Below are 72,089 nucleotides of genomic sequence, written 5' to 3'. Positions count from 1 at the left end.
TGATGAGATTGTTTGGAATAGGGTATTGTATTATGTGCATGGCCCCACTGAACTTTTCCAAATTCCATACTTGTTTAAATTATCCTTAAATAACATTGTCAACCCTAGTACTATCTTTGATGATTAGGATGTAAACACAGTACATGAAATTCTAGAATATCTAGGACATTCGTCTGTTTTTTTGTCTGATGAACTGTACAAAGGAACATTTAATTATGATGAAATGTTCTGTTTTCAACATTACAGTCATAATTTCCTGCATAAAGCAAGTATTTCACTTGTTGTTTTTAATTATACACATTAGGAATCTTGCCCACACCACTTTATGGTAGTTCAAAGATATTTGCACAGACATTTGCTTATATTCTTAGTTATGATACATTAGACCAAGGGGCAGATTTACAAGCCTGATGCACTACTGATATGTCACCTTTTGTGTTGTACCGGTGGTGCATTTCTCTGCCCCATATTTACAAGGACAGGAAAAGCCACCCTGCGTGGCTTTTCCTGTTCTTGTAAATATGCCCCCTTTCCACGCAGCACATTGCGTGAAAGGGGCATTCCATGAGTGTTGCTGTGGGTGTTCCCACGCAACACCCATGGAACCAGACACATATCCAGATTTATGAGGATTCGTAAACCTGGAAATGCGTCAGAATGCTACACCACCCTAGGGGTGGAGTAGCGAGGCGCAACAGGGAGAAATGTTTTCATTTCTCCTTGTTTTTTCCTCTTTCAATGTGTGCTGCATTCTACAGCATGCATTGAAAGAGGAAAATGCCAGCAGTGATTGTTTTTGTGCAGGGAGGTTCACCTTCCTGCACAAAAACAATCTCCCCACGACACAGGCATCCTTGCTTTGAAAGTAGCATAGCGCAGCCAAAGGGCTTGCGTTGCAGCTCTGTGACACTTTCATGTAAATCTCCCCCAGAGTCTTATTATTATGAGCTTGCACCATCACATGCAAAGAAAAATATGCTAACCAACACCAAGCAGATTTATTTAGGCCTGGGCGAAGTTCGCAGAGTTCTGCTTTGTGGAACTTCGTGAAGTGCCAAAAAAACTCTGTCCTGCTCCCCGGAGTGCAGTGGGTGGCGGGGTGTGGTTAGCAGCGCTACTCGCACTGATTATTTAGTGCCGGGAGTTGTTCCATGCTGTAAAATCAGCACAAACAGCACTATGTGTCACACCAGAGGGTGCTGCTTCTTTCTGCTGCTTGAGTGGATTTTCTACTCGAGCAGCAGTTTCTCAACGTGAGTGGCAGTTTCTCAATGCGAGCGGTCGCGGCCTGCTGCGACTGCCCATGTTGAGAAATCTCACCAGGAGGAGGTTTAGTGCGTAATTATTATTGCACGCATGCCAACTTAAAGTTGGCGAGCCATGCAAGAGAAAAATCTCCACTCCACATCACTTCGCAGAATTTTGCTGTTCTCTGTGCTCTGTGTCTAGTGGGCAAAACTCTGCAAACTCCAGGGAAACGAGGAGAACATGGCGGCCGCAGGCTAGTGCGGCGCGCACGTCTGACCCAGCCCTCCATCTCACCGCAGTGCTGCTGTTCTACCCGGAGCCTTTTTTGCATCCTATGGAGCTGTGATACGCGGTCCGCTCACGGCAAGGCTTGCTGTACCGACATCGGCTGATGTGCCGAGTTGTGGCTATCGGTTCCCTCCCCATTGAAACCCGCCCGCAGTGGAGCCCGTGGTGCCGAGCAGCCGTGAAGCTGAGGCGCGGCCGCTCGGCTGCTGCACGGCGGGGTTTTCGTGGAGGCTCTGGCGCTGGCTGTCAGCAAAGATCATTTGTCGTTTCTAGCGCTTCCAGCGCAATCACCTGTGAAGAGGGTCCCGACAAGTCAGGGGCCTGTAGAGCTCCTGAGGCCGCAGTGGATCTCGCAGGTAGGCGCGGGGGGTTCGGTGGAACTCCCGTGACTGAGACCGAGACCTGTGGGGGATCAGTAACTGCGAAGCAAGCCTTGAAAACCGCAGTCAGGAAAAGGGGAAAATCTCAGAAGAGCCAGAGAGTACGCAGGAAACTACAAGTCCCAGAATCCCCAGCTAAAGAAAGTGAGAACATACAGGTGCAACAACTATCCCGGTGGATTCTGTAGTCAACAAAGTTACTCAGAAGGCTAGCGTCAGTGGCGGCAAGGAAGTGGTTAAGAATTCTAAACCTAGGGGGGAGGAGCCAGGACGGCGGCCAAGATGGCCGCGTGGACGCCCAGCTCCGCTGCTCGCCCTCGACTCCATTGCTATCCTGCCTCTGATCCTGCACCCCAGCCGCGGCCCCGTGCAGAGGAGCAGCGGCGGAGCCCGACCGTGTGACTCCGGTCCACGCATCACCCCGGATGGCTGAGCATCGTCGTCCTGAAGTTCCCGGCCTTCTGTCCGGATGAGCCGGGACCTCGGGTTGCGCCATGGCCGCCTTGCAGGCGATAAACAACGGCCCCAATCGGCCAGGGTAGTCCGGGACCCCGAAGGTGAAACCGAAACCGCCTCTGCCGCAGGCATTGAGTGCGCTTGCTGCGCCGGACCTACTGTCTGCCTTCAAAGTTTTTTGGCTGGTATTCCTTACTTCGGGGACGGATCGATGCGACACAGAATCGATTGCCCGGGTCAGATCACACCTGAATTGCGGTAAGAATTGTGTACCGCTGTTACTGTAAGGGGCTTAAGTGCAATTCTCAGCAACCTCTCTACGATCTACACATCCTTTGTTTGAATCGGACAGCTATTAAGGCGGCTCTCTCTTTGTTGCCTGAGTTCCGAGGTCCCGATTGCCTGTCTGGGTGAAATGGAGCCCACGGTGCACGATGTTTGGTTGGCCATTAAAGACTTGCACAATGCCCTGAAAAGTTTGCGGACAGATGTACGCCCTACGCAGCTGGAACCTTCTCCTGTTATGGCGCACCTGGTCCTAGACACACGCAGCAAGGAGTGTATGCCCACCTTGTCCCCGGCTGCCGCAGTAGCTGACCCACAGGAGTGTGTGATGCTTGATGAAGGGACTAGGGTACATAATATCTCGGGCGATGCGTCTGCTACCCCTTTTGATCTGCCAGCTCATTTGTTTCCTGATCGTGGGCACCCTACACCGCTATGGACTGTTGGTATCGCCTGGAGACAAGCCCCTTTGTTATTACTGGAGTCTTCAATGTGGAACTGTGTGGCCCCAACTGGTGCTTTTGGTTTACTGCGACTCTTTGTGCACGGCGTGGGAGGAATGCTGACTTTTTTCCGGACAGGTCAGGGCTGACCGCTGCTTCGACATCTCCTAAGGGACCTCGGTGCCGAAACGGAACATTGTTTGAACTGGGGACTGCGTACGGCTGGGATGATCACAAACTGAATGCCCACGCTCCTTCTTAGTGGATTTCCGCTTTTTTGGGGTGGGGGAGGTTGGGGGTGAGTCTGGGGCTGGAGCTAAGGCCCTCCTCCGTTATTTCCCTCTTTTGGGGTTTCTTGGGGCGACAGGCATGCCTATGGGGGGGGGTGGGCCGTGGCCTTCCGCTGGTATGCAGGGTGGGGGGTTGGGGGATGGGCTGTATTTTGTGTTTCTTCTTTGTTTCTATGGCCCTCTTTCTTTTTCTTCCCTTCGTTTGTTTCTTTTTGCTCTTATATATCTTCTAGTTTGTCTCTTCTTGTTTCTATGGTCTTTCTCTTGTTCTTTCTCTTGTTTCTTTCTCTTTATTATCTTATATATTTCAGATCAGACGGGGGGTTGGGGTTCTGTTCTTTCTGGGGTGTATTTTGCCCTCTGTATTATGGACAGAACATTGATTCAAACACATAGTCACTGAATGTTTACATATCTTACTTCTTACGTTCCACCTAAGCTTCAATTTGAGGGCGACTATCCTGTTTATGACTTGTTTCACGTGAGTCTTGCTTTATAGTATGTCACTGGATCCTTCCATTTAAATTGCAAAATGAATCCTCTTACATCCTGCTACACCATGGACAAGCTAGAATGTGACTCCTGGAGTTTTATACCGACTGGGCGGGCACTGTCCGATGCGATAACCAATTCCGCGCTTGTGCATCCTGTTTGTAATTTTTCACGCTAGCATCCCGGTTTCTGTCATTCCACTAGTTGATATCCTGTTGCAAGGCCCGCCCGCTCGGCAGTCTGATGTAAATGTAGGACACTTCAACAAAACTATAAAATGAAACCCACTTTATCCTTTTCCTGACGTATCATGACAGTGCATAGTAGTGTTTACATATTTGGCTTTTTCCCCAGCTCAAGATGCCTGAAATGTGGTTCATTGTCATAGCGGCCGGCCCGCAGTGGTTGTAGGCAGACGCTGTGTGCTATGCATACGATCAATAAAGGTTTTCAAAAAAAAAAAAAAAAAAAAAGAATTCTAAACCTAAGTGCAGCTCTCAGAGGGGGGTTAAAAACAAATGCACAAATAGTGGTACCAGTAAGATCACCCCCCCTCTACGTACGTTTCTTAAAGTACTTCCACAGGTGCTAGATTTGATACCTGATAATGCTACAAATACCTCTGATCATTTTCCCATAACCTCCCTCAATACATCGATACCCTCACCGCTAAAACCTGTTACTAACAAACCCACTGCCAACACTATCGCACCGCCCTCTGAGATGGCTGACCTACCTCCCCTCCCAGCATGGGGTCTAGGTGAGGGGGCAGAGGGGGGCAGGGAGGAGGATACGGGTAAGGAGGCAAATGAGGCCACAAATACACTTGAGGCTCTGGTATTATCAATCGCATCTATGAGGGTGGAAATCAGGAATGATTTCCTAATATCTAAAAACAACCAGAGTGAGATTAGAGCATCATGTGACATTTTGGAGAAGAAAGTAGACAGGCTAAACGAGAGGATAGAGAAACGTGAAGGTTCTGTCGGGCTACTGAAGTCCAGTCTAGAGATTGCTGAGTCTAAGATACATAACCTACAGAGAGAGGGAGATGCCATGAGGGAGAGAGTGGAGTAGTTGGAAAATCACTCCCTACGAAACAACCTCAGACTCTTGAAGATTCCGGAGGGAAAGGAAGGGGGGATGTTAAGGCCTTCGTAATTAAAATATTGAAGGACTCATTAAGTCTTGAAGAGTCTGTAGAAGAGCTTGATAAGGACATCCATTCTGCTTGAACCCTGGCAGGACAAAGCCCAGGAAAATCTTGATTAACTTCCTCACATATTCCCTAAAGGAAAAAATCCTGAACCTGTCCTTAAAAGCCAAAACGTTAAAGGGCCCCGATTTCTCCTATGATGTACCGTCGGACCTCTCTAAAGTCACTTTAGACTGGCAATTGGAGTTGGGCCAAAGGATGGAGAGATTCAGGTCGTTTGGCGCTACTGTACAGATGGAGTTTCCTGCATTCTTGCGGATAATGTACAATAACAAAATGCACAACATAAGATCTCCCTCGGAGGCTGACGTGCTGCTGGAATCTATTGGTACCCACTCTCGGGGTGGAATTTAAGGAGTTAATTCTAAGCATATGCATCGGTATCGCCCATTTCGTTTTCTTTAGTTGGATATTCTAACTTCTTCAGCTTTGACTACTAATCTACTAATCTTTAAGGAAAAAAAAAGGGAAAATAAATGTGAAAAAAAGGAAAATAAATAAATAAATAACAATAAAATATTTAAATAAATAAATAAACAAATAAATAAAAGAAAAGGGAGGGGGATATGAGGCCTCTATATACCTTCTTTGCTTTTTCTCTTTTTCTCCTTTTTATCTCTTTCTTTTTTTCACCCGGGGCTCCCAGATAGCACCTCAATGTAAAGGTTAGCTCCGGGAGAAGTCATGGGGAACTAGTGGTGTAGAGTGGGGGGGCTGTCAGAAGACGCAAATCCGGCTTTTATTTTTTCTGGCCGGAGTAAATAAGGGGGGTTCTCCAGGGGAGGGTGGGAGGGTGGGGGGGGAAAGTAAAAAATCCTCATTAGTCATGCCTTCAAAAATTGGTCCTGTGTCCTAGCGATTATTTTTTCTCACTTTGGGTGAGTGAGCTTGCTGGTTGGTCGGATGGGTGGGAGTGGAAGGTCGATAAAGGATGACCTCTATCCAATTTATATCCTGGAATGTCAATGATCTGCTCGTGAGGAGCAAAAGAGAGCGCATTTTACAATATATAAGAGACTCTCCCACGCAGATCATTGTTATCCAGGAGGCGCATCTTTCTAAAGCAGAGGCCACTGCACTCCTAAAAAAACATAGATGGGTGGAAAAGTTTGTATCTACAGACCATAATGCCAATATAAGAGGGGTCGTTTTAATGTGTAAAAAATCTGTGAAAGTTCAGATTTTGGAACACAGGGAAGACCAGAGTGGGAGATGGTTCCTTGTGAGAATCTCTATTAATGGGTGGGTGTGTATATTAGTCGGTTACTACGGGCCGAATATCGATGACCCGTCCTATTTGAAGATAATCAGGAACCATCTGATTACTTTCCAAGACCCTATCATTTGGATGGGGGATTTTAACATTGCACTTAACCACAAACTAGATAAGTCCACCAGTTCTAGAGCCTGCATGTCTTCTAAATCAAGGCAAATCCTTGTGGGAATTATGACACAGCTGGGATTGGCAGATCTATGGAGAGAAAGGGTGGGCAATATTTTAGGGGTTTCCTTCAGGAACCTCAAATACAAACATAAATCAAGAATTGATTATGCGTTTTTTAGCTATTGCCTTAAGAACTCCCTATTAGGAATAAACTATCTCCCGCTCCACCTGTCTGACCACTCTGCTTTGTTATTCACTCTCAAACTAGAAGCCCAGACTAAATACTCATCCTGGTCATTTGATCGTACTTTATTACTGGATGATGATGAAGTCAAGTTCCTGGTAACTGAGACCACCTCATTTCTTGATATCAATCTTGAATCTGCAGCTCTGGTTACGGTCTGGGAAACATTAAAAGCTTTCCTGAGGGGCTGTATCACAAACAGAGCCTCACATCGGCTTAAAATATTCCGGGAAAAAATAAAAAGCCTGCTGCAGGAAATGGAATTGATTAAGCAGGGGCAAGGTCCCTCGTTAGGGTCACCAAATGAGCAAGAGAAACTAGGCGAGTTGAAAAATCAATTAGAGAACATTTTACAGGAAAGAGTGATTAAAAGATGGGGAGCCAGCAAGATTTCTCATTTTGAGTTCGGGGAAGCAGCGGGCAAGGTACTGGCATTGAAGGTTAAGGCTGATCAAGCCCAAAACTATATTAGGAAAATTATGGTTGAGGGGGAGAGTGTAGCCAGGACATCTAATCATGAGATAGGCACAGCCTTTAGGGAGTTCTTTGAGGAGATTTACAGGGAAGATACACCCAACGACCAACCGGCTAGGGATTTATGGTTGGATCAAGTTCTACTACCAGCCCTAACAATGGCACAGAGTAACTGCCTGGAAATAGAAATCTCAGAGGCTGAAGTGAGTAAAGTTATCAAGCAACTTAAGCACGGAAAGGCAGCAGGCCCTGATGGGCTGCCAGCTGAGTTATACCGAGCCCTGGGTACCGCTATTGTCCCCACACTTACCGCCCTCTTTAATGGAATTCTGAGGAAGGGGGAAGCCCCCCGAAATCTTGGGGAAAGGCACCCATAGTCTTGATCCTCAAGCCAGGGAAGGACCCCACTGAGTGCGGGTCTTACAGACCGATTTCACTGTTAAACAGCGACTATAAGATCTTCGCTTCCATCATGTCAACAAGATTGGGTTCAGTTATAGGTGAAATCATACATCAAGATCAGAGGGGTTTCATTAAGGGGCGACAGTTATCTGATTTAACATACGACCTGGTATGGGGCAATAGATGTAGCTTCAGCTTTTTCTCTTCCTTTGGCTACACTCACCTTAGATGTGACCAAAGCTTTTGATAGGGTCAATTGGCCCTATTTAGAAGCGGTCTTGAAGAAATTTAATTTTGGTTTGAATTTTTGTCGTGCCATTACTCTTATGTATGACTCACCAGAGGCAAGGCTGTTAATAAACGGGACCTTGACAGACTCGTTTAAAATCATGAGGGGGACGAGGCAGGGCTGCCCGCTCTCGACACGTGAATATTCCATCTTTCAAGTTTCGGGAATGGGAGAGGCGGGTAGCGCTATATGCAGATGATATCCTTATTCTAACATCGGATCCTGAGGTAGCATTCCCTGTGGTTATTAAGAGGGCAGAGGAATTTGGTCGCATATCAGGATATGAGATAAATGCTACTAAATCCGACATCATGGCATGGAACATCCCTAACTTACATCTGGAGGTGACCGACTCCATGCGCTATCTAGGAATATGAGTGACCCAGGGAATTGGGGATATCGCCCAAGTTAATTTAGAGAGAGTGTACAAGGAAGCAAGAAGCTCTTAAAATCCTGGTCTAATCTCCCGCTTAATATATTTGGTAGGGTGAGTTTGTTAAAAATGACTATTCTCCCCAAATTCATATTCATTTTCAATACTATCCCTCTGGCCTTTGACCTTAAAACCTTAGATAAGTGCCAGAGAGAGATAAACTCTTTCATTTGGAAATATAAGTCATCCAGATTGGCATGGAAGAAATTGAGAAGGAGGAGGGAGAAGGGGGTGCTGACCTTGCCCGATTTGTTGTACTATGCATGGGCTTTTCAGCTGTCACATTCTAGAATGCTATTAAAAACTCCATCGAGTACATCATCTGGGACAATGTTTAAAGCCATGCTGGTCGGAGGAGCATTACCAAGCGAGGGTTACCTGTTAAAATTCGGGGACCAAATTTTTTAAAAAAAAGTCAAATTAAAGATTCTCCAATCCCTGGCGGAAGCCTGGGTACAGATCAGGAAAAGACTAGGTCTACCTTATTTCTCGAACTTTGCCCCAGTGTGGGATTCCCCAGGCCTCCCAGATTGTTTAAAAGATAGGCTCTCGATCCCGGTGAAGGAAGGAGGTATAACAAAGTGGGGAGAGCGGGTGGTAGGAGGATCGTTGAGGACATGGGAGGTATTACGGGCATTGCTCGGTCCTGATTTCTCAAGATTCAAATATATACAACTAGATAGCTGGGCCAGGGCATTGTCTCGAAAGGGGATCTCATTGGGGAAGGTAAGCAATATGGAACAGCAATTGGTGGAACGACAAGGGGGCGGTAAGGAGGTGTCCCAGTGGTACTGAAGCCTAGTGGAGGAGTTGGACGGAGAGTTTACACGTCCCGACGAGCTGTGGGTTGAAGAGGCAGGTGTTCAGTGCGAAGAGATTCGGTTAAGATCTTTTACCCTCCTCTACAAGGTTGTGAAACCCGCATGGCTGATGCGCAATCATTTGTTTACGGTACATCGCACCTATTTATCACCCCTGAGATTGTCTAAATTCCTTCCAGACAATAAATGCAACAAGTGCCATTATATAGCGGCCTCGGATGTTCACATGTTCAAGGACTGCCCCTATATCACCCGGTTCTAGGAGGAAGTGAAAAGTACATTGGATTCCATTTTAAATACTTCTCTGTCTATCACCCTACCACTAATTATCTTCAGCCTGGATGCTGGTATCACCGGCCAAGCTAGATCCTTTCTGTTCTATGCTGTACTTTTACAAGGTATGGGTGGAAAATACAGCCCCATCACATTCAAGCTGGCTGACTTCCATGTATGAAACTTCTAAGGTGGACTTGGCTAGAACATGCAGTAAACTCAATTTGGCTTTTTGGGACCTGTTGATCCAGTGGAAATAACGTCTGGGCTTTTTTTTTTCCCCGGTCCTATGATTATGCCTATTGTACTCCAAGGACCAGGGCCCCTCGTTACACTATCGGTCCTACAGGTTAACAGACACCAAGATGGAGTAAGTGCAGGCCCACCCTATCAGCTCCCAATATCTCTCAGGTTTCCACCTCTCACCAATCTTTATAAATCGTGTCATTGTGCTGATCCACGCAAACCCCGAGTATATCGGGTGGGACACGCCAGGTGGTTGAGGGTTACTAGAGAGGACGGCAAGGCAAATGAGGACAAAAAAAAATGTAAAACAAAAACAAAACTCTGCAAACTTAACCGGCAGAGCAACATTTTTCACCCATCCCTAGATATATTCTGCTTCTTTTCTTTCCTAGCTGTCTATACAACAGTGCGCCTTTTGAAGGGTCACTATTGATGTTAAATTAATTTGGGGGACAAAAGATTGGCAGGTTCAGGGGAACAAGACTTTATTTAGAGCATGCCTCATACCACAACAGATGATTTTCCTGAACGCAACGGTGCAACAAACGTCATGTCTTGGTTTAGCCAAGATGAAAGAGTTGAACACACCACTCATTCCCACACTCGTATGTTTTGAAAACTGGCAGCAGTTTACAAAATACAAGGAGGACATTTTTAACATCATGCTACGCAATGGTACATGCAATTCATAAGACACCAATTGGAGGGGATGGTTAGTGTGGCCGTTCCATACAAGGTTCCTGGGTTACACCGGGGGCTTTAAGATCAGCAGGCCTGGCCTACGTTTTGTGCTGGCAGAACACTCGGGATGGTAACAACATACAGTGTTGGTAAGTAGTGCCTTGATTGGCTAAAAACCTCAACACTGCCCCAGGTGGAACAACACTCAACCTTCTTTTGGATGACCTGGAACTACCGAACTTCTTATTAGGTGCTCAAAAACCATGTCAAAAAAGCTTCTTGTATGCAATATTCAAAGAAATATGGAAAGTTTCTCAGCAGGAAGCTGCTAAAAGACTCCATGAGGTTGACTGTACTAATTTAGAGAAGGCTCTAGCAGTACTTAACAATGGCTTGACCACCCAGGGAGTACATCTAGAATGTACTCCCTAGGTAACATAGTGTCATCAAAATAGACACCATCCAACATGCCATATCCGCATTACAACATTGTCAATAACAACTTAGATCCATATTGCTATTGAGTTGTATGCTTCAGACACTCCGTTCTGGCCACGTACCATGGTGGCATATTAATGCCACAGGCCTGTTTTCACCTTAACACGTGATAAAACAGAAAACACTCATGGCACGCAAAGATGCACTATATACTATGTTGCACAAAGAGAAATTAGGTTGCCATTCACTGTTGCTGAAACACAATCTGGGGATTGCATAATCTATGGTTCCATTACGCTGCCGATTTTGACATTCTATTTCCAATGCTGCATAGAACACCATCAAGTGGGCAGATAATTCCATTATCAGAATAAAGATACTGAAGTTTTACTCAGTGGTTCCGGCTACAAGAGTGGTTCCTTGGTATGTAGGGAAGATTCGCTCCACAGGGCTTGCAGTACTTCTGTAGCAAACGTATCTTGCTACCTGAAAGGTTCCCCAGTGGCCACAAATTGTCCGGCTTTCAGATTACTCTCAAATGGGAGTTATTTAATGTTAAACAATCAAGTTTGGTGCAGGACATGATGAGAATAGCCTATCTTGTCACAGTTTCTTCCGTGGTCACTTGTTGTGCACAAGTACTATTTCCACCTGCCTGTATAGTTAGGGAGGCAATGCTTTGGCCTGCGAGAAAGCTTTTAAAATGCACTTTGACTCTTTTAACAAACTGACAGCCTTATTTTTCAGAAAGACGTGGCCTTCACATCTGCAAAGGAGACGTTTGATCTTCAAGTTGCAAGGTCTTCATCTGAAATACAGCTGTTGCTCTGTACTAAATTCCCACAGCATTTTGGAGAATTGGTGAAGCACATTTTTAACATGTCTGATAATGTGGGGCCAGCACACGTTTTGAAAAGCGTAGGCACTGGCTTGCTTAGCACCGTCCAGATAGTTTTCAGAGTCATTCCATCATTCATTTACTCTGTGCTAAGAAGCATTTTTGGAGGTCTTCCGCTGGTCCTGTTTCTATTGTTCGAACTGTGATTTTCATTTAATTTTTTTGCTTGTAATAGATTTCCCATTTCAAGATCGAAGGGAACTAGCACTACCACATATGCACCCATGCCGTGAATGCATGGTGAATGCATGGTGAAATGTTTCGACTCACCCTTGCTTCAGGAATTGAATGGGTATTGATTCTTATGATTTTGGCCCTGTTACTTCACTGCATGCAGCCCGTATTCTCTTATCTGCTGTGCACTTTCGATTGTGCTTTCAACTTGTGCCTGGGAACACAATCGGTTCAGACTCTGTACATAAACATACCAGTGGACCCCTTAAAGGCCCATTTGTATCGCTGTCCTTTACGTATACCATTGCTTCTGAACGCATTCCACGAGCCTACCTGGAAGGCTTCTGCTCCTGGTGAATTGGATCTTGGCTCTGCTCCTGTGGACTTTCCACTGGCTTTAGTCACTCCTTCTGCGGCTGTAGTGGGTTTCTGATGGGAGCACACTTGCTCTATAAACCAGCTCCAAGGTGTGCCTCTGGGATCATCGTCTGTGGTGGATGAGAACAGAAATATTTTGTCTACCATTGGGAACATGTAAACAATTGGCTATTCTGTTTGGTGGGAACATTTTGACTCAGCAAGTTTTTTAACATCCTAAATTCCTTTTACATTTGGTTTTTAGTCTCTTTTTATAATTTTAAACAATGGTTTTCTGTATACTTTGGTTTTCAAACTGTATGATTACCTTCTTAAATACATTTTAGATATTATCACCTTTTATATAAACACATGCAGTAGTATTACAATGGATAGCTTTATTATTATTAGATAGCTTTAGTCGACTTATGTCCGACAAGTGGGTATCACATAGCAAGGTTAGGCCCAGGAAGAAACACTGCCATTTTACATATGCACGTTTCTAAAGTTGCCTTCTTTTTCCACACGATGACATTTGACACACATTTGCTTGTGTGGCAGTGCAGGTTTAGTTTCTCTGAAACAACATTGCTTACCATACTACTTTTTAAGTACACTATCACGACACCTTGAACATTCAGTATAAGGACTGAACACACATTGTAAAAATGCTGTTTATTATCCGTCCATAAGGCAACAGAGCTATCACAGAGACAATTAACAATGTCAGCTTGGCTGAGGCCTCGACAGGGAAGCACGGATGCTGTAAATACACTTGTTCTTTTGTGCTCAAATTAAAGAAGCCCTCTGCTGTCATTGCGAGGTCATCGCTATTGTCGGTGTATCAGCTCAGCTGATTCCTATTTATCCCAGACAAGGAGGGATGTCCAATGTGTAAACTAGATACCGTGCTTTCAGGTAATGGGGATTTAGATCGTCCAGTAGGGGATTTTTGGCAGAACATCTTCCCTAGGCAACTAGGTTAGGGAACACATAGTAGGAGTACACTATATCCAGTACTTATAAGACAGCATATAAAAAATGTTTTAGCACGATAGTGGAATCATTAATTCTTTTCATTGTCCTTATATTGCTAATCACTTTTGTCTGCTTCTATCTATTAATCATTGCAGCACATATATTTTATACGAGAATCACGATGGTTCAATAAATATTGAAAACGCCCTTTGTGTATTTTTTTTATCTCTCTGAGTTAGCATGAGCAACTGACCAAAAAGGTTCCAGATCTGTTACCACAATTCCCCGTGGAGTCATGATTGTCATGATCTGAGGTTGTCCAAAACATTTGTTACCTTGCCAGGTTTAGGGGATTTTATGGTGGCACATTGAGCCAGCAGGTCAATAGGCCAACATATCCTGAGGGGGTGCACGGAATCAGTCTGGCACTATTCCCAACCTTTATGTCGTCTAACTAACAGCTCCTACTGAAAAGTGAAAACTATACGAGAGTGGTTCCCTAACACCGCTGAGCCCTGTACCCACTGCAAGTGCTGCAGCGCAGGCCTCTCATGGGAAAGATGTATGTGAGTGTGCTCAAGTAGCACAGCCTCATGGAGAAAATAACATGCACAGACACTTGTGATACACTCTATATTACATGTGATACATATTATTGTGCGACAAGGCAAAAAGCGGTCCTTTCCCACAGCCTTTTCAAATGCACAGCTAAGGAGTGATGTGTAGGCAGAAATTAAAATAAAATTCAAATCCTTCCTGAATACGATTTAAGATTAAAAAATGTAAGGTGAAAATGCAGTCATTCTAACATCTCTTGTACCATCCATGCATTCATTCAATCATCCATGAACCTCTCTTGCACCTTGTTCAATCATTCATGCACCACTCATGTGCTCATTCTATCATCCATACACCTCTCATACTCCCTTTCAATCAACCATGCACCTCTCATGAACTCATTATAACATCCATGCACCACTCATGAACTCGTTCTTATATCCATGAACCACTCAGGTACTCATTCAGTCATGCATGTACCTCTCATAGGCTCATTGAATGATCCATGTACCTCTCATTCACTCATTCTAACATCCATGCACCACTCATGAACTCATTGTAGCATCCATGCACTACTGCTGCACTTATTCTAACACACATCTACCACTCATGCACTCATTCAATCAATCATGTCCCACTCATGCACTCATTCTAACACCCATGTACCACTCATGTACTCATTTAATCACCCAAGCACCATTCATGCAATCATTCTACCATCCATGCACGGTTCATGCACTCATTCTCACATTCATGTACCACTCATGCACATATTCAATCATCCATTATATGAAGCTGTCCCCCTATATAGTGCACTAAAATGAAGTACACTGTGCAGAGGGCCCAGTGATTCCCCACTAGGTATGAAGACGTAAAAGTAGATTATTGAAATGCTCTTTTTCTGGTACTGTGGGCGAGCAGTTAGGCTTATCATTGGGTAGTGCTAAGCATTTGTTGTCACACACAGACGCAATAAATAAAACGAGACAGACACTCAAGAATAAATCCAAGACCCATTTGTCAAAATAAAGACTATTTTCATGTATTTTTAGAGACCAAGAACACAGTTCTAAGGTAAGTAATGTTTGAGTCACAATTTTCAAAGTGTTCAGAAAATGTATCACATTTGTGAGTTATTGTGCACCATGGGATTCAATTGGGAGAAAAGCGAAAATTGCATATATAATCAGACAAAGCTTTCACGAAGTATACCTTCTCCTTTAAATTGGTGTTGAGACCAGGTCCAAAGTTACAGCAGGAAAGTTTGGGAACCTCCTTGATCAGGCAGGAGCCTGTAGATGGTCTTGAAAACTTGTGCACAAAGACAAAGGGGGCCACTTGAAAATGCACTGCACAGATGGACTTCCAATTAAGTCTGGTGGGTCTCCTTGGAGACCACCTGAACTGGTGGCCACGCCCACCAGGGCAGGTGTTTGACATTGAGGTGTGCGCCAGCAACAGTGCTTTTGGTTTTCCAGAACTGCAGGCCACTGAAGAAGAGACGTACCTGATTCCTGAAACGCGTCTGGCGTAAGGACTTACTTTGATGGGGGTTTGTGTTACGTCGCCTACTTGCACGCTACCATTAAACTTCATGAGCTAATCATCTCCCAGTGGTTTCCTTCGCAAGGGTATCCTGTGCTGTTTGGATTTAATACGGCTGTTCCCGGCCGTGAAGTAAAAGCCCACTGCTGTTGAATGCAGGCGGGAACTGGCACCAATTTGGTGCTGGAACACAAGGAAGGAAGGAGTAGGCACCTCTGCAGGGTGGTGCCCGCTTGCTCGTAGTGGCAGCTGGAAAGCGGGGTAGGCGACTGTGAGCACCTGCATCTATCAATTAGGACTAACATTCTGGTTTTAATTGTGGAAATGAACTGCACGCCCACTGGGGAACACTCGCAGCGCACTGTAGCATCCAGAAGGCCATGCGTGTGGCCATGCCCACCAGGGCAAGTGTTTGAAATTGAGGTGTGCGCCAGCAAGAGTGCTTTTAGTTTTCCAGAACTGCACACCACTGAAGAAGGGAGTTACCTGATTTCGGAAACGTGTCTGGCGTAAGGACTAACTTTGATGTGGGTTTGTGTTACGTCGCCTACTTGCAAGCTACCATTAAACTTCATGAGCTAATTATCTTCCTGTGGCTTCTTTCTCAAAGGTATCCTGTGCTGTTTGGAGATATGTCAAGTCAAGTCAAGTCAAGAAATTTATATAGCGCACTACATACCCAGAGGATCTCAAGGCGCTTGAGGAGGGGGGGGGGGTTTACTTATCAAATATCCAGGTTTTGAGCTGTTTTCTGAAGGCTATGTGGTTTTGGGTAAGGTGGAGGTGGATGGGGAGGGAATTCCAGGTTTTGGCCGCTAAGTAGGAGAAGGATCTTCCCCCCATGGTGGCTTTGTGGATGCGCGGAACAGAGGCGAGGGCTTGGTTGGACGAGCGCAGATGGCGGGTGGGAGTGTAGAAGGAAAGGCGCGTGTTGAGGCAATCAGGTCCCAGTTCGTAGAGGGCTTTGTGTGCGTGGGTGAGGAGACGGAACGTAATCCTTTTGTTGACGGGGAGCCAGTGAAGGTCTTTCAGGTGGCCGGAGATGTGGTCTGTGCGGGGGATGTCTAGTATGAGTCTGGCTGAGGCATTTTGAATGCGTTGGAGTTTTTTCAGCAGTGTTGCGGTGGTGCCGGCGTAAAGGGTGTTTCCGTAGTCCAGACGGCTTGTAACCAGTGCGTGGGTGACCGTTTTTCTTGTTTCGGTGGGGATCCAGCGAAATGTTTTTTTGAGCATGCGTAAGATGTTGAAGCATGATGATGAGACGGCGTTGACTTGTCTGGTCATTGAAAGAGTGGAGTCCAGGATGATACCCAGGTTTCGTGAGTGGTCCGTCGGTATGGGAGCTTTTCCTAGGGCCATTGGCCACCAAGACTCGTCCCAGGCGGAAGGGGATGCACCTAGGATGAGGACTTCCGTTTTGTCCGAGTTCAGTTTCAGACGGCTGTGCTTCATCCACTCGGCTACTTCTTTCATCCCTTCATGAAGGTTGGTTTTGGCGGTGGTTGGGTCTTTGGTGAGTGAGAGGATCAGCTGAGTGTCATCGGCGTAGGAGATGATGTTGAGGTTGTGCTGACGTGCGATGGTTGCGAGGGGGCTCATGTAGACATTGAAGAGTGTAGGGCTGCGAGAAGATCCTTGTGGAACGCCGCAAATGACTTCGGTGGCCTCTGACTTAAAAGGGGGAGGCGGACTCTCTGAGTTTTTCCTGCGAGGAACGAGATGATCCAGTCCAATGCTTTTCCTTGAATTCCAATGTTGCTGAGGCGTTGTATTAGGGTATTATGACACACTGTGTCGAAGGCTGTGGAGAGGTCGAGGAGGATGAGGGCGACTGTGTCTCCTTTGTCCAGTAGTGTTCGAATGTCGTCTGTTGCTGCGATGAGGGCGGTCTCGGTGCTGTGTTTGGTTTGGAAGCCAGACTGTGAGGAGTCGAGTGATTTGTTGGTTTCGAGGAAGGCAGCGAGCTGATTGTTGACAGCTTTCCCAATGACTTTGGCGGGGAATGGGAGGAGCGAGATGGGGCGGCAATTTTTGAGTTCGGTGGGGTCGGCTGTGGGTTTCTTCAGAAGGGCGCTGAGTTTGGCGTGTTTCCATTTTTCTGGGAATGTGCCTGAGTTGAGGGAGCAGTTGATGACGTCTCGGAGATGGGGTGCGATAATGGAGTCTGCTTTGTTGAAGATGTGATGGGGGCAAGGGTCTGTGGGGGATCCAGAGTGGATGGAGTTCATTAGGCGAATGGTGTCTTCTGTGGTGATTGGGTTCCAGTTGAGAAGGTTATTCGGAGGGGGTGCAGGTTCGGGGGAGAGAGGGGAAGGCTGGTTTACGGGTTGGTTGTCAAAGCTGTTATGAATGTCGGCGATTTTGTCATGGAAGAAAGAGGCGAGGGAGTCGCAGAGGGCTTGAGAGGGGGTGATGTCGTTGGAGCTGGCGGTGGGGTTGAGCTGGCGGTGGGGTTGGTGAATTCTTTGATGATGTTGAAAAGTTCCTTGCTGTTGTGGGCGTTGTAGTCTAGTCGGTCTTTGAGTGCTACTTTCTTGGCTGTCCGGATTAGTTGGTGGTGTTTGCGGGTGGCGTTTTTGAAGGCGGCTTGGGTGATAGTGTTTGGGTCTTTTTTCCAAGTTTTTTCAAGGGAGCGGCAGAGTTTTTTGGATTTCTTAAGGTCATCATTAAACCATGGGGCGTTCTTGCTTCCTTGGTTGACTTGATGTTTTTTCAGGGGTGCTAGTTTGTCGACGGTTTGGGTTTGCCAATGTGTGAAGTTGGTGGCGGCTTGGTTAGGGTTCGTCGAATAGGCCGGGGTTTTTGAAGAAGTGATGTAGAGATCTGGTCGATTGAGATTTTGTTCCAATTTCTTCGCAGAGTTGGTTGAGGGTGGTTGTGAATCGTGGTCTTGTTGTAAATGAAGTGGATGCAACTGTGGTCCGTCCAGTGGAGGGTTGTGGAGTGAGTGAAGGAGATATGCTTGCTGGAGGTGAAGATAGGGTCGAGTGTGTGTCCTGCGTAGTGGGTGGGGGTGTTAACAAGTTGTTTGAGTCCGAGATTGTCGAGATTGTCCAACAGGGTGGTAGTGTTCCTGTCGGTGCTTTTTTCCAGATGGAAATTGAGGTCTCCCAGTAGAATGTATTCTTCTGAGGGGAGGGCGTGTGGGGTGATGAAGTCAGTGATGTCTTCGCTGAATTGTGTGCGGGGTCCTGGGGGTCTGTAGAGGAGGGTGCCTCTGAGTGTGGTCTTGGGGTCGGTGTGGATCTGGAAGTGGAGGTGTTCGGCGATAGCGAGGTTGTCTTCTGAGCTGGTTGAGACGCGGATGGTGTTCTTATGGACGATGGCGATGCCTCCTTCTGTTTGCTTGGTGCGGTCCTTAAGGATGATCTTGTAGCCGTCCGGGATGGCTATGGAGATGTCTGGGGCTGATGAGGCATTCATCCAGGTTTCTGTTAGGAAGGTGACGTCCGGGGAAAAGGTGTCGAGTAGGTTCCAAAGGTCGATGGCGTGTTTGTGAACCGAGCGGGTGTTGAGAAGGATGCATTTAAGGTGGTTGGTGTCGGATCTCTGTTTGGAGATTGTGGATTTGGTGTGGGTCTCGAAGGAGTCGTACTTGCAGGAGTGGCAGGTGAAAGGTCCATGGTTGCGTCCTGGTGCTGCTTGGGCGCAGTTAGGGAGTCGGCCGGGGTTAAGTGCTAAGAGGGTGGAGGCGTCGTATGTAATGCGGGAGGGGTGGGTGATGCGGGGACCAGGGGGTCTGGCGCTGGGCGCGGTCCAGGCGCGGACGGGCGTAGACGGGCTTACCTTTGGCGCACCTTCGGCGCGGCCATAGCGCGTGGACGCTGCACGTTGGGACATCAGTCTTATATGAATAGTGGAGGGGGCGGAGCGGGGGAGGGGCAGCTGGGAGGCGGGAGGTGGGCTTTAGGTGCTGGTTAGGCACAACAAACAAAATGGTGGGGGGATCAAAATTCAGCCTGGGCGAGGTTGGGGCGCAGGGAGGAGAGGCGCTGAGGGCAGTACACTAAATATGAAAAGCGCGTAGTGCAGCCAATCCACAATGCAAGCTGAGCGCTAGCTCACAATGATTGATACAATGACGAGGTGCACGTTTACACACTCACAGTTAAATACACAATGCAATTTTCAAACACACAAAGTGCAGGTATACAAAGCGGCAGCAGTGGCAGGCAAAATAATGGCAGTCAGGCGTATAGCGCTACGATACCAATAACAGACTCTGCGAAGCGCTGTGGCAGTCGGGCAGGGTGCAAGGGGAGCGACCGCTTCCTGCGTGGAAGGAGAGGTCACAGAGGAGCAGCAGGCAAGGCTAGCCTTCTGAGTCCGTGCGGGGGAGGGGCAGCTGGGAGGCGGGAGGTGGGCTGTAGGTGCTGGTCAGGCACAACAAACAAAATGGTGGGGTGATCGAAATTCAGCCTGGGCGAGGTTGGGGCGCAGGGAGGAGAGGTGCTGAGGGCAGTACGCTAAATATGAAAAGCGCGTAGTGCAGCCAATCCAAAATGCAAGCTGAGCGCTAGCTCAAAATGATTGATACAATGACGAGGTGCACGTTTACACAATCACAGTTAAATACACAATGCAATTTTCAAACACACAAAGTGCAGGTATACAAAGCGGCAGCAGTGGCAGGCAAAATAATGGCAGGCAGGCGTATAGCGCTACGATACCAATAACAGACTCTGCGAAGCGCTGTGGCAGTCGGGCAGGGTGCAAGGGGAGTGACCGCTTCCTGCGTGGAAGGAGAGGTCACAGAGGAGCAGCAGGCAAGGCAAGCCTTCTGAGTCCGTGCGGGGGAGGGGCAGCTTGGAGGCGGGAGGTGGGCTGTAGGTGCTGGTTAGGCACAACAAACAAAATGGTGGGGGGATCGAAATTCAGCCTGGGCGAGGTTGGGGCCCAGGGAGGAGAGGCGCTGAGGGCAGTACGCTAAATATGAAAAGCGCGTAGTGCAGCCAATCCACAATGCACGCTGAGCGCTAGCTCACAATGATTGATACAATGACAAGGTGCACGTTTACACAATCACAGTTAAATACACAATGCAATTTTCAAACACACAAAGTGCAGGTATACAAAGCGGCAGCAGTGGCAGGCAAAATAATGGCAGGCAGGCGTATAGCGCTACGATACCAATAACAGACTCTGCGAAGCGCTGTGGCAGTCGCGCAGGGTGCAAGGGGAGCGACCGCTTCCTGCGTGGAAGGAGAGGTATATATATATATATATATTACCTATTGGCGGTCGCCAGTAGGTATATATAGTTAGGATTTTTTCTCTATGGGATTTTTGAAAATTCTATGTCTAATAACTTTGGCGTTTGTGGACGGAATTGGCTGAAATTTTCAGGAAAATGGAAAATTTTGTTTCTGAGCAGCCCCTGGCAATTTGGGGGGGTTTCATCAAGGGGGGGCCGAGAAAAAAGGGGGGTCCCAAAACGCATTTTTCCCATGTTAATTTCCATAGGGCGGTTGGCCTCACTTTTAGCTCGAACGGCTGAATGGATTTGCACGAAACTTGGCAAAATTGTAGGGACTGTTAGCCCGATGTGCCTTTGCTAGGTCTCAATATATGTGCTCCAGTGGATTTTGAGTAATTTAGGTTCAAAAAAATATATATATCTGGGCGGAGCCTAACCACACATCTGATCTGATTGGCTGTCAGCACTTCATCCAAGAAGTGTTGGCAGCCATCTTGGGACCAATATACATGATAGCACCTCATTAAAAAGCATTGTAGTTAATAGAGGGTTTTAGGACTTTAGTTACATTATAAATCATTTGTTGATGGTACCATACTCGTTTTAGGAATTGTGGTGGGTTCTAAGGTGATTTTACCATGTGAAAAAACCTTCTGCTGTGATATCATGAATATTGTTTGAAAGAAAACTAATATCTCATGATTTTCCCACAGTGGTTTGGAAGGGGATCTATAAGCTAAACTGAAAGCATATTTTCTGTAAATTCACATTATCTTTCTCAGTCATGTGAAAATGAAGTCTGACATTCTCAGTAAAACATGTACATCCAACAAGGACAGAGACTGTCAGTTGATTCCTTTGTGTTCTACTGCAGCCTCCTAGAGTGTTCTAAAGAACAACTAGAGCGCTAACAGTCCTACTTATTACAAAGGTATGGCACACCTGAAGCCATCTTGATTGGAATAAAGTGGTAACTCTTAAAACATTTAATTTAAAAAGAAACAACATGAGGGGGTATATTTTGCCATAGAAAGTATGATTAGTGCTGCAGAATGAAAAATTAGGGCACATTTTGAGTGACTTCTCAAATCCTTTTCTATTTCATTAAAACATTCTGACATGCAGTCTCCCAAAATGGCCACCAGAGACAAAAGAGCCCAAATGTAGCCCAAATATCACCCAGATGTAGCCCAAGTATAGCCCAATGACAGAATGTCCCAGAGTGTTCTAAAGAACAACTAGAGCGCTAACAGTCCTACTTATTACAAAGGTATGGCACACCTGAAGCCATCTTGATTGGAATAAAGTGGTAACTCTTAAAACATTTAATTTAAAAAGAAACAACATGAGGGGGTATATTTTGCCATAGAAAGTATGATTAGTGCTGCAGAATGAAAAATTAGGGCACATTTTGAGTGACTTCTCAAATCCTTTTCTATTTCATTAAAACATTCTGACATGCAGTCTCCCAAAATGGCCACCAGAGACAAAAGAGCCCAAATGTAACCCAAATATCACCCAGATGTAGCCCAAGTATAGCCCAATGACAGAATGTCCCAGAGTGTTCTAAAGAACAACTAGAGCGCTAACAGTCCTACTTATTACAAACGTATGGCACACCTGAAACCGTCTTGATTGGAATAAAGTGGTAACTCTTAAAACATTTAATTTAAAAAGAAACAACATGAGGGGGTATATTTTGCCATAGAAAGTATGATTAGTGCTGCAGAATGAAAAATTAGGGCACATTTTGAGTGACTTCTCAAATCCTTTTCTATTTCATTAAAACATTCTGACATGCAGTCTCCCAAAATGGCCACCAGAGACAAAAGAGCCCAAATGTAGCCCAAATATCACCCAGATGTAGCCCAAGTATAGCCCAATGACAGAATGTCCCAGAGTGTTCTAAAGAACAACTAGAGCGCTAACAGTCCTACTTATTACAAAGGTATAGCACACCTGGAGCCATCGTGATGGGAATAAAGTGGTAACTCTTAAAACATTTAATTTAAAAAGGAACAAAATGAGGGGGTATATTATGCAATAGAAGGTATTATTAGTGCTGCAGAAAGAAAAATTAGGGCACATTTTGAGTGACTTTTCAAATCCTCTTCTATTTCATTAAAAAATTCTGACATGCAGTCTCCCAAAATGGCCACCAGAGACAAAAGAGCCCAAATGTAGCCCAAATATCACCCAGATGTAGCCCAAGTATAGCCCAATGACAGAATGTCCCAGAGTGTTCTAAAGAACAACTAGAGCCCTAACAGTCCTACTTATTACAAAGGTATGGCACACCTGAAGCCATCTTGATTGGAATAAAGTGGTAACTCTTAAAACATTTAATTTAAAAAGGAACAAAATGAGGGGGTATATTTTGCCATATGAATTATGATTAGTGCTGCAGAAAGAAAAATTAGGGCACATTTTGAGTGACTTCTCAAACCCTCTTCAATTTCATTAAAAAATTCTGACATACAGTCTCCCAAGATGGCCACCAGAGACAAAAGAGCCTAAATGTAGCCCAAATATCACCCAGATGTACCCCAAGTATAGCCCAATGACAGAATGTCCCAGAGTGTTCTAAAGAACAACTAGAGCGCTAACAGTCTTACTTATGACAAAAGTATGGCACACCAGAAGCCATCTTGATTGGAATGAAGTGGTAAGTCTGAAAACACTCAATTTAAAAAGGAACAACATGAGGGGGTTAATTTTGCCATAGAAAGTATGATTAGTGCTTCAGAAAGAAAAATTAGGGATCATTTTGAGTGACTTCTCAAATCCTCTTCTATTTCATTAAAAAAATTCTGACATGCAGACTGAAACATGCACTTTGAATACCAGCAGCAGACGTCCCTGGTGAGCAGTAGCTTTACTACAGTGATCTAATGTGCAACTAGAGTGCTAACATTCAGAATTTATGGCAAATGTGTGACACATCTGAATGCCTTCTTGATGGAACCAAAGTAAACAAGCATTGAAAATGCAATAGATCTCGCCCGCGTTTAAGTTAAAGCCATTCTGTTTGTAATGAGGTGGCTTTTTAGCTTTGCTTTTATTAGTGTTTTTCAACTTTCATGTAAATAACATGCATCTGTATGCATATAAGTATATGTATGCATGCATTTATGTTTGTATTTATATAGATATACAGATGATATATGTTTATATATGTATGTATATATATATATTCACTGAAAAAACCATAGGCTATAGACCATATATAGTTAAGAATTAGCATTTACAAAACCTTGAAAATTCACTGAAAAAACCATAGGTTATAGACCATATATAGTTAGGAATTAGCATTTACAAAACCTTGAAAATTCACTGAAAAAACCATAGGTTATAGACCATATATAGTTAGGAATTCGCATTTACAAAACCTTATTTTACTCACACAAAACCATTGAAATTCCATATATAGTTAGTTGCACTAACTATATATCGCGCACCCGCAATCCACTGCTGATGATGTCACATATTACATCATTCATGACATGGTCAGTGACATCACTGATGACATCACTGATGACATCTCAAATGACATCACTGATGACATCACTGATGACAACATCCAGTGACTGTATGTTTCTGTAAAGTTAAAATATGTCTTACATATTGAAGAATGAGTGGATGTAGAAGTGTCTGGATGAAGGATTTAGTAGGTGCATGACTGACTGTATGAGTGAGTGATTAAATGTGTCTCACTGAGTGCATGGGTTAGTGACTAAACTGTCTTAATTTGTGCATCATTATGTCTGTTGTTCTGTAAACTGTTGCATGTGTTGATAAGTAGCTATATGAGTAACTATATGGGTTATTGATTGGTTGCCCAAGTATTTGTATGGGAGACTGAGTGTGTGTGTGGGTGGCTGGGAGGTGTATGACTCTGTGCATAGATGTGTGAGCAGTTGATTCACTAGATGTATGGTTTCAAAAGTGCATGTGGAAACAGCTGTATGGGTGGTTGACTGTGTGCATGAGTGTATTGGTGAGTGAATGGATATCTCAGTGCTACATGTCAAAGTAAGTACATATGTAAAACACAGTACATGTGAGAGTTGACATATATAGATAACTGTGCATAAGAGCCAGTGAATGTGTGAGTGGATGTATGGGTCATTGTGAACTTGTATCAGGGATTGTATAAGAGAGTAAATATGTGTTAGTATATGTTTGAATAAGTAAAGTTTGTATAACTGTATAGTTGAGGAAATGGAGGTGTGATTGATTCTTTGCATGACTGACTAGGTGTGTGAGTAACTCCATGGATGAGTGACAGTCTGTGAGTGTCTGTTTACACTGATTGTATCTAAGGTTATATTAGAGTCTGAAGAGGTTCATCGTATTATCACATGAATGATATCATCAGTGATGTGATCAGTAATGTCAAATGAGATGTCATCAGTGATGTCATCAGTGATGTCATTTGAGATGTCATCAGTGATGTCATCAGTGATGTCACTGACCATGTCATGAATGATGTAATATGTGACATCATCAGCAGTGGATTGCGGGTGCGCGATATATAGTTAGTGCAACTAACTATATATGGAATTTCAATGGTTTTGTGTGAGTAAAATAAGGTTTTGTAAATGCGAATTCCTAACTATATATGGTCTATAACCTATGGTTTTTTCAGTGAATATATATATATATATATATATATATATATATATATATATATATATATATATATATATATATATATATATATATATATATATATATATATATATATATATATATATATATATATATTACCTACTGGCGGTCGCCAGTAGATAGTTATAGTTAGGACCTAGTTTCCATAGGAAGTCCTCAACATTCTATTTGGATTAACTTTAGCCCCGGTGGACGAATCTTTGCGAATTTCTCAAAGAAGATGGCTCGGTCCGCTGCGATCCTTCCCTGAAAGTTTTGGGGGGATTCGTCAAGTGGGGGCTGAGATAAAAGGGGGTCCCAAAACATGTTTTCTCCATGTTATTTTCCATAGGACGTTTAGACACGGCTACAGCTCGAACGGCTGAATGGATTTATAAGAAATTTGGCAAAAAGGTAGAGTCCGGGTCGCAGATTACGCTTTTGTTTGAATGGTGTAAATCCGTTCAGTTGTTGCTGAGAAAATTAAAGTTAAAGTCAATTATATATCTATAAGCGCGCTTGGGTGCGCGCACTAATGCGCTAATTTTTGTTTTGCTGTGTGACGTCTGTGAACGTTCGATTCGAAGGAAATCAGGAAGTGTTGACCGCCATTTTGCTAGTGTGAGTGAATATATTGTACATTTCAAAGCGTTGGAACATGGAAAGGGGACAAGGTAGAGATTGTCGCACTAATGCGTCTGTGCCGCGTAGGTTTTCTCAGGGGGTGCAGTAAGGCCCTTGAACGCGAAAATATATATATTTTTTAAATAAAAGTTGCGGGTGCGCGCACTCGGTCGCGCACACCTATTTACAAGAGTGTGAAAATGGATATAAATCAGAAGTTTGAGTGTTTAGATATAAGGTGGCTCTGGAAAGGGTGCTTGTGTTAATTGAGTTTTTTCTGCATTTATAAGTAAGTACCGATGCAGAGTCTCATGTTACAAAGGAAGATTCAGTTTCCCTCATCCGTGAAATGAACACCATCTCTCCTATAGATGCCTTGCATGTTGTAACGCAAGATGTTGTGGTAAATAGAACCCATGCTATAATCTCTGAGGAAAGCAGAAACAGATTTATTTACATGTTTCCTTGCTTTCTCAATTTGTGGACAATTTTGATTGGACCAATTCCATTTCTGTCTTTGGCATATATTGGAATATACCAAGGCAGTTCGATGAAAAAGGGTCATCAATTGCCGAAAATTGTCTTTTAGAAGCATTTCCAGACCTACCCCAGTCAATGTGCCTAGATCGTTCCCACCACAGTGCACAATTATAAGGTCAGGTTCTGGGAGATGCATAAAAGTTTTCACCAATGGTATCAATTGGTGACATCTCAATCCTCTCTGGCCAATCCACGTTATCTGCACATTTGGTAAATCAAGGTTGGAAATTCGTCTGTTTGCTGCATATTTTCCACTCCAGTGAATATAGCTGTGTCCTAAAAGCCAAACCTTCATTTTCAAGGCAGATGCAGTAGTACTCCGATGGGTTCTGGAAGTGGAATGGCAGTTAGAAGCTGAAAGTCAGGATAAAAAAATGGATGAGGCTTGGTGTGGTTGAAAAACTAAAAATGATTGGTTGATTTTAATACCTCAAGATTGAAGACTACGTTGTATGTTAATGTTTATGTAAAACGAAAAGTACTATTGGGTGTCAAAAAATGACATGTAACAGAGCAGTGGATAGGCAGGTGTTTTTGGAGGGAAATCAGCCTTCTTGGTTTGATGTAGAACGTTGAGATATGAACTTTTGACCTGTGCCTTCAGCCAGGTGCAGAATGAGGCGTTACCATGGAAACAGCCAGAGAAGGCAGTGGGTGATGGGTGACTTTTATATGACATTGAAAATATTGTAAGGGACAACCAACTGAAATGTTAATTTGATTTTAAAATTGTGCAGGAACAAATATGATTGGTTGAAGAGACATATATGAGTCTGTATTGACAGGATATCTGTGCCATTGAATTTTGGTTGCAGTGATAGAAGCATTATTGAGAGTTCCGTCAAACGAGTATCTGTTTTGTGACTGTCACTGTTCTACATCGTACAAAGCATTGGTAAAGGTAAGTCTGTAACTGTTTGTTTTGTCACGTACCGTAAAATGTGGTTTAGTCACTATAATTGGTTCATTTCCCTCACAGTCTCTGAGTAACCTCATTTTTGACTGTGACAATGTCTTGTATTTTTAAAACTATTTTTCCATTTCGTTTCATCACTCTTCAACGACATTATTTGTTTGCAATTATTAGTTTAAAATTTTGAATAATAAATTTCAATAAGCTGAATGGGCTTCAGTCATGATCTTATGTAATCTTTTATTGTTACTTTTTTTAATTCACTGTCAGTCAGAGAAGAAACTGGAACGAAATTTTGGGGGGGGGGGAATTTAAAAAATGTTATTAGGTGTACATGAATGTTTAATTAGTAGGCAGAGTAAAGCTGCAGGGGCTTTTAGAAGGGGTAAAACAACTGCAAGGCCTAATTAACATTCAAATGGATGTTTACAGAGATGTGAAACGTTCAGGTGCGGCTCTGTGTGTATCTGGAATATATATGTTACCTTGGGCTGCCACACCAGACGGGAGGGGGGTGGGAGCCTGAAGTCCTGTGAATTTAATGGGGGTTGTGCACCTTTTCTTCACATTCTTTCAAGTGTAAATTATAGTTTTGTATATAATTTTGGTGTACAGCAAAAAATGGAATATAAAATATGTTTAATATAGACAGTAATTATTTATGTGATTTTGAAGCGTTTACATATAATCAGAGAAGTTGGTTTTGAGATGAAAAAATGGTATTAGCAGAGACACAGATAATGCAGATAGAGAGAGAAATGGTACATTACATGTGATACCGTCGTCAAAAAGTGCTAATGCTTAAGATATTCCTAAACTTTCTGTCAGACGACAAAATGACAGTGTGGTTTGTGGCCACGGGCTGCACTGGTGGGGGTGGGGTGAGAGGGGGAGGTGTCTGAGTAAAATAAAATGGAAACTTGTGATCTTGAGGTTGTATACAGGTTCGTGCAGTACACATGTGAAACCGTTGTCAAAAAGTGCTAATGCTTAAGGTATTCATAAACTTTCTGTCAGACGACAAAATTACAGTGTGGTTTGTGGCCGCGAGCTGCACTGTTGGGGGTGGGGTGAGAGGGGGAGGTGGCCGAGTAAAATAAAATAAAAACTTGTTATTATGAGGTAGTATACAGGTTCGTGTAGGACATGGCTTCATACATTGAGGTAGCAGACCGAGTATACAAATATCTCTCTCCCTCCTGCCGTTTGACTCCATCTTTATCTCCCTCCTGTTTTCCGTCTCCGTTGCCCTGTGTTATCTTAGTGTGTGTGTGTCTGTCTGTGTCTGCCTTCAGTCCGGGCTGAGGAAGTTTGCTCTGCAGGCACACACAGATAGTCGCATCAAAGTACTTGGTTGTTTTTCAAAAAACTATTTATATAACTAAGATGTTTTTTTGAAGCGCTAGTGAATGTCTACTTTCACAATTACCGCTCGGTTGGCTCCACAGAGCAGAGGGTATGTCGTATTTGACTTCTTACTGCCTCTGCATCTGCACTCTGTTCTCTGGTGGCTGGCAGAGAAGTGTTTGTTATAGTGGAGATGAAAGCGTGATAAGTAGTGAAATACGACATAGCGTCTGGTCTGTAGAAGCGGGGGAGCAGTGATTAACCCTGTGAGTGAAGCGGAACTGCGGCGGTGCTTGGTAACAGTAATAAATTATTTTCTTACCAGAGGTACGACTGTTTGCATGGTCCGCAACCCGCTAAGAAAGGCTTGACGGACCGTCATAGGCTCGCGGGTTGCAGTATGAGTAACTCAGGTCGACAAAAGAAAACATGAACTTAGTACAGCTGAGGTTACGTGGAACACATGAATACTCTTTCAGTATACAATCATTTCAGTTGAGAATATGGATTAAAAGAGAGAACGTGTATATTTGAAATGTTTATTCAGTAATCCACTGATTTCAAGGCAAGTTTCTTATCTACTACGAGTACAGATATTGTAAGAAACAAAGTAATTGGCATAGTCACTAGTCCATAGAATACAAACGGTATAGTTGATGTAAAATGAATACGGTTTAGCAAAATTTATTCTACACCGTTCTGAGGAAGTACATTACATTTTATTAAATCTAAGAAGGTGTCTTGCCTTTAAGTTTAGCAACGATACATGAAAATGCTAGTGGTTAGACATCAGGTCATTAACAATCAGCTCTCTGCATGCGAAGCACTATCAAGTTTGTGTTATGCTATTGTGTAAGGAGAAAAAAATGCGCCAAAAGCGACAAGTTGGCTGGAGCTGCATGTATGTTATCTGTTGGAACGTTCGAAAATCAGTGTTGAGAAGAACTACTGTATTGACATATCTTTTGAAGGTTTCAGTACTCCATCTGAAATACAGCTCAAAAAGTAATGCAAATATTAGTGTAAGAACATATTTTTCTCGTATGAATTGAAAATATTTCAGTACATGGAAAGCTAACGCAGCAGAGGTGTGTGAGGCGCAAATAAGCAGCTGAAAGGGGAAATGGCATTTAAACTTATAAAAAACTCATGCTAACTTTACACATTAATCAGGGCACATGTAGCATATATTACCCTGCTTTGCTCCGAGTACGTTTGAAAGAAGATAAGATAAGATATGCAACTGAATTGTTGAAATTAGAGTTCAATAAAAAGTTTAGTTGGAAATCGAGTAGGTGAGGAAAAAAAATTTTGGCCCCATAAAACACGAAAATCTGACCAGCAGGAAATTGTAATGTCCACTGTTAGTAAAGCCAATAGGTCTGTTCATATAAAAAAAAGTCCAAGAAAACGTGAAAAAGATAGGGAGGGAAAACAAATTGTAGACGTCAATGGCTTGCATAAGAGTTATCCAACAACTGAGTAGTCAAAATAAGCAGCTACCATTTCTAAACGGAAGTCACTGTTATCATCCGAAAACATGTCAGCCATCCAATTGAAAAGAGGAAAAGAACATACATGCTCTTGAATTACCAGAGCCTCTAGTACCATCAGAGGGCAACTCGGTGTCTTTTCTATGTAGCTGTGTGCCAAGAAATCTTGCGCCGCTGCGAATATATTCCAATGACCCAGAACTCCATGTATCGCTGCAAAGGCCATAATCCCTCCGTCGGAACAAAGCTGTTCATGATCAATTAACGGATTCATGAGATGATTGCAATTCACTTCAGGAGATACCAAGTTGCAGAGAGATAAGTCCAGGGCCCACATGAAATCACAGCACAGGCAATGAAATACAGGCTGCACACAGGTGAAATAGGAAAATCGAAATGATAATCGATATGATGCACTCAAAGTCGCGAGTGGCAGGATGCCATAGTATTCAAGCATCCTTTGGCGAAATAGTTCTAAGTGCTCCAGCTCGTTTGCGAAGACAGAACGGACATCCATTTTGTAATAAACAAAATAGGAACACAAAAGTCGCAGCCACTGGTAGTAGAACAGGAAATCCAGAAAAATAGGTCGGCGACAATGGAGTGAAGAGTAGCAGAATGACTTCAAATAATTTCTGGCAAAGAAGTCACTAAACCATTGCTTAATAGTTATAAAAAAAATAGGCCTGCCTTGAAGTGGAGGATGCGTTAAAGATTATGGGAGTCACCTCAGCAAATTGTAAAGGAAGGTCACTATTTTATAAGGAATGCACTTCTCTGTGAATATTAGCTAAGTGAAAGAGATATGTTTGTGAACAGATGGTAGGGTAACTTGTTTTTGTGACAATAAGGCTCTTGTTCATGTCTTGTGATTCAACTTTGAATTCAAGGTCGGAATTCGCGGCCAGTTGGAAACATCAAGGTTCCCATGCGGGGGTTGATAAACTACATTCTTACAGGGAAGCATATGCAGAGTGACTATTACCGCGTAAGCTTTGTCGTTTAAAAACTCATAATAATTCTCATTACATGAAAAAAAATTAACCACTGTTGAAGAATAAGGAAAAAGTCAGCATTATAGCAGGCACTGGTGTATCTTTGAAAAGACATGCAACATTACAGCGCTTCTAGTTAAATAAGTCATGTAATTGAAAGTGCCTGGATGTGAACGACTAATTACATGTTTCAGTACACTCATCTCTATACAGATATAGGCGCAGATTAACATGCTCCGTGCGGCACTTTTGCTTCACTTGTGCCATGTTAAAAGTGATGCTAAAGTGGCGTAAGGGGCTTGTAAATCTGCCCGACATTTTTTTGCCGTCTCCAAGGCATTTGTAAGTGAAAGGGAGCGACTTGGTTTTATGACTGTAGGAGGTACTGAGCCGCTGGTATCTATTTATGTGAAGAAATTTATAGAATTTGAACACTGAAAAAACGCAAAAGGTAGACTAATTAATTCGTGCATTAGCCATGTTGCAGTTGCGGCTTCAGATACTAAAAACGGAAAAGTGTCTAGGCGTTGAATGTGGAACACTGAAAAAAAAATGTGTGTCATGGAAAGCAAACGTGGTTTGAAAATGAAATGTAAAGGTTTAAAGAGAGAGGAGAAAATTAAGATAGTTTCAGGGCTTTAAGTTGGCTGGGTCTGTTCGGGTCTCAGCACAGGCAGTTTCTTAAAGGTAGGCTTGCTCTCTACCGGGCTGCACTTTTGAGTCCTGGCGTAGGCAGACTTTTTAGTTAACTTGTGCAGCTATGAATCTGTGTCAAAGGTATTAGTACTCAGTTGCTGTAGGTATGATGTTACGTGTTGTACCATACCTACATGTAAAAATATGGAGGGCAAAATTTACAGTGTGGTTTGTGGCCGAGAGCTGCACTGGTGGGTGAGAGTTCAGAGGGGAAAGGGTTGGGGCTAAAGGGAAACAAAGAGTTGTGAGTTAAGATTATGCAGAAGTTCCTGTAACAGATACGTTCTTGCACTAAGTTAGTGGAGTCAGTATACATATATCTGTGTTGCTGTTTTCGTTTTCTCAACATACTGTTTTTGTGCTGCTTACTTCATATATTTTAGTGTGTCTGACTCGCCCTCTGTATCTCTGTCTACTGTGCAGTTTTTCTCCATGTTGCATATCCTCTGATTTCTACCGTTCCTGTCTCTCATACATTTTCTCTCTATGCAGTTGTTGTTCTCCCTCACATGTGGCTTTATTTATGAAGGCCTTGCGCCGGCGGTGCGTCACTTTTAACATGGGAAAAAGTGACGCATCTGTGGCGCAAGGCTTTCATAAATGAGGCCCTTTGTGTCCTATTCTTTTTGTTTCTCTTGCTCTCTCTGTCTTTGTTGTGCTTTTCACTATATTTATTCATTTCTGTCATTCTTTTCTTTTCTGGCCTGAAAGCACTCTTACCTTCACTGTCTATTGTGATATCTCTCTCTTTCTCGTGCTCGTTTTGTATCTTTCTCTGTGTCCTGTTCTCAGTCTTCCTCCTACATTGTCTGTATGGTGGTGTATATCTCTTTCCCTCTTATTCACTCTTCTTCTCTCCATCTTTCTCTCTCTTCTGCTTTGTTTGTCCATCTCTGTGTTCCTTCTGCTCTCTCTCACCCTATTGTAGTGTTTGCCTGCTGTCCTCTCTGTCCCTGTGCCTCCTGTCTTTTGTCTTCTTTGTGCTCTGTCTGTTATTTCTACTCTGTGACTCCCTCTCCATGGTCATCTTTTTCTTTATTGTACTTTCCCTTTCTTTCTTGACTTTTCAGTGCTGCTGTTATTTTTCTGTCTTTCCATTTGTGCTTTGAATGCTGGTCTGTCTCTGTATGTTCCTCTCCCTGCTACTGTCTATCTCTCTCCTGTAGTTTGTATCTATCCTGTCCTGTGTCTCTTTTCTACTCTATATTTAATATTTTATTTAATATTTAGTTATTAGATGTGTTCAAAAAAGAATTATTGAACTTAGTTAGGCATTAGGATATCTAATGGTAGAGAATCATAGGTAATTTATCTGTTAGGCTTGTTGTTTGCTACAATGGCTCTATGTTGTGTAATAAATTACATTTCATTATTTCTCTTTTTTATAGTGTTTGGTGCTGAATAGCAACAACCTGCCTTCGACGTTACAGAGTTTTCAGGAATCATATTCGTTTTTTCAGGGGAGTTGGTATTTTTGAAAGGCAATTTTTTTGGGTGCACATTAAAATAATAAGCAAGATTTTTTAGAATATTTGCAAAGTTTCGCTTTGGAGCATGATTTTATCTTCTATTTTTGCCATGTCTGTATCTGCTTGTACTAGATATGTATTTTGAGATATTTTTCCACTGACAGTTGATACTATCTTTTTATGGGCCTGGTGCATGTGTTCTTTTCGATGCAGTTCTGGTTCATCTATCCTTTGAATATAATTATTTGCGGTTTCCATGGAATAATTCTTGCAAAGTGTTCATTATTTCTGAACCTCATGCTGTATTATCTTTGGCAGTCTTTTTTCTTCATTTACAGAGGTGTATTATGATATGGCTCTTGGTGTGATGGGCATCTTTTCTGCATATCTGTGACTGTACTATCTGTGTGCACTGTTTTACATACATTTGCAGAGCTTTATTATGATGTGGTTCCTCATGGTTAGCATGAAATGTTGTACATGTTATGAAATTCACACGCTGAGTATGCTGTTGAAACATAAAAGCAACTGTCTCTGTGGGAAGTAGTAATCTGTTAAGTGAATGTTATGGTTTGTACAATGTGAGCCTCCCCTTCAGACTGTATATAGTTTGAATAGCAGTTTGTAGTGGTGAACTCAAAAAATGGATCCCTAAAAATCAATTATAAAGTTTATCAATAGTTGTGATATCCAGAAAATCTAAAAACAAATTTTACAGTAAGATGTCTTTTTAAAGCATTAATTATTTAATGGAAAAAAAAGGAACAGTGTTAATGTCTAGGCTCATAGTGTCAATTTGTTTTCAAAACAAGAGGAAGGTGCCATCTAAATATATGTAGTTAATGAGTTAGAAAATATAAAAATGTATGTAGTTTAAAAATTAGTAAAGGTACTTTTAAGTTATCTATTTATGAAAAAGATATAATTTAGTCTTTATATTTTTTTAAAAGGATACAGAAGAAAGAAAAAAAATTAGAGATGGAGAATTATTCTGAAAAAAAGCAAATACATTTTGAAATCGTAAATGATCTGCTGGAGGAGTGACTAGATGGAGTTTTTGAGGACGAAAATAAATTTGAAAATGAGGACTTTATGGATATAACATTGGACAGTGCTTATTTAGAGATGGTGGAAGGGGAAGAGGAGAGTTTGGAGGATGAGGGTCATCAATCGGAAAAAGTACCCGATGAATTAATGCTTTAAGTTCTTTTAGATTATGAACTTTTAAATACATAAAATTATTTTGGATAGTAAAGCATTCTTGAAGACAGTTTTCTTGTCCTATTCGTCGTTGATCTGCTTTATGAGAGTGACAATACATGTTCTCATTAAGTGTATAAGAGATTATAGTAAAAAAAATAAAAGCACTAGGATCACCAACAGTTCTTGAAAAACAGTGTACTGTTTGTATGCTTTAAAAATTAGAATCGGAAAATACGTCTATATTGTTGACACAGCTTTGGACTGTCATAAATTTAGAACCAACATTCACTGCAGGATTTCCTACTCTGTTCAGAGACTGTTTCTTTGGCTTTATTCTACTTAGATAAAATGAATCTGTGGTTTTAATTTGTATGTTATATGCTAGTAGCCAACTATAATATTTGTTATGTTTGTTCTTTACAGATTGTCATTTTCATCAGAAACATAAATTAGTATGCCGACCAGAAATGAAAAAAGAAAGCTGTATAAACGGACATACCATTTGAAGAGGAAAGAATTAGAAGAATTATCAAAACAACAAAGGACGGATAAAAAGAAGAGTGCTCCTGGTAAGAAAAGCAAAGATTTTTTAAGAAGATTATGTCAAAGGAAAAATGAAAAGGATAATGTTCAAAAGGAAAAACAGTTATCAGTATCTAGAAGGACAAATGCTACAAAAAAGCAAAATGTTACTCAAATCAGCAGAAAGGAAAATATATACAGTAAAACACGTACAAATCAGTTTACGGAAATCAGGAAGCGTATGTTTTATAACAGAGTAGTTTCGAATTTATTAAAAAAGGAGAAAGTTTGTAAAAGAAGATCTGCTTTTATAAGAAGAAAAACATATAGAGGATGTTGTTGAGCGCGCGTTTGAGACAAAAAGAAAATTATTTATTTTAGTAATTAATAGAATAAATACACTAAATAAGGCAATCAGAGTTTTAAAAGCTAAGAGTACATGTAAGAGACACTTAAATAGAAGTAATTTTTGTAAAGTGTTTTCTGGGAAGTGGATGCATACTTCAACTTCTGAGACATTTTTTAATGAAGAGAATTACTTTCAAAGTAACGATTTGTTGCATGCAGTTGACACCAGTGGTCGAGCATATGAGGTGAAGGATGGTTCTGAAAATTGAGAAAGAGTAAATTGTGGTTAGAAATGCAGAAGAGGTGATAGCTGGAGAAGTTTTAGAGGGACGTCCTAATGTTCCTGTTTACAGTTGGAATTGTAGTAGCATTTGCAGTGTACGACAGGATTCAATTGATTTCTTTTGCAATTTCCTACATAAGTACACTAAGGAAAGTCTAAAAAAAAAATTGTAATGTTGCAAGAATTAGACCATTGCAGAGTGCGAGAAGAAATAGGTCTGCAAGGCCATTCTCTGGCTTCGCTTTCTAAAAAAATATGCCAGAGTGTGTTTCATCACTTCAGGATGTTAGCAGTGCATCATACGAAAATGAGAAAATTAGTGAGAAAGTTGTATTATGCAAAAAGTCCCGCACTTAAACTTAAACAGTTAAATAGTGCTCTTTTGCATGGATGTGAATTGGATGTTAAGAAGATTTGTGCGGAAATTGAGGTAAGTTACTTTGGTCCAGATGAAGATAATGCAGAAACTGATATAGTTATAGAAGGAAATGTGTTAGAAAATGTTGGAAATTTTAATACTGAAAATTTTTAACAGGAAATAACAAAGTTTAAGGTCATTGCAGGTGAGAAACCAAATTTTGCTTGTGTGTCAAACTAGGTTAGTTGATTTATATTTAAAAAGTGAAGATGAAAATAATAGTCAATGGAAAGATTTTGCAACTTATTTGTTGGTAGAAAACTATTTTGATTTGGGTTTTGAGCAACGTATTTGTAAGTATTGTTATAATAAATTAAATGAAAATAGAATGCCTGCTAGAGCTGTATATACTAATCTTGAGTTGATAAATATTCCATCGGAACTGATGGATTTAAATACTTATGAGCCTATTCTGATTCAATGTGTACATCCTTTTCAGGCTATTGTTCGTATGGAGCCTAAGACTGGCAAATTAAATCCTTCAGATTTACAAAGAGGATTAAAGGGTAGAGTTGTATATTTGCCACTTGATTTAAAAAAAATATGGAAACAATTGGTGTTGAAAATATAGAAGAGGAACCTCTAGGTATTCTAGTTAATGGTGTACCTACAAAGAGTAAGAAAATCTGGCAAGATTTAGTGGATGCTAGAAAAGTCAAAAAGGCAAAGTTGTATTTAGTCAAAAACAATAAATACTATAAAAATGTATACATAGAAGAAGAAGAAGTAAGTGAAGAAGAGGACAATGATTTGTCTATTGGAAAAATTGAAAAAGTTGACTTATCCAGAAGTGAAGAAATTTATGAGCATTACAGTGTTCATCCACTGCATTCCAAAGAAGCAATAGGGTATGGTATTGAATTATTTCAGATGAAAAAAGCAAAAGGAAATCCTATTTGTGTATGGGAAGAAAGTTTGGAAGGTCGTTGTTTCCCACAGTTATTCCCTACAGGTGAAGGTACACAATATGATGATCGACCTATGCAGATTCCTGCATCTGAGTACCGGACAACAAGATTATATGCAGAATTTCCGATGTTTCGCCTATGCATTCCATATTTGTTTCATCTTCTGTTTGAGAGTGACTTAACTGGTCTTCCTTATGCAGTAAACCATATCTTAAAAAGTGGAGTGCATCTGCAAAATGTTTCAGCAAAGGAATGTATGGATAAAGTGCAACAGAAAGATAGTGTTTTGGATTCACACCTAATTAATTTAATGGCTTGTCAGCGTGGTACTAATGAGTATTGGTACCGTCGTCATGGAGATTTGAAATGCATGCTTAGAAACTTAGGAGCACCTACATGGTTTTTAACTCTAAGCTGTGCAGAGTATGCTTGGGAAGATTTACTTGAATTTCTTTGGGAGGCGAATTGAAACATGGAAAATATAAACTACAAGACACCTGGAGAACTGTGTTAGTTGGATCCGGTTAATGTTTGCAGATATTTTAATCATAGATTTGAAGCTATGATGTCTTTTATTACAAACAAGAAAATCCACCTCTTGGTGAAGAACTGGATTTCTTTTGGAGAAAAGAATATCAAGCAAGAGGTGCTCCTCATATTCATATGCTGTTATTGATCAAGGATGCTCCTAAATTTGGAACAGACTCGGATGAGACTGTACTGTCTTTTATTGAACAATATGCCACTTGTGACATACCTAATAATACAACTGATAAGGACTTAAGAGGAAAAGTGTTACGCTTTCAAGGTCATCGTTGTGGAAAATATTGTCGGTGAAAATTCAAATCAAAGAGTAAATTCTACACCAAATGTTGTTTTGAATTTGCACGACCAGTAATTTCAAAAGGAAGAGTCAACAATTTTATGTCATCTTTGCGACACAATATCACAAGAAGGTCACCTAAAAATACGTATGAGTCCAAATATATAAATGACCATAACCCAGTCATTTTGTCCATGTCGAATGCTAACATGGACATACAATATGTTGCAGACAACTCTATTGCTGTGGCTCGATATGTAACGTCTTACATCACGAAATCTGAAAAGACGGAACTGAAGGAGATGTGGGAAGACATTTCTCATGAAAAGAGTCTAAGCAAGAAATTGTATAGGTACAGTTTGAAGATGTTGTCTCATCGTGAAATTGGAGCATATGAATTTTGTGATCGCTTATCATCAGCACGTCTTTATGCAAAATCAAGAACTATCCTGTGGGTGAGTTTGGGTCTTGCAGAAACACGAAACCGTGTTCTGAAACCTGTGCAAGAAATTGAATATTTAGCACAGAAAGAACCAAACAGTACAAACATTCTGAAAACAAATATGTTGGATACATACTATCCAAATAGAAGTACTCTGCTTGAAAACATTTGTCTGTATGAAATACTTCAAAACTACAGTTTTAAAAGGAATATTACAGAGAATATTGATAAAGGTGTACACGCTGTAATTGGACATGAAGCATGTCTGGTGAAACAAAGAAAGGACACTTGATTAATCACCGAAAACTGAGTTGCGAAACACCTGACAAAAGAGAATTTTACTATTTAGCTCTTTTGCAACTCTTTAAACCATGGCGTACAGAAGAGGAACTACTTGGTGATTTTGATAGCTATGAAGATTCATTTAACGCATCTAAAAGTAGTATCGAATGTCCTGTTTTTAGTAATTATCTCCAAATGTTGAATGATGAAATAGAGCAAGAAGCAACAATTGCAGCGGAGATTGCTAGAGACAGTTCACAAGGTAGTCAAAGTTCGGTTTCATTAAGTCAAGATCCACTGGGACAACCAATTATCCAACATGAAGCAGCCACTGCCATGGATGAGGTGGAAAGAGCAATGCAGCAAGGTCAAGAGGAAGAATTAAACTTAGAAGAATTGGAGAGCAATTTAATCTTGAGCAAAGACAGATATATGATGAAGTGACAGACCACATTGAGCATGGCTTTCGTCATGAGAAAAAAGAATGCTCATGTATGTCATTTGAACCTATTCGACTATATGTAAGTGGAGAAGCTGGAACTGGTAAAAGTTTCCTAATTAAAGGAATTACTATATATCTACAGCAAAGAACTCAGTCAACACTGTCTTGTGTTGTTACTGCTCCAACTGGATTGGCAGCACATAATATTACTTTACATCGTTTACTGATGCTGCCAGTTGAACATGAAAATACATTACAATATCACAAGGTATCTGGAGAAGCTTGTTTTGAAGTTTCTAGAGTCCTTAAAAAAATGAAACTTCTCATTATTGATGAGGTAAGCATGGTATCCAATTTAATGCTTGCTTTTGTGCATTTAAGAATGCAACAGATACTTAAGACAGAGTATGATGTGTTATTTGGAGGTAAACATGACATAGTTTTTGCAGCTAACTCCTGTGAAAGGACAAACTGTATTTGAAACTGTTACGCATGAAGAGACTAGAAAGTGCCTGGGCAGTATTGGAAATGTTAATATATGGTCACATTTAAAATATACTGAATTGATTCAAAATATGCGACAGGCAAAGGATACTAAATATGGAAATATTCTTCAAGATATAAGGATTGGAAAACTAACTGAAGATGCGAAAGAAACTCTAGGAACACAATTACTTTCCAAGCTGTTTCCTAATGAAGATAATGTACCTGAGAAAATATATAGTAAAGAGGTAGCAGATAAGTCAGTCATATGCTTGATGCCAACTCTCAAAGAATGTTCGGTTTTTAATGAAAAAATGTTGAAGTTTTAGAAAATCAAGAAATTAAGAAACTGGAAGCTAAAGATAGAATAGAGCATGAAGGTAGTACTATTGTTTTGTCTGAAAAGTTGAAGTTAAAATTGGATTCTCTTCAGAAATCTATATCTAAAACTGCTGACTTAGAAAAAATCTGTATGTATGTTTAGATTGTCGGATTATTTTACGGAGAAATTTACATGTAGAAAGAGGTTTGGTAAATGTCGCAATGGGTAATGTTGTTGGTTTTGTCAATTACTCAATTAGAGATGAGATTGAATTTTTAAGAATCAAATTTGATGGAATTGAGGAAGTTCAACAATTCAGTCACTGTTCAACTCGTTTTTTGCTTTTGAAAGACTTATATGTCCATCGGAAGCAATTTCCAATTTGTTTGGCACATGCAGTGACTATTCATAAATCTCAAGGTTTAAGTGTAGATTGTGCTTTGGTAAATATTGGAAGCACTGTATTCAAAGAGGGTATGGCGTATGTTGCTTTATCTCGAGTTAGAACTTTATGTGGACTTTATATAATTGATTTTGATGAGAGAAAGATTAGTGCAGATTTAAATTGTGTGAAGGAGTATAATAGGTTAAGAAGAGAATATGCTCCAAGTTTACCTCAATATCCTTTAATTGAAAAGTGTATGGTTGGTCAGAAAAGGAGAAATGAGGAAAAATGTACCGAAGTAGTAGAGAAACGAAGAAAAAAAGATGTAGCTGTCATTGGTAGTAGTAAGAAAAAGGTTAGTATTGAACAGATTGTTGGATTTAAGTTTGAAAACAGGTCTGGTGTCAACTGCTATGCAAATGTGGTAGTTAATGTTGTTTTTTTTTCTAAACAAATTTCAGCAACAGATTGTACAAATTCGGGAGCAAACATTTTGTTGTTCATTAAATTCTGTATTTGAAAAATGTAGCAGTGGTAATAGTGAAGTAGGAAGTAGGACATATGTGCAGGACTAAATCAATTTTCTCAGAATATTCAGCAAGATTGTCAGGAATTTATTATGTATATGCTTACAGTTTTGGAAGATGAAGGTGTAGAATTTGATAGTCTTTTTGGCCTTTCTTATAAATGGCAACATAATTGTGATAATTGTTCATTTTCAAGTACTACTGATATACACACTGAAAGATTTATATATTTAACATTACCAGACTGTAATGAAGTGTCCTTTAATAAACTAGTTAAAGATGCGCATCAGAACATGGTCTGCTCTCAATGTAACTCTGAAATGTTATCAACATTATTTATCCACAGAAATGGACAATATGTAATTTTAATGTTTCAACGATGCAGAGCTGATGGGAGTAAATTGTCAACTTTAATTAAAAATTTTGTGGCTTCTCAAGTATCTATTTCTAGAGGAACATTTGTAACTGTAGCCATTATTTTTCATGAAGGGCCTTCAACATCATCAGGACATTACACAGCTTATTTGAAGTCTCCAACAGGCTGGACGCTCTGCAATGATAGTCAATTGACTTTTAAGAAACGTTTGCCTTTTGACTTAACTAATTCTTATCTGCTATTTTTGCAACCCAAATTTCAGTAAAATTACTTGGTGTAGGAAGATTAATACTGTAAAGATATGAAACTCTGTTGTTTAGAAATATCATGTGTCTGAGGGTGTGTAAATCTAGAAATGAAATTTATATTTGGCAGAGTGATTTGGCAGAGTGATAGCATCAGGTACAAGTTTACTTAATGTTTGATGGTACAGAACACGTTAGAATTTTTATTTGAAAAGTTGAGAAAAGAATGGATAACACTAAGATTAAGTAATTTGAGAAAATAACTACTTAACTCATACTATTTGGCCACGCGGAAACATATGAGACAACAAAATGTGTACTTGAGATAAATGTTTTTGGAACATATTTCAACGGAAGTTTGTTGAGAGGTATTTAAAAAATAACGAGTTAACTTATACTATTTGGCCACGCGGAAAGGTATGAGAGAAGAAAATGTGTACTTAAGATAAATGTTTTAAGAACATACTTGCACGGAGCTTTGTTGAGACGTATTTAAAAATAAGTGGTATGGTTTAATTAGTTTGTAACTGTGGAAGATGTTCTGTGCTTACTCAAGAAATTGCGAATTAGAGAAAAACATTTAAGACATGTTTTTTTCAGGTATTTATATTATGTATAGAGATCTTGTACGGGTTTTTTAAACACAATCATTTTGATTATGTTTTTTTTTCCCCGCTGTTACATGATGATTACTATTGAAATCACTGTTTATAGTGAAAATCAATATATTCTGAGGACGGCAAAAATAAACCATGTAATATACATTGGATTTAGAAATATGTATTATAACATATTTTTTTATTGTCTTCCACAGATACTACATTTATAAGGTAAGTACAACTAATAACATCCGAGAGTTTCCTCTGCCTCTCGCTTATCCTTATTCTTTTCATTCCCTTCCTTCGTCAGTACTGTTCAGTGACGCTTATTCCGTTTAACTCATCCATATTTTGCGTTGTTTGATTTTCTCTCCTGTTTCTCTAACATCTTTTCTGTCACTATTTTATTCAGTCTATCTATCTCTTCAGTTTGTTTCTTCCGTTGTCTCATGGTGACTCACCTTTATTGACCTTGTATCACCTTTGTTTCTAGAATCTTAATTTGTTTGTCTTACCGTACCTTAATATTTGTTACCTTACTCTGCTTTTATTAATTATGCTCAATTCCTAAACTTAAATCTGAAGGGCCTCCTTTATGAAAGCCTTGCACCACCGATGCGCCACTTTTTCCCATGTTAAAAGTGACGCATGGGCAGCGCAAGGCCTTTATAAATGAGGCCCATACTTTACTTCTCTTACCCTACTTCATTTCTATTTATCTGTGTCTTACAGTCCTTGTCTATTTCTACTCCATTCATCTTCTGTTACTCACCCTTTTTCACTCTGTTTCTCTTAGTGTTTTTCCTTTATTTTATATATCTCCTTAAGATATTCCTGTACTCTTACTGTGTTTCTTTAAGAGACTGTTTATTTCGTGTACTATCACTGATCATACTCTTATTTTCTCTCTCACTTTACTTTCGTTTAGACACTCATTGCTTCAGTGCTATTATCTCTTTCAATTAATTATCTTACTCATTGATTTACATACTACACATTCTGTCTCTGTCTCTTACTCTCCCTCAGTCTTTTTTCTTTCACTTTCTGTTTCATTCACTCCTACTTTTTTTTGTTTTATGAAATGTACATTATAACCTTATTTTTACTTTTCTTCCACAGATACTATGTTTTTTAAAGAAATGTACTTTTACTTTGTTACTATTTCTTAGGTAAGTAAAAAAATAAAGAAACTTTTCCATCACTGTGTTATTTCTTTGTCTATACTGGTCATACCAGTGTCACGTTTTATGTGAGCACTTCCACACAGGATTGGGTGCACTGTCATAAGGAGCGCCTTAAAAGTGATTTTATGAAATCAGCGACATTTCACTGAGTCAGTTCAGCAACGTTGATATATGAAAACATTGGAGGTAAATGATGTTACATTTTAAATGGTGTTGTTTCCAGGGCTTTAAGAGGTGTTAAAAAAATTGGGGGGTCTCTTCAAAGAGAGTGTTGGTTGTTATTCAGAGGGCAGTTTAAAACACATAGGCTAAAAATCTGCGCTTAGCATTGTGTTGCGCCTGAACTGGTGTTATGTTGTTTCTGTCATTCTATGCAGATATATAATATAGCAAGTATTTTCTCAAGAAAAAGAAGCCATGACTATTGGCTTTGTGAATGATTGCTAATTTCTTAAAATAAAAAAGCAGCAACCATGGCTTTATTGAATATAGTATTGTAAATACTTATGTTCAAGAATGATGAGAGAGTAAAAGAAGGTTAACCTGATCTTTTAAACTTATTTCACAGGCTTCTTTAAAGAAAGTGTTCTATATCATTGTAGCGTGGGCGTTTCACTTTTTTATACCTAACACAATCCCTTCTGTACGCTGTAACAGGAGGAGCGCTACATACTTGAACATCCTTCAGTGCCCCATTTTCATTCAGTAAGTGGCAATGAGACCGATACAGAACTTCAATGGGCGGGAGGGGCTGCTCCTGTGCTCCTGGAGGAGTGCGAGGCCGCTCCAGCAGTGGGAGTGAGGTCTCTCAGAGGGGAGCAGCGCAGCTCCTTCTGATGGCCACAATTGCAGATAACAGGGTATGGATGTCCGTGGAATTTATGGACGGTTAGTCACTCTAGAGTGTGCGCGGCGCCATTGGCACCTCATTACGGCGCACAGGGGAGCCGCGGTGCATAGTTTGAGAATCAGAGACTTAGGAGATAAATCTTCATAATAGCAAGGCTCGTAAGTGATAAAAATTGCCGCTGCTCGGCGTTCTAAATATCAACGCTATCGGCGGAATTTTGCGCTGTGTTATTGCTTTAATATCAATGGGAACACATATGTGATTGTAAATCCTGTAACAGCCGGCGGTACTTAACATTACCACGTGAAAACAAACGTTGTTTTCACGCAGTAATGTGTGCCTTGTAATTAGGGGACGGGGTGGATTTAGTTTTATTTTCCACACCCTCATGTTAACGCTGCCGAATGCTTGATTAGAGCAGGCTTTAACAGTCCTGCGATAAACAAGTTTATTCCACCTCTTTTTCTCGCAACGCCTCTTTTCGTGATTGGGTGTTTTCCCCTCCAACCACATTTTGCATGTGCTTTGACCTATGCCCACTTTGCATGTCATTAACTTACTGTGCTCAACATATGCAAAGTGGTCTTACGGCAGGCGATGTAATGCCATTTTCAAGAAGGTGCTGGAAAATATTTTCAAGGATAGGTAAAACATTAACGCCGCTTTTATCGGCAGAAACGTGCAGATATAGCGGCGATAACGGCCTTGATAATATGCTCTATGAATTGCAATCGAACCTAATGTTAGATGTAAAGACAACTAACGTAGGTTTCGGTTGCAATTCGTAGAACATACTATGAAGGCTATTATCGTCGTTTTATCGGCAGTGTCCTGTCGATGAAACCGATGATAATGTATTATGTCTCCTTCATAATATGCCCCAAGTATCGTCGCTTTTTTGCATAATTGTCTCAAAAAAAAGCGTTGATACTTCAGCTTTTGAATAGAGCTCTTTTTGGTACAATGAGTTTTTTTTTTTTTAACAAGTGTTATATTGTTTTTGATTTTGAAAACTGGAACCGAAATTTTGAACTTTAAAACTGTGAAACTGGATCAAAATTAAATGAGAAAAATCATCTTCTGTCGAAGCATTGATGTTCAATAAGAGTGAGGCTCTGCTCTCCGTACACAATAATTTCTCCACACAAGTTGCATTTCATATGCACCTTTGACAAATATGGTCTCAAGTCCATCTCTGCACTGGATGGAGATGCAGGTTGTCCACCAGAAGATGTGCTGGCCAAAGCTGATGGTAGTTGTGTTGCTAAAGCTCTTGTCGATGCCTGTGCAAATTTCTCAGGATGCACTTGTCTCACATGCCTCATCATCGTATGTATTGAAAACGAATACTTTTGTGAAGTCATCAGCAGTGCATTGCGGGCGCGCGAGTTATAGTTAGCTGAAGTAACTATAACGGGGGAATTTCATTGGTTTTATATGAGAGAAATGTCCAGCTAACTATAACATGTGTCAAACCTATGGTTTTTTCAATGAATTTCATAGGTTTTGTAAATGCTACTTCCTAACTATAACGTGTGTAAAACTTATGGTCACTCATCCATGGAGTTACTCACACACCTAGTCAGTCATGCAAAGAATCAATCACACCTCCATTTCCTCAACTATACAGTTATACAAACTTTACTTATTCAAACATATACTAACACATATTTACTCTCTTATACAATCCCTGATACAAGTTCACAATGATCCATACAGCCACTCACACATTCACTGGCTCTTATGCACAGTTATTTATATATGTCAACTCTCACATGTACTGTGTTTTACATATGTACTTACTTTGACATGTAGCACTGAGATATCCATTCACTCACCAATACACTCATGCACACAGTCAACCGCCCATACAGCTGTTTCCACATGCACTTTTGAAACCATACATCTAGTGAATCAACTGCTCACACATCTATGCACAGAGTCATACACCTCCCAGCCACCCACACACACACTCAGTCTCCCATACAAATACTTGGGCAACCAATCAATAACCCATATAGTTACTCATATAGCTACTTATCAACACATGCAACAGTTTACAGAACAACAGACATAATGATGCACAAATTAAGACAGTTTAGTCACTAACCCATGCACTCAGTGAGACACATTTAGTCACTCACTCATACAGTCAGTCATGCACCTACTAAATCCTTCATCCAGACACTTATACATCCACTCATTCTTCAATATGTAAGACATATTTTAACTTTACAGAAACATACAGTCACTGGATGTTGTCATCAGTGATGTCATCAGTGATGTCATTTGAGATGTCATCAGTGATGTCATCAGTGATGTCACTGACCATGTCATGAATGATGTAATATGTGACATCATCAGCAGTGGATTGCGGGTGCGCGATATATAGTTAGTGCAACTAACTATATATGGAATTTCAATGGTTTTGTGTGAGTAAAATAAGGTTTTGTAAATGCGAATTCCTAACTATATATGGTCTATAACCTATGGTTTTTTCAGTGAATTTTCAAGGTTTTGTAAATGCTAATTCCTAACTATATATGGTCTATAACCTATGGTTTTTTCAGTGAATTTTCAAGGTTTTGTAAATGCTAATTCCTAACTATATATGGTCTATAGCCTATGGTTTTTTCAGTGAATATATATATATACATACATATATAAACATATATCATCTGTATATCTATATAAATACAAACATAAATGCATGCATACATATACTTATATGCATACAGATGCATGTTATTTACATGAAAGTTGAAAAAACACTAATAAAAGCAAAGCTAAAAAGCCACCTCATTACAAACAGAATGGCTTTAACTTAAACGAGGGCGAGATCTATTGCATTTTCAATGCTTGTTTACTTTGGTTCCATCAAGAAGGCCTTCAGATGTGTAACACATTTGCCATAAATTCTGAATGTTAGCACTCTAGTTGCACATTAGATCACTGTAGTAAAGCTACTGCTCACCAGGGACGTCTGCTGCTGGTATTCAAAGTGCATGTTTCAGTCTGCATGTCAGAATTTTTTTAATGAAATAGAAGAGGATTTGAGAAGTCACTCAAAATGATCCCTAATTTTTCTTTCTGAAGCACTAATCATACTTTCTATGGCAAAATTAACCCCCTCATGTTGTTCCTTTTTAAATTGAGTGTTTTCAGACTTACCACTTCATTCCAATCAAGATGGCTTCTGGTGTGCCATACTTTTGTCATAAGTAAGACTGTTAGCGCTCTAGTTGTTCTTTAGAACACTCTGGGACATTCTGTCATTGGGCTATACTTGGGGTACATCTGGGTGATATTTGGGCTACATTTAGGCTCTTTTGTCTCTGGTGGCCATCTTGGGAGACTGTATGTCAGCATTTTTTAATGAAATTGAAGAGGGTTTGAGAAGTCACTCAAAATGTGCCCTAATTTTTCTTTCTGCAGCACTAATCATAATTCATATGGCAAAATATACCCCCTCATTTTGTTCCTTTTTAAATTAAATGTTTTAAGAGTTACCACTTTATTCCAATCAAGATGGCTTCAGGTGTGCCATACCTTTGTAATAAGTAGGACTGTTAGCGCTCTAGTTGTTCTTTAGAACACTCTGGGACATTCTGTCATTGGGCTATACTTGGGCTACATCTGGGTGATATTTGGGCTACATTTGGGCTCTTTTGTCTCTGGTGGCCATTTTGGGAGACTGCATGTCAGAATTTTTTAATGAAATAGAAGAGGATTTGAAAAGTCACTCAAAATGTGCCCTAATTTTTCTTTCTGCAGCACTAATAATACCTTCTATTGCATAATATACCCCCTCATTTTGTTCCTTTTTAAATTAAATGTTTTAAGAGTTACCACTTTATTCCCATCACGATGGCTCCAGGTGTGCTATACCTTTGTAATAAGTAGGACTGTTAGCGCTCTAGTTGTTCTTTAGAACACTCTGGGACATTCTGTCATTGGGCTATACTTGGGCTACATCTGGGTGATATTTGGGCTACATTTGGGCTCTTTTGTCTCTGGTGGCCATTTTGGGAGACTGCATGTCAGAATGTTTTAATGAAATAGAAAAGGATTTGAGAAGTCACTCAAAATGTGCCCTAATTTTTCATTCTGCAGCACTAATCATACTTTCTATGGCAAAATATACCCCCTCATGTTGTTTCTTTTTAAATTAAATGTTTTAAGAGTTACCACTTTATTCCAATCAAGATGGCTTCAGGTGTGCCATACCTTTGTAATAAGTAGGACTGTTAGCGCTCTAGTTGTTCTTTAGAACACTCTAGGAGGCTGCAGTAGAACACAAAGGAATCAACTGACAGTCTCTGTCCTTGTTGGATGTACATGTTTTACTGAGAATGTCAGACTTCATTTTCACATGACTGAGAAAGATAATGTGAATTTACAGAAAATATGCTTTCAGTTTAGCTTATAGATCCCCTTCCAAACCACTGTGGGAAAATCATGAGATATTAGTTTTCTTTCAAACAATATTCATGATATCACAGCAGAAGGTTTTTTCACATGGTAAAATCACCTTAGAACCCACCACAATTCCTAAAACGAGTATGGTACCATCAACAAATGATTTATAATGTAACTAAAGTCCTAAAACCCTCTATTAACTACAATGCTTTTTAATGAGGTGCTATCATGTATATTGGTCCCAAGATGGCTGCCAACACTTCTTGGATGAAGTGCTGACAGCCAATCAGATCAGATGTGTGGTTAGGCTCCGCCCAGATATATATCTTTTTTTGAACCTAAATTACTCAAAATCCACTGGAGCACATATATTGAGACCTAGCAAAGGCACATCGGGCTAACAGTCCCTACAATTTTGCCAAGTTTCGTGCAAATCCATTCAGCCGTTCGAGCTAAAAGTGAGGCCAACCGCCCTATGGAAATTAACATGGGAAAAACGCGTTTTGGGACCCCCCTTTTTTCTCGGACCCCCCTTGATGAAACCCCCCCAAATTGTCAGGGGCTGCTCAGAAACAAAATGTTCCATTTTCCTGAAAATTTCAGCCAATTCCGTCCACAAACGCCAAAGTTATTAGACATAGAATTTTCAAAAATCCCATAGAGAAAAAATCCTAACTATATATACCTTCTGGCGACCGCCAGTAGGTAATATATATATATATATATATATTCACTGAAAAAACCATAGGTGATACACCATATATAGTTAGGGATTAGCATTTACAAAACCTTATTTTACTAGCACAAAACCATTGAAATTCGCATATATAGTTAGTTGCACTAACTATATATCGCACACCCGCAATCCACTGCTGATCATGTCACATATTACATCATTCATGACATGGTCAGTGACATCACTGATGACATCACTGATGACACCTCAAATGACATCACAGATGACATCACTGATGACATCTCAAATGACATCACTGATGACATCACTGATGACATCTCAAATGACATCACTGATGATATCTCATTTGACATTACTGATCACATCACTGATGATATCATTTATGTGATAATACAATGAACCTCTTTAGACTCTATTATAACCTTAGATAGAATCAGTGTAAACAGACACTCACAGACTGTCACTCATCCATGGAGTTACTCACACACCTACTCAGTCATGCAAAAAATCAATCACACCTCCATTTCCTCAACTATACAGTTATACACACCTTACTTATTCAAACATATACTAATACATATTTAATCTCTTATACAATCCCTGATACAAGTTTACAATGATCCATACAGCCACTCACACATTCACTGGCTCCTATGCACAGTTATTTATATACGTCAACTCTCACATGTACTGTGTTTTACATATGTACTTACTTTGACATGTAGCACTGAGATATCCATTCACTCACCAATACACTCATGCACACAGTCAACCGCCCATACAGCTGATTCCACATGCACTTTTGAACCCATACATCTAGTGAATCAACTGCTCACACATCTATGCACAGAGTCACACACCTCCCAGCCATCCACACACACACTCACTCTCCCATACAAATACTTGGGCAACCAATCAATAACCCTTATAGTTACTCATATAGCTACTAATTAACACATGCAGCAGTTTACAGAACAACAGACATATTGATGCACAAATTAAGACAGTTTAGTCACTTACCCATGCACTCAGTGAGACACATTTAATCACTCACTCATACAGTCAGTCATGCACCTACTAAATCCTTCATCCAGACACTTATACATCCACTCATTCTTCAATATGTAAGACACATTTTAACTCTACAGAAACATACAGTCACTGGATGTTGTCATCAGTGATGTCATCAGTGATGTCACTGACCATGTCATGAATGATGTAATATGTGACATGATCAGCAGTGGATTGCGGGTGCGCGATATATAGTTAGTGCAACTAACTATATATGCGAATTTCAATGGTTTCGTGCGAGTAAAATAAGGTTTTGTAAATGCTAATCCCTAACTATACATTGTCTATAACCTATGGTTTTTTCAGTGAATTTCAATGGTTTTTTAATAGCAAATATCAAAACCTGTAAAATGTATTCTTCTTTTAAATGACACTTTTTCCCCAAACTGCCTTGGTATATTCCAATATATGTCAAAGACAAAAATGTAAGTGGTCCAATCAATTTTTTCCACAATTTGAGGAAGCACAGAAACATGTGAATAAATCTGTTTCTGCTTACATGAGAGACTATAGAATGGGTTTAATATACAACAATAACTTGCGTTCCAACATTCAACACATCTACAGAAGAGATGGTGTGCACTTCTCTGATGAAGGGAATAGAATATTCGTCCTTTATTTAAAAGTGTGCATTGGAACCTACTTGTAGGTACCTAAATTAGCCACAGAACACAAAAGCTCTTTTCAGAGCTACCCTACCTCTGATCATTCAAAACGTTTATCTTTTTCTAATTTTTTTTTCTTCACAAAAGTACGCTCCCCGGTTCGCTTACCGGTGCGCGTACCGGGCGCTCCCCCCGCGAAATTTTCAAAAATTTTATTTTTGTATTTTTCCATATATCAGCGTCCTAATCCCCCCTCAGAAAACCTAGAGGGTCATAAACTGTCTACCGTGCCCCCTTCTACCCATTCCGTACATTGTTTGTCCTCCATTATATGTATCAATTCTACCGATACACAAAATGGAGGACTCCCGTAACGCTGCTGGTTCGCGTACCGGGGAGCGCACCGGTAAGCGCTCGATAAAAAAAGGTGGGAAAGTAATTTACAGAAAAACTACTACAGACACTTTCACCAAATTTGGAATAGTCCCTACTACATACCAGTCCCTACCATTTTCCAAAATTTGATGGAATTCCATAGAAAAAAGGCCAGCAAGGGATTTTGTTTAAATGCTTGTTGGTCAGCAATGTTAGGACTTGTTCAAAAATCAAGGAACCTGAAACTGTAATGAATCAGTTGCTGTAGTGAATTATTGATTTAGAACAAACAGTCATATGAGATCAGTATCTACAATGTTACCACACTAACATAGTAAATAACTTCAGAAACCAGGATTTTGTTTTGTCTGAAAACTATTATTTGTTTTCAAAACAAAAAGTATATACAAAACAGAGATGTTTTTATAAAATAGGGTGCATACACAGATATTGTTTAGATATTCAAGGTACAGATTATTATCACCTTTAAACATACAGTAGATGACCCTTTTTAGTATGAATATACAGGAAAATCTCAGTAAATGAAGAAGACGCCGGACCGCAACCTGTTCGAGTTAACTCGAACAGGTTGCGGTCCGGCGTCTTCTTCATTTACTGAGATTTTCCTGCCTCGCCTTGCGATTTCGAAATTTGAAAGGTGGTCTTCTCAGCGATCTACAAATACGGGATCCTTAGCTACTTCTTGGATTACTAATCAACTCAAGAGCACAAGTACACGGGGTACAAAAAGATTTACCCTTCCTGCCATCCAATACCATAATTATTGGAACCACCGATTTTCCTTGAAATAGAGTGAAGACCTGTATATTCATACTAAAAAGGGTCATCTACTGTATGTTTAAAATTCATCGTCCTGATGATGGTCTTATGAAAAATCTATAAAGACCGAAACGTTGACATTCTAGTCCAATTCTGCATATGATTCAATGTACCATATTTTGATTTTCTTCTTTTTGGTCTAAACAATATCTGTGTATGCACCCAATTTTATAAAAACATCTCTGTTTTGTATATACTTTTTGTTTTGAAAACAAATAATAATTTTCAGACAAAACAAAATCCTGGTTTCTGAAGTTATTTACTATGTTAGTGTGGTAACATTGTAGATACTGATCTCATATGACTGTTTATTCTAAATCAATAATTAACTACAGCAACTGATTCATTACAGTTTCAGGTTCCTTGATTTTTGAACAAGTCCTAACATTGCTGACCAACAAGCATTTAAACAAAATCCCTTGCTGGCCTTTTTTCTATAACAAGTATTGCCCGAGCCCGCAAGGGTATATTGGGTTGCTCACCTCTCTATCTTGTGGAATTCCATAGAGCCATTCAAGTTGTAGCCCTGTCTAAATAACCTGAGGTAAATTACATGGCAAAAACACATTAGAAAGAGTTGACATTTTCAACCAATGATAACATTACTTTCAAGTTGTATTTTTATGTGCTGAAATTTGATTGGTTTGGTACATGAATATATATGAAAAATAAGAGGGAAAGACAGCCATTTTGACTGGAACTCCCTGAGGCACATTTACAGAGCATTTCCCGAGAAACCAAAGACACTTTTCCAAAGGTAAGTTAATAGTTTTGAAGGAGAAATATGTTGTGCACCTAAAGTTATTTTTATAAAAACGTTTCCTGTTAGATATTTACTGTCCCTCAGTTATAGTTATAGATTGAGTAAGGCTTCTTTGTTGTAGTCATAGATTGAGTTAGACTTGATCACATGCAGTACTTTATATTTCTACTTCCTGCCTTGTAGAATACACTGCCCAAACATAAATTCACTCTTAAAAACTCAGAACTATGTTGTACACATTAAGTTGAAAATAAAAATGTTGAAGTTTCTTACTTAAACTCTATTTGTCTCTCTCTTTTTATTCTACCTTAACAGCAATTATGGATAAAGAAGCACAGGAACCCAAAGTACAACCTGAAATACAGGACAATAATGACGATTTTTTTAATGTGACAGTAGACGAACAACTGTTGGAATTTATGGACAATTTTGATAAACAAGAGACAATTTATGAAAATAAAGATCATGAAATTTCAGATGAATTACTACTTGAAATTTCCATAGATTTTTAAAATTAATATCAATAAAATTTTATTTATAAATAAAAAATTGTTTAAGACATTATTCATTTTTTTTTCAAAATTTAAGATATAATACTAGAGTAATTATAAAAAAAAGTCAGACTAATGGTAAAGAGTACAACATTTTTATATTACTATGTGCTCAGGGAGTGCTCAAAGGATCTGTTTCTACTTTCCCATGAATCTAGGAGAATAATTTACGTACTTGATGTGTTTTAAAAATGTGTTTTTTTACTTAAAATGGCTCAAAGGCTTTGTAAATATGCCCCATGCTGACTATGAATCTCTAGCAGCATATATCAAGAAACCTAAATGACTTCAATAAATGTTTTTAAACACATCAAGTAAGCAAATTATTCTCCACCATTCATGGGGAATTTACTTAAAATGCCCTAACACACATGAGGGCGTATTTACAAGGCCCTTGCACCACTTTTGCATCACTTTTAACATGGGGAAAATAACTTGAAAGTGTCTCAAAGGCCTTGTAAATATGCCCCATGCTGGCTATGAAACTCTAGCAGTACATATCAAGAAACCTAAATGATTTCAAAAAACGTTTTTATACACATCAAGTAAGCAAATTATTCTCCCTGAATCATGGGGCAAGTGAAATATTTCTTTAAAGAAGCAGACACCATTTTTTCCTTCTCTGGGTAGGTCTGGAAATGCTTTTTAAAGGACACCTTTGAGCAATTGATGGCACTTTTTCCTCAAACTGCCTTGGTATATTCCAAAATATGCCAAAGACAGAAATGGAAATGGTCCAATCAATTTTATCCACAAATTGAGAAAGCGAGGAAGCATGTAAATAAGTCTGTTTCAGCTTACATAACAAACCATGGAATGGGCTCCATCTACAACAATAACTTGCATTACTACATGCAAGATATCTACAGAGGAGATTTTTCATACAAAATTTAAGACTGTGTATTGGTACCTACTTAGAACTTACACAGAACCCAAAAGCTCTTTTCAGAGCTACCTTAACTATAATTACTCTTTTAAAATTTCGAATGTACCTTTTTTCACTAATTTTCACTTATGTTCGCGTCCCGGTTCGCTACCCGGTTCGCGTACCGGCAGCTAACCGCGCGAAAAAATCAAATTTTTTTTTTACTTACGACATATATGAGCCTCCTCAGCTACCCTTAGAAAACATAGGGGGTCAAGATACTTCTCCCATGCCCCCTTACACCCATTTCCCACATTGTTATTCCTCCATCTTGTGATAAAATTTGTCCAAAACACAAAATGGCGAACTCCCGTTACGCTACCGGTAAGCTACCCGGTTCGCGTACAGGGACGCGCCTCTACTAAGAAAAAAGCGCAAACATTTTTTTTTTTGCCCCACGGGGCACTTTAATATCCCCCTCATTAATCCTAGGGGGTCAGGAGGGGTCTACCTTGCTTCCTTTCCTTCTTTTCCCCCTTTGTTTTTCTCCACCTCTTGTCTCTCGATCCTACCGAGAGACAAGATGGCGGCCGGCCCGGACTGTTTAGAATGTTGACAGACAACGGAGAGCCAATCAGCTTCGCTTCGCGAAGGTCCGTTACGCGTCAGGTACGCGAACCGGAGCGCTAACCAGAGCGCTGTTACAGATATATCCGTTAATTTCTCAAAATCCACTGGAGCACATATATTGAGACATATCAAAGGCACGTCGGGCAAACCATATCTACAATTCTGCCAAGTTTCGTGTAAATCCATTCAGCTGTTCGAGCTAAAAGTGATTCCAACCGCCCTATGGAAAAATGAATGGGAAAAACGCGTTTTGGGACCCCCCTTTTTTCTCGGCCCCCCCTTGACGAAACCCCCCCAAATTTTCAGGGGCTGCTCAGAAACAAAGTGTGCCATTTTCCTGGAAATCTCAGCCAATTCCGTCCACAAACGCCAAAGTTATTCGACATAGAATTTAGAATTTTCAGAAATCCCATAGGAAAAAAATCCTAACTATATATACCTACTGGCGACCGCCAGTAGGTAATATATATATATATATATATATATATATATATACATATATATATATATATATATATATATATATATATATATATATATATTATATATATAAATATATATATATATATATATATATATATATATATATATATATATATATATATATATATATATATATATATATATATTCGAAACAAACACTCCCAGTTTGCGGTCCGCAACGACAGAGAAACACAACTCGGTTTCTTCTTCTTGAAGCAGGTATTTTATTTCAAGAAATATTTCAAGTGAACTGCTTGAAAAAAACAGAGGTTTTACAGACGTTAGAATTAGCATTTTTAAAGTTAGTTGGACATTTGACTCATATAAAACCAGAGAAATTCACCAGTTAGGTAGTTGAGCTAACTATAACTTGTGCACCTACAATGCACTGCTGATGAAGTCATATATTATTTCACTCATGACATGGTCAATGAAATCTCAAATGACATCACTGTTGATGTCATTTTTTCAGTGAATTTCTAAGGTTTTTTGAATGCTAATTCCTAACTATAACGCCTGTAAAAGCTATGTTTTTTTCAGTGAATTCCGAAGGTTTTTTAATTGTTAATTTCATATTTTAATGTTTCTAAAACCTGTTTTTTCAAATATTTTTTTTAATATTTTGGAACTCTATTATACTTGTACTTTGTTTTTTTACTTTAAAAATTATGTAATGTTTTATATCTTTCGCCAAAAATATTTTTTGGGGGGGTGGAGAAACTGCACTCTGATACCGGTAGCGTACCAAGCTCCATCACCACATGAATCTTATCCGCCATATTGCTAAACTCGTAAATGATGCGCATTTAGTATCCGACGACTTCGTGTCACACGTCCCGCGTAACATCATATACGCATGAAGTCACCCCAGGTGCTACTTTGGTATCCGACGGGTACCAAGCCACGCGTTACATCATGCATGTATGGGGTTGCGCTTGCTGCGCTTTGCGTATGCGACGAGTATATGCTGCCAGGCCCTGTGTTACGTAAGAGACATATAGTATCCCGCCGGGTACGCCATTTCCTTAATTTTTGTCTCAAAAATATATCTAAATAACTTTAAACAGTATATGAGTGCAAGCGATAATCTAAAATATTTTAAACATTTATAAATTTCTAACTGTATCAAACGTATATTATGATAAATATATTTTGTCAAAATCGCGTTGGGTGCGGCCTCCTTGCACGCTCGGTGCGCAATTGCCATGTGCCCTTAAAAAATAAGCATTTGATTGGTTCATAACATTTCCCTACAGCGTTTGATGAGAGACACCTCTTCTGCTTAGAAAGCTTTTTTGAAAAGTGTTTTTCTGTACACACATCTTATACTACACACAACATGCAAAGATCATCTTGATCAATGTTCATGCTCTGTACATTAGCCTCCCAGGTGTGATTGCCATGCATCTCAAACGTTCCATCAAAAAACAAATATGTGTTACACGATCCCCTGGTGTGTTTGTGTGCACATTATTGTGCTCCCTTTCGGCCTGGGTATTCGTGGCTCTAAGAAGTATCAGGCGCCACGGGCAGAGTGCACATCCTAGATCATGTGTGACAAACAGTAAACAGCAATGTGTAGATTTTTTTTGCTGTACGCTCTGTTGTCAGGCATTACCAATATAGTAGTGTGTTATATGTCAGACTTTCAGATTCACATTTGACATGCATTGCTTGACTGTAATGAGTGTTATCACTGTGTATGATGTAGCCTCACTGCTGATCCTCCCTGCATCCGAGCACATTCACATATGGACGCTTTGCAATAGCAACACTTTCAATAATACTGCACACCATTGTGCTTATCCACAACCTTGACACCGACATGTAATGTTCACCATTCAATCTTTTCAAACACCATCTCATTAACGATAGTTTCTGCCCTCCTGACACATGCCACACTAATCTAAATTGCACACTCTGCGAGGTCAAAACTACAAAAGAAACACACTAGTACACTTCCTGGCCAGACAGGAAATGAACAACGCCCAGGTCCCCGGAATAATTATTCACACCCCTTCGCTGGCCTGGCATACGCAAGCCCAGCCCACTTTCATACGTATAAATAGGATAACAACAACACCACATCTCCCAGTTCTTCCACACTGCCTCCGGTGATATGGTCACATCCACCTCGCATATCACAATGCGCAATAAAAAAAAAATGGATCCATGAGGTGTACACCATCCTGGCAACACAGGGTCTAAATTGTGAGCCCTACTGCCCATTGTCTATGAAAGGGATCCATGAGTGTACACTATCCTGCAATCAACACTTCATCTGAATTGTGAGTACTGCGGCCCGTAGTGTTTGCTCACACAACAATGACAGCAGGTAAGCAGAGTGTCCTGGGTGCACAGGGCCTCCAATTGAGAGCAGTGCGGCGGGATGGGTGGGGTGCATCACCCTGACTGCGCAGGTGCCAACAAAGAATGTTGCTGTGCGTAATGATGTGATCCCTGACCTCATTCACTCTCATCTCTGTCTCGTTTTAAAGACCTGCTGGACAGTACTGTAGGCCTGAGTCAGCAGGCAGCGCTGCCCTATAGACACCTCTTGAGCGCGGTTCTGTGGGAGGGGTGGGATGCATCAGCCAGAGTGCGCACGTGCAAGTAAGCAATGTTGCTGTGTGTAATGATGTGATCTCTGACTTCATTCAGTCACATCTCTGTCTCATTTTAAACACCTGCTGTACCATACTGTAGGCCTGAGCCTACGGGCTGCGCGGCCCTACAGACACCTGTTAAGCGCAATGCTGCGGAAGGGATGGGGTGCATCACCCTGAGTACGCACGTACAAAAAAGCGATGTTACAGTGCGTAATGATGTGATCGCTGACCTCATTCAGTCACATCCGTCTCATTTTAAGGACCTGCTGGACCGTACTGTAGGCCTGAGCCAGTGGGCAGGACTGCCCTACAGACATGTGGTGTTGGCTTTTAGGACACTGTAGTGAGCTTGTTACTAAGTGTACATGCACATATGCTTCCGCCACTGCATTACACATGCGCATTATGCTTCTAGCATGCACTCTGTTCCTTTCTATATAAACATTCGTATAACGTAAAATTATTTAACCATGTGAATTCTAGAGCACTCCATCTCCTTTTTGAACCACGATTACCACCAACAGTTGGTCGATCGTACTTCAAAAACGAAGGATGCACTCAACTCCTATTTTCTTTCAAGTTTGAAATAAACCTTCATTTACCTCCAGACGTTTCCACCATTAATTTATTTTTCCTTTTTCAGACATTCCAGTGATTGCCTCAAGAAGGGCAGAGTGGAAGCTGACCCCGCAATGATGCCCTGGGCATTCTGACACCTTCCATCATGGTATCAAAAAACCACCCCCGAACGGAGACCTGGGCTTCAATAGCTATTGAACTGAGCCAAGGGAAAAACGTGTTTACACTACCGTGAGGAAAAGCAGCCAGCTACTGTCAATTGCCCAGGCTGTTGGCGCAAGGACGCCTCTCGCCTCTAATTTCCTATAGCAAATAGTTACCAAATAAAGAGAGAGGAGCTGGAAGCTGGAACGCAAGAACAGGGTTTATTTCTCAGGAGTAGAGCCTGTCATTTCGGACACGCACACAGAATGTCTTCGGGAGGTGCTCTAACTGCATCTCCGAGGCCTGGCCTCTTATACACAGGTTTATAGCTTTATTACATGTGACACATTCTTGTTAAGGCTTTGATGTACGGAAAGACATTCTTGGAATCCCCACTTTGAGCCTGTTCCCACACATATCTCAGTAAGTGATGACTATTCCACAGCAGGATACTCTGTTGATTCCCGGAGCGGGTGTATCTGATCGGATCGCACGGGGTGAGGGGGGCCTTTGATTAGTCGGGGCAACTGCTTACAGGAAAGGGGGCCAATAAATGGCAGCTGCAGGGCCAGGTGGTGGCTTGGGAGCAGGGCAGGGCAGGGCAGAGGAAGGGGGTTCACCAAAGGACGGGGAGGTGTTGGCCGGGGGCGAAATGCGCCTCCGGGGTAGGGTCGCGCTGGGAGGGGGTGCATGGTCCATATACGAGAGAGCGGGGGTGGTCAGAGAGTGCGAGGGGGGATGTTCGCAGCGCCAGGGGAACGCGCTGGCGATCGGCGAGGGGCAAAGGGGCTATGGTGCTTTCAAAATGGCTACTGCTTACTAGAGCGTATGGGCCTGAGAGGGGACAAGGTGGCGCCGATTATGTTGACATCGCAAACCAGTTTTTAACAGTCCTCCCTTTTCAACATATCTAGCCAGCTTGTCTAGCCAGCACCCATCTTCATTAAATTCTTAACCTCGACATCGTAAATGATTTCAGGCGTTCTCTCTTCACAGTACAGAGTCTTAGGACAGACAGAAATAATCTGACAGAATTGTACATAATTACATGTAGTTGATGTGATAGGCGAGGAGGTAGCGCATACGAAATTACATCAGCTGCGTCATATGTCAGACCTTGAGGTAGGAGGAGGGAAACTCGCTTGAATAAAAACATGATAGTAAAACATTCTGGCAGAACAAGGGATATTACGTACATTATTTAAGGCCTAGACCTCGTGTGGATCAAACTAGACAGCATATTCAGGTGCACGGCTGATGTTATACAATTGTCAATATACAAAGTTGTGCGTACAGTTGGAAGTGACCGATATAATATCTCGAAAGCTCGATTGGGAGATAGTCAATATGAAAGTGGTTGGGAGAGGAATTCGACTCAACATGAATTACAGTCGGGGGGGGGTAATGTCCAAAAGGGAGTTCTTCTTTCCAGTGTCCTTATTAAAGCGAGCCATCACTGGTAGGCTCTTATTGTTCTTCTTCTTTCGTTGGCGCTGTTGAGCACCGGCGGTGGAGCTAAGGTCCAGCTCAATCCCAATTTTTCACGTTGCAGGGTGTGACCGCTCTTTGATCTCGGATCACAGTCCTGTTTTGTCCTGTTCCTTAACAAATTTTATCATAGGTACCCTTAGACGGGGTACCCACTTTTTGTTCTTCTTTCGTTAAGTCAAGTTCAAAAATCCCATATGAAAAGGGGGGTGTAGGGGCATGCTTTGGGAGGCCGTGGGAAGAGGGGGTGGAGTGGGATCGGATCAAAAGTGGACCAAGGAGGGCAGAGTCTTTCAGCAATGAGCCCATCAATCGGGCTCGACGGGTTGGGACTTCAGGCACAAACTGATCAATGTGCAGAGTTTTCTGAATAGCCCCTCTTTCTATCACTTCCCATGCTGAGAATGGTGCCTCGTCCCGCATCTCTTTGCTCCGTGGCTCCCCCTTGGACGAGGCCATAGATGTTCCACGATCCACAGCCAGGCTGTGCGTCACGTCCGACCCATCTCCTCCGATGACCGCATGTTATCTTTGAATAAGTAAAAACAAATTTTAGGGAACTGGTAGGGAAGACGTTTACATACTTCATTCTCTCTCCCAATCCCAAGTAGTTGGATGTCTATCAACTCTTATATTGGTGTATGCTACTAACTCATAAATCATTGCTGTAATGCAAGTTTGCAAATGCTCCTGCAAATTTCCCTCATCGGGTCCGCTAGGTGTGGGTTCCTGTACTTTACAAATGTGGTAGGAAGTCTGACATTTATCAAATACCTGGTCTGTCAAAATTCGAACCGGCTTCTCCGGTAGAGACTCGTCTTTCTAACACAAGCCTTGTTTATTCATACTTCTTTTTTGAAGGACTGCTCAAAAGGATGAAGTGCTACTGTCATGGGCTCACAAGTATCTGTTCGGGGAGGGACATAAGCTAAACATTTTTCTTGTTGGAGACAATTGTTAACCTTTATCAGTTTTAAGCGATGCATCTTCAAAAACAAGGTCATCAACTATTTCTAAAATGTCCAGGGACGGCTAGTACAGAACTGGGACTATTCTGGAGGAACGGGGATGTTTGGACGTTTTACTTTGGGGCCATAGGCGGGGTGGTCTGAGCAATGGAGGTGGGGTTGTTAGGGCCCTAAAACAACAAAAACCACTGATGTATAGTCCCCGTAATAAGGGCCAGATTGGGGGACATCAGTCGTCTTACCTGTCCTTTCTTTCTCAGCCAATTAAGTTCCATCATTTTACAGAAAGGAGAGGTAGTAGTGTGGCAAGATACGGTCGTTTTGCTTCTGTTAATTTGTTCGAACCCGTGTCGAGTTTAAGCCAATTATACATATACCGAGGAGGTACAGTGTCGTTATTTATATAAAAGTGGGCAAGGGGCCTTCAGTGAGGAAGAAAGAAAGAAAGAGAGGGAGAGAGAGAGAGAGAGAGAGAGAGAGAGAGAGGGCGAGAGACAGAGAGAGAGACGTGCGCTTCAAGTAGGCTATTTGGTACACGGACGACATAAAACGAGGGAGATAGAGAGACAAACGTGTACGATAATAGGCTACTTGGTGCACACACAACATAGAGCAACATGGTTAAGGTTTAGGTATGAGAACACAAGCCGAGGGAAAACATAAATTCGACGTTCACGTACACACAAATACCGGATAGGGTGTGACAGTACATATATCGCACAGAAACCTAAAACGAAGACACAGAGCCATTTTGGGCAAGGGGACCTTTCTTTTTCTTTCCTCCTCCTATACGTGCCGCGTATTTTCAGCATTCTCCGTAATTCATTTGGAGGTCGCTTTTTACCTTTTCTTCCTCCCCAATTGTCGGCAACCTTCGCTGGTGGCCTCGTTTGAAAACACTTACTCTTTGTCAATTGGTCGGGGACTAATCCGGTTGTGCTTATACTCACGGTGGGGTCTTCGAACATTTTAGCAAATGATGATCCAAGCTGAGGCAAAGGAGGGCGTCAGTCGGGGGAGGGGGAGCAATGGTGCAGCTTTCACTTCCATGTCTATGAGGGTGCAAGAAGAAGGGGGTAAATCTAAAACATTGACAACATTCATAGTTTCTAGGTGGAGGGGACTTGGGTGAACCTCAACCCGGGGTACTCCTTGACTTTTTCTTATTTAGTCGGCGTATGAATTCACTCATTGGCGTGCACTATTTTGGTTGCATATTTGGGGTGTCAGCTGGAGTCATGTTTTGTCATACTGCAATAACCCGCCAAGTTTCTGATGCAGGCCATCCTCCCAGTCGCTAGCTTCAGATAGAGACAGTCGGTTCTGAGTAAGGAAGTGCTATCTATGTCTTTGTTTGTTCGTCGCATGTAGGCACCATGTTCAGGCCCACTTTCCCCATTCCATCGACTGTTCGATCACTACTTTAGTCTGGCTCTTATGCAGAGTTATTTATATATGTCAACTCTCACATGTACTGTGTTTTACATATGTACTTACTTTGACATGTAGCACTGAGATATCCATTCACTCACCAATACACTCATGCACACAGTCAAGCGCCCATACAGCTGATTCCACATGCACTTTTGAACCCATACATCTAGTGAATCAACTGCTCACACATCTATGCACAGAGTCACACACCTCCCAGCCATCCACACACACACACTCACTCTCCCATACAAATACATGGGCAACCAATCAATAACCCTTATAGTTACTCATATAGCTACTAATTAACACATGCAGCAGTTTACAGAACAACAGACATAATGATGCACAAATTAAGACAGTTTAGTCACTTACCCATGCACTCAGTGAGACACATTTAATCACTCACTCATACAGTCAGTCATGCACCTACTAAATACTTCATCCAGACACTTATACATCCACTCATTCTTAAATATGTAAGACATATTTTAACTCTACAGAAACATACAGTCACTGGATGTTGTCATCAGTGATGTCATCAGTGATGTCACTGACCATGTCATGAATGATGTAATATGTGACATGATCAGCAGTGGATTGCGGGTGCGCGATATATAGTTAGTGCAACTAACTATATATGCGAATTTCAATGGTTTTGTGCGAGTAAAATAAGGTTTTGTAAATGCTAATCCCTAACTATACATGGTCTCTAACCTATGGTTTTTTCAGTGAATTTTCAAGGTTTTGTAAATGCTAATTCCTAACTATATATGGTCTCTAACCTATGGTTTTTTCAGTGAATTTCAATGGGTTTTTAATAGCAAATATCAAAACCTGTAAAATGTATTCTTCTTTTAAATGACACTTTTTCCCCAAACTGCCTTGGTATATTCCAATATATGTCAAAGACAAAAATGTAAGTGGTCCAATCAATTTTTTCCACAATTTGAGGAAGCACAGAAACATGTGAATAAATCTGTTTCTGCTTACATGAGAGACTATGGAATGGGTTTAATATACAACAATAACTTGCGTTCCAACATTCAACACATCTACAGAAGAGATGGTGTGCACTTCTCTGATGAAGGGAATAGAATATTCGTCCTTTATTTAAAAGTGTGCATTGGAATCTACTTGTAGGTACCTAAATTAGCCACAGAACACAAAAGCTCTTTTCAGAGCTACCCTACCTCTGATCATTCAAAACGTTTATCTTTTTCTAATTTTTTTTCCTTCACCAAAGTACGCTCCCCGTTTCGCTTACCGGTGCGCGTACCGGGCGCTCCCCCCGCAAAATGTTGTATTTTTCCATATATCAGCGTCCTAATCCCCCCTCAGAAAACCTAGAGGGTCATAAACTGTCTACCGTGCCCCCTTCTACCCATTCCGTACATTGTATGTCCTCCATCTTATGTATCAATTCTACCGATACACAAAATGGAGGACTCCCGTAACGCTGCCGGTTCGCGTACCGGGGAGCGCACCGGTAAGCGCTCGATAAAAAAAGGTGGGAAAGTAATTTACAGAAAAACTACTACAGACACTTTCACCAAATTTGGAATAGTCCCTACTACATACCAGTCCCTACCATTTTCCAGAATTTGATGGAATTCCATAGAAAAAAGGCCAGCAAGGGATTTTGTTTAAATGCTTGTTGGTCAGCAATGTTAGGACTTGTTCAAAAATCAAGGAACCTGAAACTGTAATGAATCAGTTGCTGTAGTCAATTATTGATTTAGAATAAACAGTCATATGAGATCAGTATCTACAATGTTACTACACTAACATAGTAAATAACTTCAGAAACCAGGATTTTGTTTTGTCTGAAAATTATTATTTGTTTTCAAAACAAAAAGTATATACAAAACAGAGATGTTTTTATAAAATAGGGTGCATACACAGATATTGTTTAGATATTCAAGGTACAGATTATTATCACCTTTAAACATACAGTAGATGACCCTTTTTAGTATGAATATACAGGAAAATCTCAGTAAATGAAGAAGACGCCGGACTGCAACCTGTTCGAGTTAACTCGAACAGGTTGCGGTCCGGCGTCTTCTTCATTTACTGAGATTTTCCTGCCTCGCCTTGCGATTTCGAAATTTGAAAGGTGGTCTTCCCAGCGATCTACAAATACGGGATCCTTAGTCCCTACTACATACCAGTCCCTACCATTTTCCAAAATTTGATGGAATTCCATAGAGCCATTCAAGTTGTAGCCCTGTCTAAATAACCTGAGGTAAATTACATGGCAAAAACACATTAGAAAGAGTTGACATTTTCAACCAATGATAACATTACTTTCAAGTTGTATTTTTATGTGCTGAAATTTGATTGGTTTGGTACATGAATATATATGAAAAATAAGAGGGAAAGACAGCCATTTTGACTGGAACTCCCTGAGGCACATTTACAGAGCATTTCCTGAGAAACCAAAGACACTTTTCCAAAGGTAAGTTAATAGTTTTGAAGGAGAAATATGTTGTGCACCTTAAGTTATTTTTATAAAAACGTTTCCTGTTAGATATTTACTGCCCCTTAGTTATAGTTATAGATTGAGTAAGGCTTCTCTGTTGTAGTCATAGATTGAGTTAGACTTGATCACATGCAGTACTTTATATTTCTACTTCCTGCCTTGTAGAATACACTGCCCAAACATAAATTCACTCTTAAAAACTCAGAACTATGTTGTACACGTTAAGTTAAAAATAAAAATGTTGAAGTTTCTTACTTAAACTCTATTTGTCTCTCTCTTTTTATTCTACCTTAACAGCAATTATGGATAAAGAAGCACAGGAACCCAAAGTACAACCTGAAATACAGGACAATAATGACGATTTTTTTAATGTGACAGTAGACGAACAACTGTTGGAATTTATGGACAATTTTGATAAACAAGAGACAATTTATGAAAATAAAGATCATGAAATTTCAGATGAAGTACTACTTGAAATTTCCATAGATTTTTAAAATTAATATCAATAAAATTTTATTTATAAATTAAAAATTGTTTAAGACATTATTCATTTTTTTTCAAAATTTAAGATATAATACTAGAGTAATTATAAAAAAGTCAGACTAATGGTAAAGAGTACGACATTTTTATATTACTATGTGCTCAGGGAGTGCTCAAAGGATCTGTTTCTACTTTCCCATGAATCTAGGAGAATAATTTACTTACTTGATGTGTTTTAAAAATGTGTTTTTTTACTTAAAATGGCTCTAAGGCTTTGTAAATATGCCTCATGCGGACTATGAATCTCTAGCAGTATATATCAAGAAACCTAAATGACTTCAATAAACGTTTTTAAACACATCAAGTAAGCAAATTATTCTCCACCATTCATGGGGAATTTACTTAAAATGCCCTAACACACATGAGGGCATATTTACAAGGCCCTTGCACCACTTTTGCATCACTTTTAACATGGGGAAAATAACTTGAAAGTGGCTCAAAGGCCTTGTAAATATGCCCCATGCTGGCTATGAAACTCTAGCAGTACATATCAAGAAACCTAATTGACTTCAAGAAATGTTTTTATACACATCAAGTAAGCAAATTATTCTCCCTGAATCATGGGGCAAGTGAAATATTTCTTTAAAGAAGCAGACACCATTTTTTCCTTCTCTGGGGTAGGTCTGGAAATGCTTTTTAAAGGACACCTTTGAGCAATTGATGGCACTTTTTCCTCAAACTGCCTTGGTATATTCCAAAATATGCCAAAGACAGAAATGGAAGTGGTCCAATCAATTTTATCCACAAATTGAGAAAGCGAGGAAGCATGTAAATAAGTCTGTTTCAGCTTACATAACAAACCATGGAATGGGCTCCATCTACAACAATAACTTGCGTTACTACATGCAAGATATCTACAGAGGAGATGGTGTGCACTTCTCAGATGAGGGAAACAGAGTTTTCATGCAAAATTTAAGACTGTGTATTGGTACCTACTTAGAACTTACACAGAACCCAAAAGCTCTTTTCAGAGCTACCTTAACTATAATTACTCTTTTAAAATTTCGAATGTACCTTTTTTCACTAATTTTCACTTATGTTCGCGTCCCGGTTCGCTACCCGGTTCGCGTACCGGCAGCTAACCGCGCAAAAAAATCTAATTTTTTTTTCTTACGACATATATGAGCCTCCTCAGCTACCCTCAGAAAACATAGGGGGTCAAGATACTTCTCCCATGCCCCCTTACACCCATTTCCCACATTGTTATTCCTCCATCTTGTGATAAAATTTGTCCAAAACACAAACTGGCGAACTCCCGTTACGCTACCGGTAAGCTACCCGGTTCGCGTACCGGGACACGCCTCTACTGCGAAAAATCGCAAACATTTTTATTTTTTATTTTTTGCCCCACGGGGCACTTTAATATCTCCCTCATCAATCCTAGGGGGTCAGGAGGGGTCTACCTTGCCCCCTTTCCTTCTTTTCCCCCTTCGTTTTTCTCCACCTCTTGTCTCTCGATCCTACCGAGAGACAAGATGGCGGCCGGCCCGGACTGTTTAGAATGTTGACAGACAACGGAGAGCCAATCAGCTTTGCTTCGCGAAGTTCCGTCAAGTATGGGCGAATTTTGCGAATCTCGTGTTCGCGAATTTTGCGGATTTGCGAACTCGCAATCCGCAAAATCCGCGAATTCTTGCGAATTTGCGGATTTTTTTTTTTTGTGTTCGCAAGGATTTCTGCCAGTTCGCAAGGGTTTCGTACCAGTTCGCAATTGCGAACTTACATTTCGGCGCGCAACGGTCGCGAATTATGTTGTTTCTACGTCTGGTTCATCATCACAGGTTCCCAGCACCCTCTGTTTCACCACTACAACCCTCTGTTACATCAATGCCACCCTCTGGTTCATCATTACTGTAGATTATGGGGGGGAAAAGCAAGCACACCAGCCCTGCTCCAACTGAGATGAATTAATTTGGGGTTAGTTTATTAATGTGTCACTGTTTTAAAATTCCAGTCTGGCACCTGCTTCCTTATCTGTAAATTTGCTTTCTGTTGCAGTGCATTTTTTTTCCCCAGGACCTTCATTGTGGCCTACTTGTAGCTATTGTATGAGCCTGCTGTGAGGGTCAGAGCAGGGTCATACAATTGTTGCAACTAGCAACTGAATTCTGGAGGGGCCCCAGTCAGGAAGCACTACCGGGAATTGTTACTAATGATGACTTTGAACTCTTGCCCCTGCCGAGTGCTTTCAGTTTTGAAAAACTCATTTTTCTGCAATTTCGCGGGGTTCGCGGGGCGCGTACACGCGCGAGATCGGATTCGGAAGCCGCAAATTCGTGCGAATATGCAATTTGTTTTTTTTTGCGGCGTGTTAGTTGGCAAGGTTTTGTGCGTTTTTGCGAGCCGCTCGTAGCGCAAGACGCAAAGTTACCCTCGCGGTCGTTCAAGGGCGCAGCCATCTTGTTTGCCTGACGTATTTCTGTTTCCGGGCGCGAAGTGTAATCTCGCAAAGTCCACGGCTTGCCAGTACAGTCTCGCGCGTGTTCACAAGGAAAATCTCGTGCGAACTTACCCGCGCGGTCGTGAACGGGCGCGGCCATCTTGTTTCTCATTCATTGCTATGGTTCTGGGCATGGTCTTTGTATCCTCTGTCAATCTCTGCCATCCTTTGCTTGTTTGAAGTTTTTTTTGATCTATTTTACTTATTATCTATCCCTCTATTTTTCTAGCCCTATATTTTTGTGTTTACTGCTACTTTTGGTTAATTTTAAACTACTTTTGTAAACTCTTTTCTTTTCTTCTCTTCCCTATTCTATTTTCTTTATTCCTTTCCGCCCAGACCATGGTGAAGGGAGCCGGGAAGCATCCCGAGAAGGGGAAGGGTCCCGCACCCCGTGTCCGGCTCCCGTGCGGGCGTTTGAGGGGGGAGCTAGTGATGCCACGGGAGATCTTTACCCCGGAGGAGGTGGCCCAACTCATTTTTTATGTTCAGCGCCGCCTCCCCAGGACCATCATGGGAGGCGGCAAGATCAGTGCCGGGTACGGGGCCTGGGAGCGCCGGAAGCGGTGGGAGAAGGTGTGCCAGGCCATTTACCACCATTCTCAGGTCTGGCGCACCTACAACCAGGCCACCCACCGCTGGACGGATGTCCTGACCCGTGAGCGAGATCTGCTCGACCTCCTTGGCCTTGAGATCCCCGGGCTTGGTGAGTAGTAGTAGTAGCTATGTCTTTACTACTATGTTTTCTCCTGCTGTGTTATTATATTGCAAATTTTTGTTTTTTACCAAGAGCAATAATGCCGCTCATTACATTGTAGGTAAATTTTATTTCAAAATCTTCTGTGCATTTCAGGTACACTGCTCTCCTTCTTCTCAGTAGTGTTGCTACTATGCTTATTTGTTTTAGATGTTGTGTTCATTTCATTGGCCTGTGAAATTATGTATGAGTGTAGTTGAAAGAACTGCGTAATGCTACACACTAAGGTTCAGATTTTTAATTACCGGCGCATCCCTGCAAAGTTGCAGGGATGCGCCAGTAATTGTGCGTCATGCCACCATCACCCATGGTGCGCCGTATTTACAATGCGGCGCGCCATGGGCCCAAAACGTCACCAAAGCGTTACGCATCTGTGCCGTAAAGGCGGCGCATTGCTGGAGTTGCGTCGCAACGATGGTGCAGCTCCATCAATGCTCTGGGGTGCCCTATCTCCCCAATGCTGCGTCAAGCCGTACGTCTGCTTCAAGCAGGCGCAGGGTTTGAGTCACGCATCATTGTCCTCAAAGTGACTGATTGAAATCTTGTAGATTTCCCTCAGCCACTTTTAGGATGCGTTCCTGCGCAGGAACGCCCTCCCTTGCGCCGGAACGCCCCCTATTGGCGCAGGGCTTTACAACGTGATGCATCTCCCAGATGCGTCACGTTGTTAATATACGCCGCACCATTGCGCCTCTTTTGTGCTGTCGCTGCGTCACAAAAGTCACGCAACAATGGAGCAAAAGAGCCGCAAGGGCCTTCTAAATCAGCCCCTACAGACTCAAGTCCAGTCCTTCCTTTGTACACATGGCGATAAGAAGAAATAGTGGTGGTGGATTAATAGTTTGAGTATTTTAATGACTGGTGAATGTAGTAGGAAACTTTAGTGTTGTCGCTGATCTTCAATCAGGATGGACTTTGGCTGTCACTTTGCGTGCTGCGGACTGCTGCCTGCCAATCCTAGGCAAACCTTTTTAGTACTTTGTTTAGTGAGTTACATAGGGTAGTTTCCAATTCGACGGTCCGCAAATCAAGCAATACTAAAGTAATGACGTAGTCGACCACATGAGATTGGTCAATAATATATCCCGTGGAGTCGTTCCCTATTTGCTATTTCGCAAAAATATTTTGTTACTTTGTTAGTTCTTTTGAAATGTTTGATTTGGTTGAGAAATATCATCCATGTTTTCTGTTTTTCTTTCTTTCATGTTGTACATCAGCTTCCCCCAGGGGCAAGAGGAGGACACAGGAGGAGGAGGAGGAGGGTGCTGTTGTCGATGCAGGCCAGGACCGGGCAGTCGAGGGCTCCTTTGCTGGCCCCAGTAAGTTTTAATTTTAATATAGAGTACTTATTTTTTCCTAGCGTTCCTCATTCGATTTTTTCTAAATCGTCTTTGATCTTCTTGTAGACAGGATCTAAATTCTTATCCTGCCTCGACTATGACTCCGTGTGGTATTACTAGATTATTCTTATTAGTCTGTCTGTGTAGCTAACTAAGATTGCACATTTGGCATTTCCATTGGACTCCCATTCTAGTCAGCAATAGCTCTATGTACTGAGTGCAGTCCTCTGGGATTGTCCATAATGTCTTTTCAAGTATTCTAAATGTTTATGCTTTGACCATTGCCAACAATAAAAAGGTGAATGACCACCACCAAGAAAGAATAAGATACTACTTTACTTTTGGTTTGGATAGGAGGACAATCCATTATACTACTGTTGCAGGGACAAATCTGCACAAACAGAACTATGGACACTAAATAATGCATCGCTTAGCTTATCAATTATAATAGGTGCTGTAACTGTTAGACTTTCCACATACCTCAGTGATAACAGACTTTGTAGTTGAACCCCCAATCTCCTTACTGACTAGATAGTGTGGCAGAGTCATTTAGCTCCCAAAGTCACCGATGACAGAGGCACGGACTCATGCTTGCAAAAATTCGAAAACCTTTAGCTCATCCACTCTAGTCTGGAGGACCAAAAACCGCAGAGTCTATTTAAGTTTAAAAGCTTTATTAAAAGTAAACACATTTATTAAATTGAAGTTTGTCATAAAAGTGAACGTGTAACTGAAAATGGAAAAGTGCTTAGTGCTGACGATTAATTGGACACATTTCTTGTGGTCGAGCCAAGCTCTCACCTGGTTTGAACTTGATCCTGCTCGTGTTCTTAGAAGTCAAGGTTCTGTCTGTTAGGAGAAAAAGTGGTGCGTGTTAAAAAGTAAAAAGCAAACATTCATCAGTTGTGCCACAAAGTGCAGCAAGACAACAGCCTTCCCTGGAAAAAGGGACATTTTTACTCTAGAGTACACAGTCAAAAATTATTAAATTGTACACTTTTTTTCACATTTCTTTCTTCCTCCTAGACCAAATATTATATAGTAGTGAGTGGTGTATTCTAACATTATTAAATGTACTTTGTAGGTGGAACATCTGGAGACGGGGCCAGCGCGGAGGTGGTGGTGGCATTGGACGAGGAGGACAACTCTGGGGAGGAGGCGGTGCAAGTGCCGGACAAGGACATGCCTGTGAGGGTTCACACGGTGGCGGCGGGCAGAGGTAAGCTATACATTCCTTAGTCATTGAGATTGAAGACTGCAGAGTGTGCTTTCTGCACGGGTGTATTATAAAAAAAGCAGGTAGTAGCCTCCTCTAAATGTACTTCGACTTAGCTGTGAAGTTTTTGGCGAGAAGAATCCCAATCAGATCTGAGGTGAACTTGATGGATGGGATGAACGAAAAGCGAAAGAAGGGTGTAAGTAAGTGTGGAAGCACGAGAAATGTAATGATGACTGGCAAAGAAGAATGATATGTGTTTGCTTGGTCCCCGAGGTGGCTGGGAAGGTAAGAAAATGGTATGGTGCATGGCTGGGTGAATGATGAAGCAAGGATGGGTGGAAGGAGAACAGCCTGGGTGGGTGAGACAGAAACTGTATGTGTGCAATATACTTTGAATGGATGGATGCCTGGATCATTCATGGTACTATCTGACTCTTAGATAGCATATGTGTATCTAGAGAGAGTAGACGGTCACTGGATGAACTAAGTGTTACTTTGAAGAGCATGTAACACCGCACCCGCACGTCCGTTCCAGTGTAGGAAAGGCAAGGAAAAGAAGTTGTAACGTTGTCCAAAGACTACCATGAATAGTAGCAGTAGTTTGTATTGCAACTGCAAGCCCAGCTTATATCCGGTTATTACGGTGGACACTCCCTACCTCCCTTAATAACTTTAGTTTAGTAGTAGTACGTCATTCATGTGTGGGGGTATCACTGTTCACTCAATAATAAGCAAAGCACCTAAAGTCATCCCATATGTCATCAAATACATCCCATGTGAAGTGATAGATAATCAGATAATTTAGCTTCTTCATTTTCCTTTTCTAATACTCATTTGCACTGTAGGGTGAAAGCTAAATAATTAAGCAGTAGCCCTTTTAACAGAGTATTCTCAGTGCCACCCGTAATAGAAAAGTAAGAGCTTCACCACCTGC

Source organism: Lissotriton vulgaris, chromosome 1_2 (genome assembly GCF_964263255.1).
Source record: "Lissotriton vulgaris chromosome 1_2, aLisVul1.2, whole genome shotgun sequence".
Lineage (NCBI taxonomy): Eukaryota > Metazoa > Chordata > Amphibia > Caudata > Salamandridae > Lissotriton > Lissotriton vulgaris.
Note: the sequence above shows the minus strand (reverse complement) of the source record.